Genomic DNA, 72,089 nt, shown 5'->3' with positions numbered 1-72,089 from the left:
GACTCAGTCCACTGCTTCCGCAGGTCCCCCAAGGTCAGGAATCGGTCCTTCTCCACAATCTTCCTCAGGGCCCAGTCACCTCTTCTCGTTGTGCAGCGTTTTCTGCCACACTTTTTCCTTCCCACAGACTTCCCACTGAGGTGCCTTGATACAGCACTCTGGGAACAGCCTATTCGTTCAGAAATTTCTTTCTGTGTCTTACCCTCTTGCTTGAGGGTGTCAATGATGGCCTTCTGGGCAGCAGTCAGGTCGGCAGTCTTACCCATGATTGCGGTTTTGAGTAATGAACCAGGCTGGGAGTTTTTAAAAGCCTCAGGAATCTTTTGCAGGTTTTTAGAGTTAATTAGTTGATTCAGATGATTAGGTTAATAGCTCGTTTAGAGAACCTTTTCATGATATGCTAATTTTTTGAGATAGGAATTTTGGGTTTTCATGAGCTGTATGCCACAATCATCAATATTAAAACAAGAAAAGGCTTGAACTACTTCAGTTGTGTGTAATGAATCTAAAATATATGAAAGTCTAATGTTTATCAGTACATTACAGAAAATAATGAACTTTATCACAATATGCTAATTTTTTGAAAAGGACCTGTATAAGTAACAGATAATAATGGTGTTATATGATATACAGGTATGGGATCCGTTATTCAGAAACCCATTACCCAGAATATTCTGAATGACGGAAAGGCTGTCTCCCATAGACTCCATTATAAGCAAATAATTTTGATTTTTGAAAATGATTTCCTTTTTCTCTGTAATAATAAAACAGAACCTTGAACTTTATCCCAACTAAAATATAATTAATCCATATTGGAGGCAAAACAATCCTATTGGGTTTATTCAATATTTAAATGATTTTTAGCAGAGTTAAGGTATGGAGATCCAAATTACGGAAAGATCCCTTATCCAGAAAACCCCAGGTCCCAAGCATTCTGGATAACAGGTCCCATACCTGTACAATGTTGCTGGGTTTTTGGGTAGGGCCCTGTTTTTGCCCTGGGAAAAATCAGGTGGACAATTAATTAAAACAAAACACAATGCAAATCTAATTAGAGAAACATCATTACTTGTGTATCAAGGAATATTATTCCATTGAAAGTTAAAAGAAGAGCTTGTGAAAAAAATCTTTCACTTACAAGAACAAGAAACCTTGGCAAGCCAGTGCTGCAGTTTATATAAAAATAGTTTTAAAATTCAACTGAAATAAAGTCAAATGAAAGTAATCAAATTGTATATTCCAAGAAGAAAAACAGGTAATTTTCCTAAAACAATAAACTGAAGAAGGAAATTCAGACAGTAATCTTTGGTTATTAAGATGCCATAATCAATGATTTTGTTGATTTTGAAACCAGGAAAGGATGGAGAGCTGTGCTGCTCAAATTATAGACCAATTAGTTTAATGAACTGTGATGTTTAAAATGTTTGCTAAAATCTAAGGCGATTAGGCAAATTATTACCAGGTTTGATAAAAGTGAGACCAAGTAAGAGCAATCATTGGCTTTGCATAAGGCTCCTATGTGAGTTTGGATACTGTATACAATACAATGTAGATGAGTAATGGGACAAACTAGAAAGCTTAACCTGTGGATGTTGGTTGGAAAATACACAGGAAGTAGCCATAGATTCCACTGCAGTTGCTATGTGCCAGGTTCCTAGCAACAAAAAAGCAGATGGCACTCAGGACTACAAACAAGGGTAAAACCCTTTTTAAAGTTTATTGCGGAGGTGCAACGTTTCGGGGCAATGTGACCCCTTTATCAAGCATAAACGAAACGTTGCACCTCCGCAATAAACTTTAAAAAGGGTTTTACCCTTGTTTGTAGTCTCTGTGGTCCAGTACCAGGTTCCTAGCAAGCCACACAAATCCACGCATTTACTTATCAAGCTAAACGCCCTGAAATGTAACCACCATGACAGTAGTGGGACATAGTTACATACTAACACAGGCTATACATCAGTAATCACTGTTAGCCAGGGTCTGCAGGGCTTGGAGAGCAGAAACAAAAAATTGCCAAAAGATTCAATGAATTTGTGAATATTTGTTTTCTTCATAACATATGAACGGTTGAACCCACAAGCACCCCCATACTATTGTTATAAGTAAGATTGAGGTGGTTTGGAAACTCATCAAAAGACGGGTTTCTTTGCTATAATGACAGTTAGGTTATGGTTTTCTTTCCAAAACATATGAAAATGAGTGGGTTAGATGCATTTCTATGGATTATGAGTTGCCAAACAATCAGAAGTAATTTATACTGGGAAAAATCCAGTCGCCATTTTGTGGTTAGGAATATTCTGGCGAGGGGACCCTGTGGGGGCAGCCCTGGTGGCCCTTGGACACCCCAATCCGACACTGGTTTTACTCTAGCAATGTAGCAAATTTCCACCAGTTTGCACAAGATGAGTCTGTAACAGTGACAAAACTATTTTTATGAGATACCTGTGTGTTTGTGCACTTTTCTGTCTGCTTGGTAGCCAACATTTAGGGGCACATTTACTAATCCACGAATCCGAATCACGAATGGGAAAAAATCATATTGGAAACGAAAATTTTGGAAGATCGCAAATATCCCGAAAATGCTTACGAAAAAATCGTATTAGTCACGATAATATCGTATTGGCGATCCGAAAGTCACAAAATTTTCGTACCGAACAATTGTAAACAGCGGTAAAACCTTTCCGATTTTTTCGTGCAAACGTCCGAAAAAATCGTGCGCCGTACGAAAAAGTCGTGCGCCGTACGAAAAAGTTGTGCGCCGTACGAAAAAGTCGTGCGGACGCCCGAAAAAATCGGCAAAAATACGCTCGGAGCGTTCGCATGAACGCTCGAGCGTTCGTGCCTTTGTAAATGTGCCCCTTAGTGTGCCAGTTACTCAGTTGTCCTTATACAGGAAGGTGACTTTAATAACTCAATAAAACATGATATTTTAAGTGAACTTACAGGCTGAACTTATAAATCTGAACACAACGAACTGTCAGTAATATTAAGAGACTGGGGACATTTAAGGTGGCATCTAAAGCCAAGAAACACTATGATCTCCATAACTTGGCATGGATGCAAAACGCGTGTCCAAAGCTGAGTTGACAGAGAAGCCTTAATGTATCTCTTTCCCATCAGAAAGCACCTAATCATGTATAAGTTTTGTATAATGAAAATTAAAAAGGCATCTTGTGATGGACTAAAAATGGTGCACGGGCATATTTACTGCTCTGGATTTAATTGGTGCTGTCACTGTCATTTAGTTGAATTATGGTAATTAAAAGCTTGGCTTAAGCCATGATTTTATTATAACTTGTTGTGATGTGTTATGGAGACAGTCGTTTAACATTATTCTTGTTCTTGAGTCCTTGTCATGATCGTGTTGGTTCTCTGGCCGAGGAGAAATGATCTGCTTGTCACAATGCAAAGGCTGCAACCAGCTGTACCTGTACTTCCATTGCACCTATTACAAAAAAAGTGTATTGTTAGCACTATAGGGTGCAAGGAGACCCCAAACTTTTTATTATTTTTTATGTTTTTAATTCCAAATGCAATTGCTTGAAATTGGAGAATATGTTGCACTGAAACAAATATTATAGCATTATTTGTGCCTAGTGATGGGTGTGAAAAAAGAAGTGGCCAATCCTGAGAAAAAACATTGTTTCATTGTAATTACACTAATTTTGTACAAAATATTAAAGGAGTCGTAGAAATGAATGCTGCTGAAGTTATTGTAGTGTTATACAACATGTCACAATCATATCTCTGCTTTTGCTGCGCATTATGGTTGTATATTGTAAGAGAATACGGTAAAGAGTCTTTGTTGTGGAATAAAAGTATTGGTTACAGTGTGTAGGTTGGAAAATATTAACACCTGTAGATTTTGTGGAAATTTAAAGAATTAATACATAATTTAATATTCAGCTAGGATCTTGCATATTGAGAATCTTATATACTTCCTATGGCCTTAATGATTATTTTCAGATTGCAGCTCTTTGCAGTCCACTCTTTAACAATCAAAATTAAGTTACATAGTTACATGATCGTTTTTATGAGAAAAAAAATCCCCTATCTGCCTATAATCCCCTCTAATGTACTTGTACAGAGTAATCATGTCCCCTCGCAAGCGCCTCTTTTCCAGAGAAAACAACCCCAACCTCGACAGTCTCACCTCATAGTTTAAATCTTCCATCCCCTTTACCAGTTTAGTTGCAGTCTCTGCACTCTCTCCAGCTCATTAATATCCTTCTTAAGGACTGGAGCCCAAAACTGCCCCCCATACTCAAGGTGAGACCTTACCAGGGGCCTATAAAGGGGCAAAATTATGTTCTCATCCCTTGAGTCAATGCCCTTTTTTATACAAGACAGCACTTTATTTGCTTTAGTAGCCACAGAATGACACTGCCTGGAATTAGACAACTTGTTATCTACAAAAAACCCCAGTTCCAAAATTTGTCTCACAACCTGAGAAGATTTCTACCGATACAAATGCATAACTGAACAAAGAATGGTTACGAACGTTACCGAAAGCAATATTTGTTACATTATATACCAAAGAGTAACAAGCAACAGGATAGGTCTGGAACCCAAAAAGGAAAGAATCCAGCCTACCCATAAATACCTCATCGATAAAAAGACGCAAGACATAAAAAATGGATAACAAATACCAGTTTATTGATGAAACCATATTGTAACATAATCCTCTTAATATACTGTATCTTTGTATAACTGTGAAATCTTCAATAAAAGTTTCAAAAAAAAAAAAAAAAACCCCAGACCCTTCTCCATTAAGGATCCCCCCAACACACTACCATTTTGTAGATAGCTCATGTTTATATTATTTTTACCAAAGTGCATAACTGAACCTCATTTTCCAGTTTGCTGCCCAGTTTTCCAGTTTTGTCAGCAAAAATAGAAACAGTACTTTCTATTACGTTTAACTAATACTTGAATGCAGAGTATGGATCTATCTCATAATAAATATATATGGACACATAAATAAGCTTCTCTCTGTAAAATAAACTATGACCATATATATTACTGAAAATTGCTTCAAGCTTCTTCTTAATTAGGTATGTTGTACTGACTTTAGTTGAACTACCTAGTTGATATGCCCATATGATAAGCCACAAGGAAACCTTGCTCCCTGGATGCTAACTTATATACTGTAGTGCTATAATATACACCAACTCTTACATAATCACCCTTTTAACACCTTCTGGGCTTTCTGCCTACACATAAAGTTATATCCTTTACTCATAGGGGCTAAAATAACAATATACTATTCTTATTTTTGCAGTGGAAGTTGGTCTCTAGGAAGGCCCAACCCCTTTTCATTCTCTTCCCAAATAAGGTGATTTCTATTTAATAACATGTTTTGTAAGTGATGTATTGCATTTCAATATAACCATTGCCAGGTTCTTAGTAATCTGAAAGCTAAGGTACTTCTCTATTTAGTAAATTTTAAAAGAAATAATTACTGTGTTCCTGCTGGAAAAGATTAGATCTTTGTTTCTCAAATATCATTTTTTAATTTTTTTTTTCATTACTCTTGTGGCAAAGCACATGACCTTGTGCAGACCTTGCAAACTCACACTTCCCAGGTAAACTAAGGCATTTGGCATCCTGCACCCAAGCAGTTAAGCAACACTGAGCAAACTAAGGAGCTCATTAAAAAGTGTTTGAGGACATGGAAACTGTGCCTATTATTAATGTGGTAATATGTCATATTAACAAGAGCCTGCTTGTTATGCAGGAAACATTAGCTTGAAAAACTGAAACCTTCGAGGGAACAAACAGTTAGCTGATCTTTCAAGTGGAACAGCCTTGCCATGCAAAAATTATGTTTGACATATTATATTATATATTTAACTGATCAAGTGTCAAGTACCCATACATCTTGCCAGATATCTGCACTGACGACTGTATTTAGACTAAAACACTAATTAGAAAACAGGCAGGGAAAGGACTGAAACATAGATGCCCATAGAAGTTTGTCCTTTCCTGGTGTCAGCTTTGTACTAAGCTACATGAACGCTAAAACGTTTGAATCCCGAGATACAGGTATAGGATCTATTATCCAGAATACTCGGGACCTGGGGTTTTTTCATTTTTTGGATAAGGGATCTTTCTGTATGTTGGATCTTTTTAAGTCTGTTAAAAAAAATCATTACTTGAAGACCTAGCAAATAATTCATCTAGGAGGGGGAATTCTGTCTTTCCAGCAACAACTACAATGAAAGCAGTTATAAGTATTTGAAATCTACCTTAAATGGTTTTACCCCTAAACAGATACCTGGTCTCTACCTTTGTGGGGGAACCCTTAACTCCTCCACCTGCAACATCTGCCCAGAGCTGCACTCTCGGCCTTCTAAGTACTAAATACCCCTAAATACTTAGGGCAATTAGAAGAAGGGAGGCAACTCAAAATATTTTAGGCAATGAAATCGGCTAAACAATTTGCTTTTCTCCCTGTTATTTAGATACCTCCAATTACCACACACCTTCCAAACACAGTTTACTAAATAATATTACCCAGAGCAAGTTAGACCTGTACCATAGATGGTTTGGTTTGGTTAAGGTAATACAATGCAGATATTATTTCCATAATTTTTTTTTTTGGCGTTTAAAAATGCAAAATAAAAACTTTGTAATATGTAATTTAAATAAACCTAATGGGATTGTCTTGCCACCAATATGGATTCATGCAGCTTAGTTACTACAAGTACAAGATACTGTTTTATTATTACAGAGAAAAAGAAAATAATTTTAAAAATTTGAATTCTAAAATTGAGTCTGTGGGAGATGGACATCCTGTTTCAGATCTTTCTGGATAACGGGTTTCCAGATAACATATGCCATACCTGTATGGCTAAAGGAAACTTGTTCTATGAAGCATGTTTAATGAATGTGGATATAAAATGCTTTCCCTGGGGGAAGATATTGTTCTGCAGTATGAAATCATTGGCAATGGGTTTTGTTTACCAAAGTTCAACAACTCCAACAGTAGTTGCTGCCGAAATTGTTATCAAGGCAACTCTTGCCAGTCTCTTGCTTAAGCATGATAGAAAAGAAGACATGGTGATAGGTGCTGGGAATTATTTTTTTACAGACGGAGACCTTTAAAATATTTTATTTTGAAGGGCAGATTTCTTTGTGGTGACACCATGAATAATTGCCTTGCAAATCCATGGCGACTAGTGGTTACAAAGTTCTGCTGTGGTTTAACGTTTTGTGGTTTCAACATCTCACTTAAGCAAAAAAATATCAGGAATTGTCTCCAAAGAGGGTTTGTGCCAAATGTACTTGCAGACAATTCTCAGGCATGTCTTCATCAAAACCTTTTAATGAGAAACAATTGTCAGACTTTTCACAAGTGGAATCAGTCTTAACTGAGAATCAGACTTTACTGAGAGAATATTCCAAATCTGATCAGCTACAAAATATCACATTGTTATATATGAGTACAACGTTGTTTTTACCCAATTTTGGTACATTTTCTGTTTCCACAGCCTTACAGGTGCCTAGCTCCCCTGTCGACTTTGGCACATTTTAGTGCAACAGGCGTTTTCACACTTGAGCAAATATGAAAACACATAGGTGTTAAAGTGTGATGTAGGAAATGTTTCTGACTATTGCCATGTGGTTCGGATTTTGAAAACTAGCCAGAAATTATGCTGCAAAAAGAATGTTTGCGTTTGAACAGGAAATTTGTGTCCTGGGAATTTCGGGTTACTTTTCTGGTGAATTGTCCCATGAAGCTTCAGTGTATACAGTAAGGGGGCAGGGACATTCTGATCATATTAATGTATCTGTGTAATGCAATGTTCAAACACAGTCTGTTGGGGTTTTCAGTCTTGTGCATGGGCACAGGGTGAGAGGGTGGGATAGAAGGGGATTTCATGGGAACAACCCAATCCCCACTTATAAGTGCTGATAATATCACAGTCCAATCCCTTGCCCTTACCTATTTGGCAGATATTAGTGCATCTCAGTTTTAAAATGATGAAACAATATTTGCCTCCATGCTTTTTTATTCTTCTCCAGATGTGCAACATCCCCTCTTTACCATGTCCCCATCTTCATGCATTACAATAACATAAATACAATAGCAGCAAGAGCAATAGTTTACTAAGTCATATAATACTTGATGAATGCTATCCCCACTATTCTATTTGAATACATCATTATGGCTATAAGGTATATTTACATTTATACCAATATGTGGTTCTGCCTGTTGTAACTTTATGTGTTGAAAAAAAAGATCCAAGTATCTATATCTTTTTTTTATTTGTGTATTTTGGCATTTTTAGCCCATCCACTAATAAGAAAGAGAAAGTCATGCAGTAACTACTGACTGATTGCTTGAAGTTTTGATTGGTTGTTTTACCGTTAAATAATGTGTGTTGTGTTGTACCAGTTTAGCCTGTGACTCAGTGCCCACTAAAGCAAGAAACACAGAAAGGCACATGTCTCGCAATATTTTATTTCTAAATAAATAAAAAAAAACTATTAATTGCATCAACCTACACTGCGGTAGTCCACTTTGTTCCAGGCTGCTGTATTCTGAGAAGCCACAATTTATATGACCCACAGTTGGGATTTATAACCAAAGAGAGCAGTATTCACAAACCAAAGTGCAGTGAAGGTTGTTCAGCCCTTAATCTCCTATTACTAAGGGTTCCGTTAGGACATCATGACAGAGAAGTCCCACTGAGACGCCCAATAAGCAGACATGTTTTCAAACTGCAATGCTTTCTTCCTTAGTATAATCTAGGACCAGGAGTCTCCTGCCTCTCTCATTAGCAAAGCTGACTGTTACCAATTATGTTCTTAAACTCTCCTGGAACATCAACGTACTTACTTGCCTAGATTTCAAACTGTACAAATGCAATGGGTTGAGACCCAAATTAGTCGAGACAAGCTTCCATAATGAGCCCAAACTGTGTTTGTTGGTAAAAAGCAGTGATGGATAGATGTCATTTCTTTATAACAAGCCTGCCTGTGGTTACAATAACACATAACATTATATTAATGTGTTCATAATTTAAGAGTCAACTTAGCCATGCACTGTTACTCTGTGTAATTGGAGGGAAATTAAAATGTCACTGAGTATTCTCTATGTTCAGTCTTTGAAAATTTTGAATGTGTCTTAATTTTCCATCATGTTGCCAAAGCAACATTACAGAAACCCCATCAATCACTGCCTCTTTTATTTCCCCTAGTATAGATACACAACTTTCTTTCAAATTAAAGGTCAACTCACAATATGCATGAAAGACCTTAAGAGGTAATAAGGGTTGATTTGTGAAGTTCTGGCAGTACATGGATGCAGCATGTTTAACTGCGATATCCTGGAGATTAAGAGAAGGGGGGTATCTCATTCCATCTCCTGGACACCCACAGAGTGGAGCATGTGTTACTGGCATATGTATATATTCTTTGTAGCTAGGAGAATGTCTATCCAGTTCCACCCTAATTTGCTTAATTAAGTATGTGTATAAAAGGGAACAGTTGGCAAACCCTAGAATTGTATTTGAAAATAGTTACACAATGGGCAATGTAACAATGTAAGTCTCATGCCTTGTATATTATATAAGGAATAAAATACACCCAACTAAGAAATACCCCACATCAGTGCTGCCCAACTTACCATGTAGTGGGCCAATTATATCTCATACAGCATGTCGATGTCATATAGTGAAGGCTACGGGACCTCTGAGCCTCTAAGGGCCATAAAAATCCTTTGGAGGGCCACATCTGGCCTACAACCTCCTGTCCAACAGCCTGGCCCTAAATGAAGGTGAATTGACAGTTCACTATGACATGAATATGACATACATGGGCCAATTTAAGTTTATGACATAGTACAGTTTGATTTACCATGTCACTGCGTTTGTGAGTAGCTGAATCCAGTACTGGGGGAGGGCCTTTAAACCTTGCCATTGCCAAAAGCCATTGTCTCCATCTTGGGGCACATATACGCTACATATACCGATCATAACAACTAAGCTATAAACCCTCTCTCAGAGCTGATAGTGCAGAGATCTGTAAACAGTTTATAGTATAAAAAGCATAAAGTTTTTAAGTATCAGAATAGATGAAGTTCCCTTACCAATTACCTACTTTATCCTCTAATAGCAAAACATATTTCAGCATTAGTTAAATTGTAAAGCCCTACTTGAAAGCACAAATGGTTGTTAATGTAATGTTTCAAAAAAGCAATTAAAATGTTTCTTAAACATTCATTTTGCAACATTTACATTGGCTTCAGGCTTATCCTTTTGCATATTTTACACTGTTGCACACATGATTTATTGGAGTTTCCTTTTACTTACTTATTTTGCTTTGATAAAACGGACCCCGCAGAACATTAGAGTGTTGTTATAAGCGATATGTTCCCACGTTAGATTTTATTGAGGTCAGTTACAAATTTGATCTGCACTATGCCTGCAATAAAGCACAATTGCCTTGGCTGTGAAATGAAAACAATATAGCTAGAGGTTATGATGGGTTCTTTGTCTGATGAGTTTTCTCCTCCTATCTGAATGCCATGTGTTCATGAGGACTACAGCAGTGCATGTTTCTTTGCAACCTAACGGCTTTCCCAATAACGGAAATGGACCAGAGTATGTTAAATTAACTAGATTGTTCTGTGGGTGAACTCTACTTAGGATTGCCACCTCTCAAGAAAAAATACCATACTACTAGAATTTTCTATAGCTTTATCTTCTATTCCTATTAGTAACATTGGCATAAAGCATTATTGTTACCAGCCAGATGGGTAAAATACCAGCCAGATGGGAGCCCTACTTGTGCTTCACACATCACTTGTACACTAATCACGCAGTACACAACAGAGTAGTATCAGAAATATATATACGTTTTGCCTACGTCTCTGGCTTGTGAGCAGGTTTTGTGCCTCACGTACCATAGCACATAGTGGTTGGTTCACAGGGCACTTTAATGCCATCAGTGCATTCAGATACATTGATGGCACTTCGCGGTTGTGAAAACAACCAAACATAAAACACATTTTTGTGCAATTAAGCAAGTTAATCATTTTACCTGCAGTGATTCTCACTACAATGGGAAGGAATTTTTGGACAGGACTAAATGCCCCATCTGTCATTGCCCTTAGGGTTCTGTTCATTAAACTAGCTATCATTATTTCTCAGCATGCTTTGTGGTTTGTTTGGCATGCATAGATGCTGTGCCCAGGGAGATACTTGCCTCAGGCGGAAGCACCACACAAGTAACCAGGGGCTCGCAAAAAGCTGCTCCTGGTAACTTTAAGAGCAGAATTTATGGTTTTTAAACAGGGAATTTGGTTCTCTGTACTAGCAACGTGGCTCCTCCAGCACTGTAAAGGTAATGGAGGGGGGCCAAGAGGTGACGGCATCACAAAAGCCGCCTCAGGCAACGTTTATACTACAATGTGCAGGAGAGAGTACAAGTTTGGCATTCAGCATTCATTTGTGTGTCACTATTCATTATGCACCAAGTTAGACAATAGTAGTATCTATTGGGTGCCTTTCATCACTTTCCCATGCCTTGGTCTTTGGACCTTGGAATTACTGCCTGCATAAGGTTGATGTTAGTTACCCAGCTCTGGGCTGGTACTGGTTTTGTACATGTTTTACAGTTTTTAGATACAGTTCCTTCCTTCATATTATTACCATATAATGTTTGGTTTTTTTTTGGTTCATGAAAAATGCACAAATTACATATTTAGCGGGTTTTTTAAGTTCTACACATGTGTAAATGCTAAAGTATAAATTCTACCAATACTGTATAAGCATAGCAGCCACTTTATTTCAGTATTATGTTTCAGCTGTACAGATGTTACCTTGAATTACATTTCTCCAGTCTGGTAAATGCCAAACATTCCCACTCTCTATTAGTTTCCCTTCATTTAGGTCACATGGCCTTGCCCTGCTGTCACCATAATGACATTAGCTTGTACTTATTACCTGTCATCAGCTGCTTTATTTATATTCAGTCCTTCATCTAATTCTCAGCAGTTTGCGCTCTATGTTGGGACGGACCATTTCCAGGTTAGAGGGAGGGAATGGAAGCAATGTTCAATGCTACAAAGCACCCTTAGCAGCTAATTACTGGTGTCACCTCTCCCTACAGTCCCTCACAGCCCCACACACTCACAGTTACATACCAGAAGGGGGATCTTTGTGGAAAGACTGGACAGGAATCAATAGTTATACACACATTCATATCAGATAGACAACATCTTGTATTTTTACTAGGAGATAAGTTAACATTAAAGTACAAGCTGGGCTTGCTTATATTAGCAACTACTAATGATTGTTTATGAAATAATGACCATGTATAAACATATTCATAGCCATTCAAATCTCTCAAAAATAAAATTCTTCTAAAGTCAGTAAAACAACATCTGCATCAACATCTGCATTTGTGATACCACTGACCAAGCCCTTTTAATGCAATTCTTGATTCCCTTGGTAGCCATAATCAGACTATATTCTGGTTCTCTTATTACCTCTCCAACTAATCTTTCTCTGTCTCCTGTGCTAACAAAACCTTGTCACCAGTTAATGTGGTGGTGCCCCAAGGTTCTGTGGATGGTTCTCTGTCAGTCCCCCTATACACTATATCCATTCATTTGACTTTAAATATCATATGTATGTTGATGATATCCAAATATATTTATCAAACCCCTCACTAACCTCTGAAACTGAGACTTTGATCTTAAAATGTCTCCTACCTATCGCTTCCTGGATGAATCAGAAAAACTGATCATCTTGCCACCTGAACCTTCTCTCCCCTTTACTATTAGTACTGATGGCATGCTCATTAACCCTGTCACCTCGGCACATTGCCTGGAGGTAATATTCCCTCTACTTCTCTGATGTTAACACCACAGACATAACATGTCACTATTTCCTATGCAGTATCAAAATCTGTACATTACTCTTGCAGGCAACAGCTAAGTCACTCATCCATGCTCTCACCCTGTCCCACTTAGGCTACTGCAAGATGTTACTAACTGGCCTCCTTAATTCACACTTCAGTCTTACACTCTGCTGCTAGAGTCCTCCACCTTCCAGAGAGAACAGGCCCCTTTGCTGCTAAAATGTATATTATGGCTTTCCATTAAGAAAATAATAACTTCCTTATATTTGCAAAAGACTTTAAAACCCCTTTTATTGCTCTGCACCTCACTATATCCTTCTCTTTTGTCTCCATTCCTGCCACCACTTGGTCACACTACCTACTTACATTGTTTTCAACCCTAAACTTCCTTTATCATGTAAGGCAGTGATCCCCAACCAGTGGCTCAGGGGCAACATGTTGCTCCCCAACCCCTTGGATGTTGCTCCCAGTGCCCCCAAACCAGGGAGTTATTTTTGAATTCCTGACTTGGTAGCAAGTTTTGGTTGAATAAAAACAAGATTTACTACTAAATAAAGCCCCTGTAAGCTGATAGTGTGCATAGAGTCTCCCTAATAACCAATCACAGTCCTTATTTGGCACCTCCATGAACTTTTATGGTGCTTGTGTTGCTCTCCAAGTCTTTTTACATTTGACTGTGGCTCACAAGTAAGAAAGGTTGGGGATCCTTGATGTAAGTTATAATATTGACATATTGGGTGGATATAGGGGAAGGTATATAGAGATATTGGGGAAGGTATATGAAGATATTGCAAGTTCATCCTATTTTGTGATTTTCAGATCTTTTGGAAAGTGTTTAATGATCTGACTGACATTTATCAAAACTGATATATATTTGAATATATTTGACTTGCTTTGACCAAACAAACACCATTCTGCTCTATGGGGTAGTAGAGATCAGCACTGCTTAGCAACAGCCCAAAGCACTATCACTTATCCAAGACTTTATTCCCCAAGGCAAATCACATGCAGTGAAAAAGGATTTATCCTAGCACTGAAAATACATTGTTAAACCCAAAGTCTTTTTATTGTTACCAACAAATGATAAATGGGCCCCATTGTGGGATAGCAGAAACAGGCTGAATAATGAGATTTCAGTAACTTGTTAGATTTTGATCATTTAAACAACACCATGGGGGTGATTTATTAACATTCGAATTGAAAAAAAAATTGACTTTTCAAATTTTTTGTGTTAAAACTTTGAATATTTGAATTATGGTTAAAAACCATGAATGTTCAATATTTATGAAATGCAGAAAATCCAACAACTTGAATGTAAAGCTTTGGCATCTAAAAGCTTGCAAGTTTATAAATGAAAGGGAGTTGTCCAAGGCGAACTTGAAGCCATTTGTTTAATTGAAGATTTTCGAGTCTTCAACTTACAAATTTGAGGTATTCAAGTTTTTTATTTGGTTAAGTTTTTTATATTTGGATTTTGTATAATTTTTTTTTTTTATAAATGTTATTATTTAAAGCAGAAAAAAAACTCTAAAATTCACAAACTAGCAAATTGCTAAATAAGCCCATTTGTTCTGTTATACCTGAGCAGTAGTACTGAGAGCAATGAATAGTAAGAATGTTATGAATCTTGGAAACAGTTTCTTCTATCCAGATTTTAGCCATTACATGGTTAGATCTCCTATGAGCTCCAATTGTTCTGCCTGGGGCATAACATTAGTTTACCACTTGCTTTGACCAGGTGAAATGTAAAGGGCATTGAATCACCAGATGAAGGAGCAAATAAATGTATGTCCATGTCCCAACCACAGGGTCGGACTGGGCCGCCGGGACACGAACTCTTGCAAGCGCTCCCTCTGCACGACTGTTCCTCCCCTGACGCTTTAAATTTATGCATGCTCATGGTGGGTGTCGGACCCTGCGGTGGGTTAGGGGGACCCCTGCTGGGGGGGGTTAGGGGACGCGGCCAGGGGGGCACCTGTAGGGACCCTGGGGTGGGAGCCCCGGTAGGCCTTGCAACCCCCAGTCCGACCCTGCCCAACCGCAGCCCATCCCTTCCCTCTGACACATAATGTTGCACCACATTGAACAGGGGGCAGTTATTCTGCACTTCTCAAATGAGCCCATTTCTATGGAAAAGGCTTTAAGATACATCTCTAACTCTGTAAACTAAATTATATCCCTTAATTTAATATTAATTGCATTTATATAATGTAATTGTGATAAATTTCATCCTTAAATATTTAATTCAAACTCCAAGGACTTTGGGGATTTTGTGAGATGATGAAGGTGAGTTCAGCTTTGTAGAAAGGCTACTATGAAAAGTAATATCTAATCAAATATCACTTTTATAAAGAAATAGAAGCAAAAGAAGTCCATGCATTGTATACAAAGGAAATGATTGGTTCCTTAACCATGTTAACTAGTCTGCAAATAAATGAATAAACTATATGAATTGCAATTATTTCCGTTAGCAGAAACCTGAGCTTGAGAATGTGATTATCAACACACACATGGGCAATATATATTGTACAGAAATTGAGAATTTATTAGCCACATTTCCATATATATAAAGCAGACTCACAACTAAAAGCAAGATTGAAATAAGATTCAAAATAGTAACAAAAAGTGCCTTTTTTAACATGGGTAATCAGTCAGCAGATATCTTTTCCTCCCGAGAGGTAATCAGATGGGGGTTTGTGTGTTTTTAGTCAAAGAAATGACTGCATATTCTGTGTGAGAATACAACATGAAATGTGATATGGAACTTTAGCAAAGATGCTTATTTAGTATATGTTAAAGTTCTTTTTGAATAAATCCATTTTTTCAGAGTCTAGACAAGGATAAGCATTCCAGTGCTCTCATTTCTATGTCCCGGCCAAATAATAGCTCAAGTTTTGTGGTAAGGTATAGAATCTGGCACGGCATCTACCACTACAGGCTGTTTGTACTCTTTGGCTTTGGTATTTGTAGGTGAAATACTAAGCTAAATATTCCTGCATGGCACAGGCATAAAGGGGGGCAGTAGAAGAAAGAATTTAGAAAGATTTGATCTTGAATCAACCAGACTGAGTACAGCAGGTTGGCTAGGAAAGAATTCTGAAACATTTCACCATACGATGTTGTAGGGATATCATGGTGAGTGCAACTGATACTTTGTCTGCTTAACATTTTCAGTCTAGTATCCAAACATTTAGAACTGACTGCACAAATATACAGATTTTCTTCCTTTCTTCTAACTAAAGGTAAGAGATCCGTTATCGGAAAACCCATTACCCAGAAAGTGCTGAATTACGGGAAGACCATCATTCACAGATTCCATTATAAGCAAATAATTGTAATTTTTAAAAATGATTTCCTTTTTCTCTGTAATAATACCTTGTACTTGATCACAATATAATGAATCCTTATTGGAGGCAAAACAATCATATGGGGTTTATTAATGTTTAAATAATTTTTCAAAAGATTTAAGGTATGGAGATCCAAATTACAGAGAGAGAGAGAAAACCCCAGGTTCTGAGCATTCTGGAAAAAACTCCTATTCCTGTACAATATTTAGTTCCTCTGTTTGTGCAGAGTAATTACTGTAAGACTAAGTCCAGATGTGAAACTTTCTAGCAAAAGCTTCTCATTATTGCTAATACTAGAAGAACAGAAATACATATTGATGAATACTACAAGGACTATTCCCAAGCGGCACTCTCTAGCCATGGAGGTGGCCATTGCTTGACATTAACAGGCTGTAGGCTGTGATACTTGGTGAGGAAGAAGCTGGATCGTGTAACACAACCCAGTCTCTCCATAACATCAAGCAGTGAAGTCCAAACACCCTCTGGTAACTAATACCTGTAGTGTACCTGAAAGTATAGCAGACCAATCTGTTACCACATAAATGTTTTTTTTGGTATCCTACATTTACTATTTTTCCAAAAACTAATGCTGAACTTGGCCCATTATTAGTAACATTCTGGTCAGGGAACAGAAATAGTTCGGTATAACTGTGATGACAGATCAAGAAGGTGAGAAGCATTTGGAAAGGGACTCTCAGGCTTTCAGCACCAAGGACTCGCAGTCATAGTTATCTCCTAGTTTAAGCAGTAATATAAAAATTATAATGACAGTTTTGAGAGTCATTAAAAATCATTCTATGGGATCTATTAGATTAAAGTCAAGGGGAAAGAGGTCCACCTGTTCCTCACCAGGATTACAATTGAGACTTACATCGTGCCCAAAAGTATAACTCCTTGGAGCATAATCATGATTTATTAATAAGATTATATTTTCCTGGTCATTTTGCTTTGCAGTGTTTTGACATAGAATATAGGAAATGTATTAAACTCTGGAAACCAAAGACCCAAGACATAGGCTTTTTTCCCACATTTCCCTATGCAAAGGAATGGGATTAATTCTTGCAATACATATATTTTACTTAGTGCCACCCTAACGCAGCCTAGGGGATGCCACCCCACCTTGTCCCTAAACTCTTAATTTTTTTTGCATTAAAAGGGGTCAGGGGGCAGCCACAACACTAGCACAGAGAATGCAGTGGCACTCTCTCCAGTAGAAGAGCTGAAATTCTGATTTAAAAATGGAAATTTGGCTCTTGAAGTTACCAGGAGTGGCTTTTTGATGCCCCTGGCAGGTTTCTCAACTTGCCTCGTGGCTGCAGCACCTCTGGTTGAGGCCTAAAATAAAAAACGTGCACTGTTCCTATTAGGGCTACAAGCTGCAGTAGAAGTTTAGGGTGCCACTGCCATTAGCTCAACTTTTTTTGGACATCTATTTTATAAGACTGTGCAAATTTAGCCAGTTGTGGTAACACTAACACAAATCATTACAGTTTGTTAGATACTGTATGTCCTTATATGTAGAATTCAGGCAGAAAATGCATGTAAATCTCAACTGCATGCTGCAGTTTAATTTCTATACCATTATGCAGACTCACATAAGCAAACTTACAGGCACCTGTATCCCCTGCAATCCAAGGCCCTGACAGTATTAAATGAGTTAATTAAGTGGTCTCTTTTTTTGTTTTTTTTCATTTTGGAGCTATAATAGGGGGGTTTAGTTGCATTTATTCATCCCTGGCAGAGTGCAGCAGTCAGATAAGAAGGATTTAAATTGTATTTGTGCTTCCAAACTGCATTACAGGATCCATAGCTGAAAGTAGCAGTTGAAGTTTGTGCCAGACAAAACAGGAAAGCCTGGATCTTCTCATTGCACTTCTGAGAACTTAACCCCTTTATCTTGCTTAGGGTGCATTTGATTCCCAACATCTTCAGAGACTTTCGTATGCAAAGTCTCAAGTAAATGACATAACAGTCTTTTTATCATCTTTGCAACATCACCTACAACTGGAACCCACCCATGCACAGGATATACTGTAAAGACATTCTACTAGGAAAACTGTAGTTCCTATCCTACTCAGTAGACCAATATGATGGGCAGTTCAGATTACTTTTATCTTGTCCATGATCATCCTGTATGATTGTGTTCAATGGGCAACTTTACTGAAGTAAATGCTATGTCACTGAAAGATCTTACAAAAAGTAACAGAAAGGCACAAAATCTAGGGTAGGATAAAACAACCACTTGTTAACATATAAAAACTGGGAAATAGGTCCAAAAGTAAGTCATAAGCGTAGTCTGGAGGAAGCCCAAGTGCACCACCTTCAGCTAAGGGAAGCAGGTCCAACCATATAACTAAAAAGCAAGCTCTAATGAGCAGTCTTCCAAACAGGTATGTAAAAACCAAGAATATTTTTATTTTTGTACAAGCAGTGCTATACACACTTGTAACTTACAGTAGTTCCTAGTAGCTTCCACAATTCACTTGCAGAAAGGACACCTAGACCATATTACAAAAGCATTATTATTAATATTTTTAATTCTGAACTCCAGCTTTGTACATATCCACATTTGTTAAAGCCCAAATATTTAATTCCCTTTCACATGAAATTAATGCCCCAGCAGCCCAGACCTAATCCTTGTCACTGCTTCTCCGACCGCCGGTGTCCCCTCTAATGCGTTGCACTTACACACACTCAGGGGAGGATGTTTTGTGAATGTCGGGGTGTGGGGGACACTGGGGGGGCACCTGGGGGTCTGACCCTGTACATGTACATTAGAGTAATGGAACATTTGAAGCAGCGTAGGTGGTTTTTCACAGTGAGGGTAGTGAGGTTGGGGAATGCCCTTCCTAGTGATGTAGTAATGGTAAATATAGTTTATGTATGTGAGTGTATAGATAGGTCAGTATGGGTCTGTATGTGAGTGTATAGATAGGTCAGTATGGGTCTGTATGTGAGTATATAGATAGGTCAGTATGGGTATGTATGTGAGTGTATAGATAGGTCAGTATGGGTCTGTATGTGAGTGTATAGATAGGTCAGTATGGGTCTGTATGTGAGTGTATAGATAGGTCAGTATGGGTCTGTATGTGAGTGTATAGATAGGTCAGTATGGGTCTGTATGTGAGTGTATAGATAGGTCAGTATGGGTCTGTATGTGAGTGTATAGATAGGTCAGTATGGGTCTGTATGTGAGTGTATAGATAGGTCAGTATGGGTCTGTATGTGAGTGTATAGATAGGTCAGTATGGGTCTGTATGTGAGTGTATAGATAGGTCAGTATGGGTCTGTATGTGAGTGGATAGATAGGTCAGTATGGGTCTGTATGTGAGTGGATAGATAGGTCAGTATGGGTCTGTATGTGAGTGGATAGATAGGTCAGTGTGGGTCTGTATGTGAGTGTATAGATAGGTCAGTATGGGTCTGTATGTGAGTGGATAGATAGGTCAGTGTGGGTCTGTATGTGAGTGTATAGATAGGTCAGTGTGGGTCTGTATGTGAGTGGATAGATAGGTCAGTGTGGGTCTGTATGTGAGTGGATAGATAGGTCAGTGTGGGTCTGTATGTGAGTGGATAGATAGGTCAGTATGGGTCTGTATGTGAGTGGATAGATAGGTCAGTGTGGGTCTGTATGTGAGTGTATAGATAGGTCAGTATGGGTCTGTATGTGAGTGGATAGATAGGTCAGTATGTGTCTGTATGTGAGTGTATAGATAGGTCAGTATGGGTCTGTATGTGAGTGGATAGATAGGTCAGTATGGGTCTGTATGTGAGTGGATAGATAGGTCAGTATGGGTCTGTATGTGAGTGTATAGATAGGTCTGTATGGGTCTGTATGTGAGTGTATAGATAGGTCAGTGTGGGTCTGTATGTGAGTGTATAGATAGGTCAGTATGGGTCTGTATGTGAGTGTATAGATAGGTCAGTATGGGTCTGTATGTGAGTGTATAGATAGGTCAGTGTGGGTCTGTATGTGAGTGTATAGATAGGTCAGTATGGGTCTGTATGTGAGTGTATAGATAGGTCAGTATGGGTCTGTATGTGAGTGTATAGATAGGTCAGTATGGGTCTGTATGTGAGTGTATAGATAGGTCAGTATGGGTCTGTATGTGAGTGGATAGATAGGTCAGTATGGGTCTGTATGTGAGTGTATAGATAGGTCAGTGTGGGTCTGTATGTGAGTGTATAGATAGGTCAGTATGGGTCTGTATGTGAGTGTATAGATAGGTCAGTATGGGTCTGTATGTGAGTGTATAGATAGGTCAGTGTGGGTCTGTATGTGAGTGTATAGATAGGTCAGTATGGGTCTGTATGTGAGTGTATAGATAGGTCAGTATGGGTCTGTATGTGAGTGTATAGATAGGTCAGTATGGGTCTGTATGTGAGTGTATAGATAGGTCAGTATGGGTCTGTATGTGAGTGGATAGATAGGTCAGTATGGGTCTGTATGTGAGTGTATAGATAGGTCAGTATGGGTCTGTATGTGAGTGGATAGATAGGTCAGTATGGGTCTGTATGTGAGTGTATAGATAGGTCAGTATGGGTCTGTATGTGAGTGGATAGATAGGTCAGTATGGGTCTGTATGTGAGTGGATAGGTCAGTATGGGTCTGTATGTGAGTGGATAGATAGGTCAGTATGGGTCTGTATGTGAGTGTATAGATAGGTCAGTGTGGGTCTGTATGTGAGTGGATAGATAGGTCAGTATGGGTCTGTATGTGAGTGGATAGATAGGTCAGTATGGGTCTGTATGTGAGTGGATAGGTCAGTATGGGTCTGTATGTGAGTGGATAGATAGGTCAGTATGGGTCTGTATGTGAGTGTATAGATAGGTCAGTGTGGGTCTGTATGTGAGTGTATAGATAGGTCAGTATGGGTTTATGTATGTGAGTGGATAGATAGGTCTGTATGGGTCTGTATGTGAGTGTATAGATAGGTCAGTGTGGGTCTGTATGTGAGTGGATAGATAGGTCAGTATGGGTCTGTATGTGAGTGGATAGGTCAGTATGGGTCTGTATGTGAGTGGATAGATAGGTCAGTATGGGTCTGTATGTGAGTATATAGATGGGTCAGTATGGGTCTGTATGTGAGTGGATAGATAGGTCAGTATGGGTCTGTATGTGAGTGGATAGGTCAGTATGGGTCTGTATGTGAGTGGATAGATAGGTCAGTATGGGTCTGTATGTGAGTGTATAGATAGGTCAGTGTGGGTCTGTATGTGAGTGGATAGATAGGTCAGTATGGGTCTGTATGTGAGTGGATAGATAGGTCAGTATGGGTCTGTATGTGAGTATATAGATAGGTCAGTATGTGTCTGTATGTGAGTGGATAGATAGGTCAGTGTGGGTCTGTATGTGAGTGGATAGGTCAGTATGGGTCTGTTTGTGAGTGGATAGATAGGTCAGTATGGGTCTGTATGTGAGTATATAGATAGGTCAGTATGTGTCTGTATGTGAGTGGATAGATAGGTCAGTGTGGGTCTGTATGTGAGTGGATAGGTCAGTATGGGTCTGTTTGTGAGTGGATAGATAGGTCAGTATGGGTCTGTATGTGAGTATATAGATGGGTCAGTATGGGTCTGTATGTGAGTGGATAGATAGGTCAGTGTGGGTCTGTATGTGAGTGGATAGGTCAGTATGGGTCTGTATGTGAGTATATAGATGGGTCAGTATGGGTCTGTATGTGAGTGTATAGATAGGTCAGTATGGGTCTGTATGTGAGTGTATAGATAGGTCAGTATGGGTCTGTATGTGAGTGGATAGATAGGTCAGTATGGGTCTGTATGTGAGTGTATAGATAGGTCAGTATGGGTCTGTATGTGAGTGGATAGATAGGTCAGTATGGGTCTGTATGTGAGTGGATAGATAGGTCAGTGTGGGTCTGTATGTGAGTGGATAGATAGGTCAGTGTAGGTACAGTATGTGTGTGCTGGGTTTACTTGGAAGAGATTAACTTGAGGGACTCAAGTGTTTATATTGAGTCCTCCGCCATCACAGATATGCTGTGGCCCACAAATAGGTGGTGCACTTTAGTTATGAACCTATGGGGACGTATTATTCTAATATCAGCCAACAGTCTGCTTTGCTGGCATTTTGAAGAACATATGGCTAAAGCTGTGAAGGGTTTTGTTTGTTTCATTGTTGGAGATAACATAGATATATGAGCTGAGCTGTAACCATCACACTAAGAGTTTTGTTCCCCTTATTCTTCTCATTGTTGGAAAATACATCAAGTACAAGTTTAGATGTCCCATTGGCCTCCGCACTAAAGCAGTTTGTGGCCGCCCCGGCTTTCTTATTACCGCTTGAATAAATCAAAGACAGAAAGACCTGCTGTTGCAAAATCAGACTTGCTCTACCCCAACTTGCCTCCTGACAGTTGAAAAGCATGTAGTGAAAAAATTATTCTCTCTTAACATCTCCTCTCTGACAGCCACAAAGGCAGCCTGACAGGCCTGATGTCTTTGTTTTACACTGGTGCATTTATCATGGAAGAGAGAGAAATGCTTCTTCAGCTTTTGGGCCCTCCTCAGACACCTATTTAAAAGCTGCATTAATTGGAGATGCAGAGGATACAGTGTTCTCATTAGGTAAAGTCTGCAGTGAAAGCTGAATACACTTTGTTGTACCCAGCATTGTTTTCCGACATGCTGAGCTGACAGAGCTTGGTATTTAACAAGATGCCCACATATATTAACCATTCCGTGGTATTGTTTGTACTCCACGGACTTCTTTTTAACTGAAAAATGAGCCAAAAATGTTAATATTGGGGATCTTTCTCAGGAAAATAATGTGAATATACATATACTATATGAAAAATACCCACCTTGGTAAAAAAAAAATCCTACAAATTGCTATAATCTCTAACATCTCTGTAGCTACAAGGGGTACTGCTCTCCAGCTGTTCCCTAAGGTAGAGCATATCTACATGCAAACATTCTCTTCAGCTGGACAACCGAAGATAAATGGAGGAAGGGATTCCTGTGTTGAACTATAACTCTCACTCACACAGTTTCACAAAGAATCTTGGGTGTCAGCTGTTCTTAAATAGGAACTGTAGATTTATGGAAGAATAACATGAAAAGGGTACTTCCTTTATACACAGAGAATTCACAGTGGGGGTTATTACCAACACACCAGGATCTCACAGTGTGCCTCAAAGGATTTTACCCACTATTCCTGGGTCCTACCCACTTAAAGCTCTACAGTGTTGCCTGGGGAACTCCCCACACTACAGACTCCTTATTGGAGCATGGAACTGCTCTTACTAATTCTTACTGTCTAGCCCATGCCCAAAATGTTATCACTATCACTACCTAAAAACCTCATTCACAGGGTGCCACATCCATCCACAGTACCAAGTAAAGACCAAAGAAACGTGTGCTCCTTAACCTTTTATAGACCCAGGAACAAAAACTTTCCATACTACCGCTGGGCCAATTGGGAACACCTCCTTTCCACAGGTCTCATGTTAAGGCCCCCATACACGGGCCGATAGAAGCTGCCGATATCGGTCCCTTGGACTGATTCGGCAGCTTATCGGCCCGTGTATGGGCAGAAACGAGCGGCCTGGCCGACCGATATCTGGCCTGAAATTGGCCAGATATCGATCGGCCAGGTTAGAAAATCCGGTCGGATCGGGGACCGCATCGGCTCGTTGATGCGGTCCCCGAACCGACTGCCCATGGCCGCAAATGTAATCCGATCGTTTGGCCTCAGGGCCAAACGATCGGATTATTTTTTTTTAAAGCAACTTCCTACCCGATATCGCCCACCCGTAGGTGGGGATATCGGGTAAAGATCCGCTCGCTTGGCGACATCGCCAAGCGAGCAGATCTTATAGTGTATGGGGACCTTTACACTTACTTGGGAAAATCCATCCCCTAAAATCACAATAGTCCTAAGTACTCTAAGGTTGTAAAGGCATAATCTAATTGTATGTCTAGGTAGATATATGGGACAGGGTAGTTAACATTTTGCCAAAGAAGAACTCCACAACTCTGTTCACTTGTATAGGATTTTTAGAGTTCTCCGCTTCAGAACTGCTCTTTTATACATTGGGAACTTGAAGAAAACAAAACAAAAGTCTAACCTGTAACAAGCAATCAGATGCTGACTTTTTGGGACTATTGGGTAGAAATGTTGGCACCTGTTATTGCATTATTTCCATAGATATTCCTGTTGTTTCCATTTAGTTTCTATAATAGACATTTAACCAATATTTTGCTTTCATGAGCTCTGATTAAAATGTTGCACAAGTAAATTAATGCAATAGACATTTTTGCTTTTCATTTAATTATGAATACATGAAAAGCAGCGTTTGGCAGATTATTTAAGAGAGGTTGATGGCAAGTACCTGGAGATCACATGTCAGTAAGATCAAGGCAGGATATCTATCAGAGAAGACAATTGTTATGGAAGGAAAGGGACTTGGAGTCTCCATAGACAGGCTTTACTCGCGGAACACAGAATTGTATTTGAATAAATAGTTCCTACAAAAGATTTCAGCAGGTTTTTTTAAATTGGTTTTCCATATTATATCATGTTCTTTTATTTTTTGTTTGAAGCATAGTGCTGATAAATTAATTTATAACAATAGGGTCAATTAAAATTGCTTTTAAACTAATCCATAATACAGAGCAGCCCCGACAAGCTATCTATCTCTGTCTCATTGAGCAGTTTGTAAAATTAAGCGGGGGCTCTAACTTCCCCACTTGGTGTGTGTGCGCTAAGATGTGCTTCAGTGGAATTACATACAGACTGAACAGTAGGGTTTATTATGCCAGCACCATGGTATATAAACAACAGTTTAGTAATAATGGTCCAGGTTCCATATGACCCAAGCTACACGATCATGACTAATTAGCCCCCCACCATGGAAAAACTGAATCATCTGAACATTCCAGGATCATAATTATGGCTCTTATGAATGAATTCAGAAAAACAAACGTTAACTTATCACGTCTTAAACATCCAGTGAAGCTCTTCATAACAAACACCGCCCATAAGAGATATAAACAGAGAATCCCCCAAGTACACTTATGGATGTCATTGGCACAATGCTGTTCATATGGTTTATTAGGGTAAGAAGGATGCTTTACAGAGGCTTAACCAGCTGTCTAGACTCATAGCATCATTATATTGTATTAGAGGATCGTATTCACAAGGGCCACCAACATATGAAAGCCATAACCTATTTAGATGATCAAATATATGAATTCCAAGAAATTTGCTTGCAAGTTAGAGCAGCCTGGGGATGGTCCAGGGGAACATTCTATCCCCTTAGAAAATAAAGGCACCAGGCTAGAATATGTCACAATATTTTCTGAGATTTTTACAATAATAAATCTTGTACATTTAAGTTCAGAAAACTAATATGTGTGAATTTTCTTGTTAATATACAATTATCTTGGTAATGAGCAGTGATATTTGTGCAACATGGTGGCTTGGTGGGGGTAGCACAGCTCTGGGGTTCTGAGTTTGATTCCATCCTGGTGAGTATCTGCACCGAGATTGTATGTTATTCCTGTGTGTGGGTTTCCTCTGGGTACTCTAGTTTCCTCCCACACTGCAATTACATGGAGGCAGGTTAATTGGCTCCTCATAAAATTGACCCTACCCTATGTAAATGTGATAGGGACATTAGACTGTAAGCTGCAGTGCCATGACTTTTACTGGTCCCCCCACTCCCCAGGTTGTAATATGCCATAGACAGTCACTATTTATTGGGCAGGAGGGGGGATATTTGGGCCTCTGTGTACTTGCAATGACAGTGATATTTTTTAAATCCCCATCTAAACCGGCTTCTGTCCACTGGGGCAGACTGATTTGTATATTCTGTAAAGCACTGCAGAAATGCGTTGGCTTTATACAAACACCAGGAGATAAATACAACTCAACACTCCATGCAGAGTGCAAGACAATGTAGTCGAATTGGGGTGTCCGGGGCCCACCGGGGCTGCCCCCCAGGGGGCCCCCAATGCCAGTTGCGATGTCAACCTCCCCCCACCGCAAACTGCACTTCCTCCTTGATGCCATTGGCAGAGAGAGTGCACTGGGTTCACAGGGGCCTACTGGGTTTTTACCCGGTGCCCTGCCAGCCTAGACCCTGCAAGTGGGTATGTAACATGTATCTGTCATATTTTATATTCATTGTTATTGTGTAAAGAGTTTTGTACGCATTCACATGTTGAAAAAAGTTTTGTTTTCTAAACAAAAATAATAGCTCTATGTTTTGTGGGTTTTATTTTGGGGAGTTTGAACTTAGAGAAGAGTTCTGCAGGCAGCAGCTGCTACATACATGAGCAGGGATTTATTACATTTTTATTGTTTCTGTCTGTCAGGGTTGAAGTTCACCCATTCAGCTGTTTATCTTGAGGTGTAAACTATAAAAACAGAAGTTCTTTAATTTCCTAAGCTTCACTATTTCCTTAATTGTCATATGTTGCCAAAAGCAATGGAAAATATCTGCTGCGGTTTTGCACATTTGAGGCCTGTAACCCGGAGCATAAGAGCTGCAGTAGTCGCGAGTTATTATTTGATGTGGCTCACAGCTACTGCACCTTATAGTTCCAAGAAAGTCTTCAAGTTCAGCCTAAGAAACCAAAGAAATGCATTAATGGCTCTACAAGATTTACAGTGGCTGCTTCCCATACTTTATTTGGCCCAATATGAGGATCTAGCTACTGAAACCAGATTAAATTATGGCTTCATGCATGTTTGTGTCAAACCTCAACTTGATATTTATTCAGTAGGCCGGACATACACTTCCTCACCATCAGTAATGAGTAGGGGTCAGGCTTTCTATGGGCTTTTACAGCTGGTCCTTAGCTGGCATATACTAGACATTCACAGCCACTGGCATATCTTCTATCTTCTGATATAGAATTCCACCAAAGTCAGTCAACATCATCCACGGTACAAATATCTGTGTGCAAAGCTGCATTGCATTTTGAAAAAGGGTGTCATGGGAACAGCTGCCCAGTATTTTGGCATCTCTGTGTCGGTTCCAGATCTGTCATTCCATCTGATTGTGCACGTTGCTGGTTGCCAAAATAGAATAACTGTAAATTTTGTAAATGAAGCAAGTACTGCTTTATAGTCATTTTATCAATGTACTATCCAGGGTTTGATTGGGTTGTGTTGGACTCACCAGGGCTGTTGCCCATGGGCCCCCACACCCCCCCCAGGGGCCCCTGCTGCCCACCAAACCCCCTACCACCCCAGCACATGTACATTATACTTATCTGTGGTGCAATCGGGAGGGGAGATCAGCAGGGAAATGCCGACAGGGATCAGGTCTGGGTCAGTGGGGCCAATGAGGGACAGGGGCCAGCGGGTTTTTCCCAGTACAAACCTGGTACTGGTTATCAAATTAGCTATGGCCATTTAATTAATATCAGTTATTTCATTGTATATGATTATTATCAGTTAAATTACTAAGATTCCATTTATCAGTATCATTCTTCCACAATTAGACTGGCAGGCCATGCTGAAAGTTAACATCACATAAAACTCTTTGAGCGGCAATAGAAACTGGAGTAAGTTTCTAGACAACTATAAAATAATTTTGGTTTAGACAGGCACTAATGGGGTTATGTAATAAAACTCACAAAGTTTGCCCAGGAGAAGTAACCCATAGCAACCAACAGGCAGGTAGTATGTACAGGTTAAGGTGGCCCTGCACTATAAGAACCAAGGTCACCAAGCGAGCGGATCTTCTCCCCACGGGTGGGCGATATTGGGCTAATTTAAAATAGTGGGCATAAGCTAATAAGCGGGCATAGGCACCGTCAGTTTGGGGATCGAAGTAACGAGCTGATGCCGATGTGGTCCCCCATCCGACAGAAAAATAAAACCTGACCAATCGAGATCTGACCAATTGCAGGCCAGATGTCGGTCCGAGAGATGAGTTGCCCAGTGTATGGCCACCTTTACCTGTTTAAAAGCAAACATATTATTGGTTGCTATGGGTTACTACTGTTTTGAGGCTTTATGTTTCCTTTAAAAATTATATTGTTAATGACGATACACATTCAACAACTGGGACAGAAGTTTATTAAAGGGGATGTTCACCTTTAAATGAAAAACATTTATATATTAGATACTCTGATACCATGATTTTTTTCTTTCAACATAGTTATCATCAAGTACAGATCATTTCTTATTGTTACAGAAAGAAAAAGAAAATCAATTAAATCAAATTAAAACATGGAATTGCTTTTCTTAATTAAATGCTCTATTTCAGAGCTTTTTGGTTAACGTTTTTTTGTATAAAAAGATCCCATACTTTTAGTTAAAGTACTGAAGTTACTTATTAAAAACAAACTATAGATATACTGTGGCTAGGGTTGTCACCCGTCCAGTTTTGGGACATACAGTTCAAAACTTTCTGTTTAGTTTAAAACATTGAGAAAACTGAACAGAAATCCAGGCAATTGCAGTTATGTAAGTGATGCATTAACCCCACCCTGGCGTTATAACCCCGCCCAACATTGCGCCAACTTCTTACATCATCATCACTGCCCCACCCCAGATGTCATTAGCCCCGCCCCCTTTGTTCAGGTTTAGCCACCTGCAAAGGTGACAAGTCTCACAGGCCTGTTTGCTAAACACAGAGAGAACTGTCCTACGGCCCCAATTGTAAGCGAGTCCATTTGTTTGGTACTTGAGTTCTAGAATCCCAAGCATCAGAAAAGAACATTATTTCTGCCCTTAGAATTTATATTTCTGCCGTTCCCACAAACACCTGCAAAGCGTTACTTTATATTCTAGCCTGTTTGATTCAAAACATAAATACCTGTTTTTAATTACAAAAGAAATATGGAAAAGCCTAATGCACATAAAGTACATCATAAGGAGGTTGGTAAGTATTCATTTCGTCTCATCAGTTTTCTTTACATTTCATTTCTGGAATGTGTAGCGGGGCCTTTATAGGTGAATTACAATTCTTTAATCCAGTCCACATGGAATGTGGGTATATTTGTTGGCCGTCACTGTATCATATGGGGTGTGGTTTGCCTAAGTGTTAGCATGATAATGTTGTATATTTCACTCTGGTACCAGGAGGCAAATTCCCACAGATCCCACAGATTTCCTTCAGGGTTTGTGATCCTATTCTGACACCTAGTGGAACATTTGTGGGACCACAGCCTAGGATATTATTCTGGAATAAGCTACTATGTTTAGTCAAATATGCCCTCAGATCCCTTTTCATTGGATAGCACTAGTTATCTTTTATCATTGCAATCAAATTCAGCTTATTCACTGCTTTTTGTATAAAATATCAGAACACTTCATATGTGAGTCCAAGCCCCTTTTGCCATTTATTAAAGAAGGTCTGGCAACACACACTGTGCAGTGCTCATAAGCATAAGGGCCCCCTGTACTTTCTACTTGGCCTGAGCCACTTTATCCCCTAAAATTAATAAAGTTGTTTCTCTCTTAATTGTAGGCAGGTAACTATATCTGCATTGTGTATTGGAAGCTGTTTGGGATGTTAGGGGTGAGGGTTGGGTGCGGACAATTGAGCAGGGAACATGGGGTTGCCAGACTAGATAGTTACATCAGCAGTACTGTATGGCTGACTATTGTTTTAAAAAAAACAGTGGAGGGTTAAATTGTGAGACAAAAATGATGGCTCAGCAGAGAAGCAAAGCAACATAAAAATGTTAATTAACTCAATTATCGCTTACGGGGAATAGTCAGACAGAAACAGTTTACATACTGTACGTAAAATAACAGCGGGTAATAAGCAGCACACAGATACAGTCCATTCTAGCTAAGTGGTATAACAATACAGAACAAGACTTTAAAACCAATAAAATATATGTACATTGAATGACAAAACCATTTAAAGGTAATGTCACATTCCATAATTTAACCAAGTTTCACTTCTTGAATATATGGAATATACTGGTCACACCACAATATCAAAATAAGACAACACTGCCATAATGAGCTATAACTGTACTCAGGAGACTCTGTAACATAAAGTTAATTGTAATGAAAATAAAAGGAAAGAAAGCTGCAATAAAATCTTTTGTTATGTTATAGTGCTATTCTGAGACAATTTCAATTGGTCTTCGTTGTTTTTTATTATTTGTGGTTTTGAATGATTTTACTTTTTGTTCAGCAACTCTCCAGTTTGGAATGTCAGCAGTTATCTGGTTGCCAGGGTTCAAATTACCTTAGAAACCAGAGAGTGGTTTGAATGAGACACAGTAATATAAATAGAAGAGGGGATGAACAGGAAGACAAGCAATAAAAAGTAACAATAACAATACAATTGTAGCCTCACAGAGTAGTAGTTTTTTTGTCTGCTGGGGCAGTAACTTACCCACGGGGAAGTACTATCAGACCGGACCCCTCAGATGATGTTCGAGGAAGCCACTTCTGTCTCATTGCATGTGTAGCATCTCTGAAATTGTATTAAATTAAATATATTCTGCTCTGTTCTGGACTAAAAATAACTCCAATTTTAAGAGAGCAGAATGTATGGTCAGTAATTTAGAAAGGCACATTATATGCATTTCTTTATTAAGCCTTTCTTTTATAGGTTTGTGACGGAAATACATGAAATGGAAAATCCCACTGAGTTATTTTGCAGGAAGTGCTGTGCGTTAAAGAAAAATGAAAAGCTATGCATTATTGTTGGGAAAATGGTAAGAACAGCGAGAGAAAAATGAAATATTTTAGATCAAAGCAAATGGAATTGGGTATTATTCAGCATCAAAGCTCACACTACCTAATGGCACAGGAGGCATTGCTATAGTGTGTGCTCCAGGTAACACTATAAGGACACGATGGAACAGAATAATCTGCAAACACATCAGAAATCCAGCGTGGGAATAATAACTTGTATGGGGCGCCAAGCGACTTCTAACACTCACGCGTCCACCTAGCACTGCAAGAATGGCATGAACCTACCAAAGGAATAATTCTATGAAAAATGGTATTTAGAAGCTGAAATAGTGAGGGAAAACACAGTCTGGAACTGATCATAATGGATTGTTTGTTAAACTTGTGTCTATGGGGGAACAGGGTGTTATGGTTGCACTGCCACTGAGAGCAACTGCCACAAAGGTGATCAATGGGTTCCATTAGGATTATTAAAAATGCTGCCCATTTATCCAATGTTACAGTTTAGTTGTGAAGCCAGGGGGCAAATGACCTACATCTTACTAATATGAAATGATTTCATTTTGTTAGGAACTCATAAGTGCTCAGTTTAGCCCACATCCCCAGACACAGCTAGCCTTATGTAAATCCAGTAGGTTTGGTGCCACATGTATTTGGTATTAATTGTAACCCTTACTGTTCCATATTGCTTGGATATAGATCTGACCTACACCATGGCAATTGCTGCACGCATCATAGATACGGCTCTGTAAGGGTCTTTAAAATCTTTCCAACAAATAAAAAGATAAAGAGGCTACACTGTGGAATTAGGGAGTTAGCCACTTGGGGGCACATTTACTAACCCACGAACGGGCCGAATGCGTCCGATTGCGTTTTTTTCGTAATGATCGGTATTTTGCGATTTTTTCGGAAATTATCACGACTTTTTCGTTACCAATACGATTTGCGCGAAAAGTCGCGTTTTTTCCGTAGAGTTAAAACTTGCGCAAAACGTCGCGCCTTTTAAGTTTTAACGCTACGAAAAAGGCGCGACTTTTCGCGCAAGTTTTAACGCTACGAAAAAATCGCCAGATTTTGCGCAACTTTCGGAATGGCTACGAAAAACTTGCGTTTTTTCGCGCAAGTCGTAATGGCTACGAAAAAGTCGCGTTTTTTCGCGCAAAACGTATTGGTAACGAAAAAGTCGCGATAATTTCCGAAAAGTTGTAAAGGCGCCGAAAAAATCGCACAAAATAGGAAAAAGTCGCAAAATGTTTGTTTTCCAATCGGAATTTTTCCAATTCGGATTCGAATTCATGTCTTAGTAAATCAGCCCCTTAGAGACTAAAGCATTGCTAAAGGTAAGCCTCTCAGCCATCCTGTTTCAGCTCTACCAGCCAACCTCCTTCCATCAGGACCCTGATCCCTAGATACAAACAGAAGTTCAGGTTTGCAAAAGCTTAGTAAAGAAGCCTAACCAATCCGACATTTATATCCATTTTATATAAAAGAAATTGCTGTCTGGTTACTGCTTTATTTCAAATTGACCCTTTAGTAAAATAAGGTCTCTTGCTTACACCTACTGTAGGATTCCTACAAAAATATTTTATGGGGCTCTCTGTTCCCATCAGGAAAGGACGGTTAGGATTCTAAGGCCTCTGCCTATCTGCATATTTAGAAACATTTCTAATGGATCGAGCAAGACATTCCGATTGCCAACCATAACAGAAGCCTCTGCATTAGGCCTTGATTTTCATTCCATTTAGCCCAGGAGCGATGCACAGGGTGCCTCCCAAATCCAGTTACTATCAGGAATCAGGAAACTAACTTACATCATTGATTTCTAAGTCTTACAATGCACATTGCTTTGGGATGTAGGAAAATTGAATATGTGCATAAATGGAATCAATGCTTTCCTCTACATTGATTTGTTTCTTTCTTTCCGTTTCCTTTAAATTTGTTTCGGATGAAGTTTCTTAGGAGGTGAAATCTATACTTACAATCCTACAGACTGCAAATCTTTAGTAGGATGGGTGTCGAATCAGCATTGTGCTTGCTGATACTTCCACCACAAAGATTTATATCCATGTCTTTTTAAATATACAGTAGTTATTTCACCTTGGTTTCATAGCTGTGAGACAGGCCAAATATTGTTTAGATATTGGTTATACATTTGCTTTTGCTTAGATTTGCAAGGTTCTATTAAACTTAGTACTGCTCCCTGCTTGCATTTACAGCTTCAGACTTGTATCAGATGCTCCCCGGCTCCCCGGCCAGAACCCACAGCCCACCTGTAGTGCCCTAACCATAAACGTTAAGCCAGAAGTGGCATGACATAGCAGGTCTTTATTGTAGGCATGACAAGACAAAGGAGCCACCAATGAGATTAGAGAGTCAAAGCTCTTGCAGGAACAAAACCCCTTGTTTGCGCTTAGTCCTTACAGGGAGTTACCATAAATCTATGTTAGCACTGATATACAGTATCATGTCCATGAAGCAAAATTCACAAGGCAGATTTTAGTCTTTAATATTAAAAAATATTGGATGGCAATCAAACTCTTCAGAGGTCATTTTAACATTGAACATGGCAGGTTCGAGTGGGATGTGTGAGGCCCACCAGAGCTGCTACCCCAGGGGCCCCCACACCCCCTCAGGGATGCCTGCCTGCTGCTCACCACCACCAGCGCTGTACCTTATACTTTGTTTGGCGCTATTGGGGGAGGGAGAGCCGCAGGGGGAGCGACGGCACAGGAGAAGGAACAGCAGAGCAGCTGGGGATTGGGTATGGGTTGGTGGTGCCCACTGGGTTTTTTTCTGGTGAAACAAAGGGGGCCCATTTATCAACATTCTGATTTTAGGGTTTCTTGAAACCACAAAAAAAACTTGTTTTCACTAAAACCAAGAATGTCTAGTCATTTATTAATAGAAACAAATATAAAAATATAAAAAGCAAGAACAAATTACCTATTCTAAGCACATTTTCAATTGGTCTTCATTATTGAACATACCTGTTATAGTTTTTTAACTATTTGCCTTCTACTTTTTAACTGTTTGCAGCTTTCAAATGGGAGTCACTGACCCCAGCAGGCAAAACTATTGCTCTGTGAGGCTACAATTGTAAGGTTATGGTTACATTTTGTAACTTTCTTTTGAACAAACCCCTTTAAAATGCAGAACAAAATCAAAAAGAACACTAAAACATCAAAAGTTTAGTTCTCTTAAGAATTTGTGTGCGTTACAAATTTAAAAAACCTCTAAGGGCTGTGACACTTGTTGCGGGCGACTAATCACCCCGAAATGCCATCCCACCGGCTAGAATGTAAATTGCCAGCGGGATGGCATACGCGGCACCACGATTTGCCGAAGTTGCGTTAGTCCCCGTGTGTCACAGCCCTAAAACTACAAATAAAATAAAGATTGTTACAATTTGTCTAAGTCAGGTCCCATTAACTTCTAAATGGGCCCCTAAGGGTTGAGTTTCCTTTTTGCCTTGGAAACTGCTGGGCAAATCCAAGTGTTTGTGGCATTTACTGTATATTTAGCTCTGCTCTTTGTAGATAACTCAGCAGGGAAGGAATCAATATGGCTGCATCTCCTGGTGTGCCAACGTCTCCCTTAGTGGCTGCCAAGGGAATTAGGATAATTTGAGTCAGATTAGTTTAGCAGGTTCCCCACCTTTCCTTGATCTGATAACCACCCACTACCACATTTTATAAATAATTTTATATATAATTATAATCATTATCAAAGTCCAAAAAGTGAACCCCAGAGTAATTAATAGGCCCTCTCTTTCATGTGTTTGAGAACAACTATAACATACCCCTCAAGCATTGGTTCCAACTAAAATTACAATTGCCTATCTTGCATCTTGGTACAGATATACCACCCAATAATAATTGTGGCTTGTGAAAAAATATAGACACCTGTCCACTTGTCCAGTGATAAACACTTTTTTTTAACCCAAATTACTTCATTCATCCTTAAAGGGGTTGTTTACCTTTAAATTAACTTTTAATATTTTGTAGACATTGATATTCTGAGACAATTAGCAATTGGTCTTTTATTTTTAGGGTTTTTTGGTTATTTAGCTTTTTGTTCAGCAGCTCTCCATTTGATATTTTAGCAGCTATCTGGTTGCTAGGGTCTTTTTTACCCAAGTAACCAGGCAGTGGTTTCAATGAGAGATGGGAATATGAACAGTAGAGGGCCTGCACAGAAAGATAAAAAAGTAATAAAAGTTAGCAATAATAATAAAAATGTAGCTTTCGGAGCAATCGTTTTCGGCAGCCGGGGGTCAGTGACCCGTATTTGAAAGCTGGAAAGAGGCAGAAGAGAAAGGCAAATGATTCAAAAACTGTAAAAAAATAAATAATGACAACCAATTGCAAAGTTGCTAGGAATAGGGCATTCTATGAACCACCCTTGCAATAGCCATTAGGATATGTCACCTGTTGACAATTCCAGACAAAAAATAAATCTCGACACCCCAAATTTGGGCTGTCACTCAACAACCATGGGTTCCCCTAAATTATAAAAAGATTGACAATGCCACAGTTGAAAGTTCATAGTTCCTATTGTCTATAATGTCATCAATATATGGCAGTTATAAAGAACTGTGGAAAACAAGGCAAGATCTGGAAGAGCAGATATTCTGGCCAAAATGGCTCCCATATGACTATAAAGGAGCTGCAGGAAGGTTTGGCTGATGTTACCTGCCCTATGATGAAGCACTGCTTGCACAAACATCATCTGCGTGGAAGAGGCATCAGGAATAAGCCTTACCTACAACCCCATCTCTAATGCCAATGGCTGAGCTATGTAAAACAGCCTGTAAACAAGCCAGGGGCCCTTTTAAAAACAATTCTTAGGGAGTGATGAAGTAAAATTGTTAACTCTGGCCACAATCTGCCTTTTTTCCAGCAGACTGGATCATGGCTGAAAAAACTAACCAGCAGATGGGGCTATTGCTACACAATTCATTCTCAGTATAGTTGCTTAAATGGGTGGGTCACCTTTATTACAGTTTTGCAAAATAAAGAGGTATGGTCATTTAAATAATATTTGGAAGGAAAACATAATACTAAGCAACTTTCCAACATTAATTTATTTTTAAAAATTAGTGCTTAAAAAGTTATGTGTAAATGTAATTGCTATTGACGAGGAATTTGCTGAACTCCTGGTTGTTACTTTTTAAACAATGTTGCAAAAGCCAGTCTCCTACAGCGAGTCAGGTCTGTCAGTCTGCTGCCTTGTGTTACATTGTTTCAGTCAGAGGCACCAGGGCAGAGAACAGAAAAGGACAAACACTGCTTCTAATAGCAGTTATTTATACAAATAACACAAAAACCATTGCAAATTTTTAATAAATGTATATTTAAGTTGCTCAAAAATTTGTTTTTTTCATTAGGCAAAACCTCAAATCAGGTGTAAGAACAGCACCGGCATGCACTCAACCGACTCCAGGACAGCGGTTGTATAACTTCAAAAGGCTTTATTCACGAATCATAGGTACCTAAACGCTTCAGGTGATCTTTGATCTTTGAATAAAGCCTTTTTTTACAACCGCTGTCCTGGAGTCCGTTGAGTGCATGCCGGTGCTGTTCTGTAGTCTAATCGGATGAGCATTTAGCTTGTTATAAAAAAAAGTTTAAGTTTATAGTTCACCACTGCATAAGTGTACAAGTGAATAGGAACGACTGGGAGCCTCCTGATAAATAAAGTGAAGTGTATTTTATTAGGCAAAAAACTTTAATTAAAAAGAAATGGATAGTTTTCAAAATATCTACCTGTAGTAGTAGTGCTGCATAGATCCTTTGGTCTCTGCTCTCTGCCATAGCCGGGGGGATCGCCAAGACGCTGGCTTACTAAGGGCCTGCCTACATCATTCTGTAACTACCAGGACGGTGGAGGAAGCCATTGACCACTACTGCGCATGCGCCATTCATTGGAATTTCCATTATCTGATTGGCTTACAAGATTCAGCCAATTGGATCAATGAATCACAGAAATGGCACAAGAAGGGGTATGCACAGTGCAGTAGTGAGCGTTGCCTGCAGCTCCCTGAGCTTTGAGTCCTTGGCTGACTGAACGAATATACAGTATGCAGCACTACCTTTGCAGGTAGAAATTTGGAATACAATCCTTTTTTATATGTAATAAAATTACATATGGTGCAATGAGGGTGTGAGCACAAATCTCATCTTGCTATAGTTTATACAGGAGCAGTGGCCGGCTCCATGTTATAGCTCCTGCCCCTCCCAGCTACAGTCAGGTGATCTCAGTGGAGCCAATAGGACTCACCAGACGGGGGATGAACTGACATAGCTGGCCAGCTTGAAGTATATTGCAATATATAAACAAACAACCCCTGTTTCGTTTAGCAAATATTTTTGCCGCCAAGTTGTGGGGTAACTCGGACGCAAAGTGTGCATACATATTTGCAATTTGCATATTTAAAAAGAATTAAGGACATTCACACTGCAAATAAAAATTTCACAATTAGGTCTTGTCCAGCTCTATAAATATAAACACGGGCAGGGCAAATATGTTCACTGTGCAAATAATTCTGCGCTGCACAAAATTTATAAATGATCACCACTGAGTGAGAGTGAGGCTGAGTGACTTTAAGAGACTGACTGAGTGTGTGTGTGGGTTAGAGGCTGAGTGAGTATCACTGAGTGTGAGAGAGAGGCTGAGTGTATATGGGATAGAGGCTGTGTAAGTGTAAAAGGCTGAGTGAGTATCACTGAGTGTGGGATAGAGGCTGAGTGAGTGTAAAAGGCTGAGTGAGTATCACTGAGTGTGGGATAGAGGCTGAGTGAGTGTAAAAGGCTGAGTGAGTATCACTGAGTGTGGGATAGAGGCTGAGTGAGTGTAAAAGGCTGAGTGAGTATCACTGAGTGTGAGAGAGAGGCTGAGTGTATATGGGATAGAGGCTGTGTAAGTGTAAAAGGCTGAGTGAGTATCACTGAGTGTGGGATAGAGGCTGAGTGAGTGTAAAAGGCGGAGTGAGTATCACTGAGTGTGGGATAGAGGCTGAGTGAGTGTAAAAGGCTGAGTGAGTATCACTGAGTGTGAGATAGAGGCTGAGTGAGTGTAAAAGGCTGAATGAGTATCACTCAGTGTGGGATAGAGGCTGAGTGAGCGTAAGAGGCTGAGTGAATGAAACACACACACACACACGCACACAAACTAAAAGCAATCCAATCCAATAGTTTTATTTGAATCGCACCCCAGAGTGGGCGCTGCAGTCTTTAATGCCATACAAATGTTAATTTAGTTTATTTCAATGAACACATGCATGGTGTTACACACAATATAAAAACTGGACACTTTCATCTTAATCAATGTTAAACAAGGCCAGCAACTCCAAAGGGAATTAAAATGGCTTTGGGTGTAACCTTTACTGCAGACTGGAAAATACTCGATACACAGAGGAAATCAATATTTTAGCCAATCAGTGGCGGGGATGGGGTGCATTATAGCAGACATAGCCCTCCTGTAGCTGTTCTGGCTGTCAGCTGAACACCCCTGCTGTAAAGGAACAGTATTGCTCCTAGTGGATTTGATGTGGAAGAACATCCTTTGTATCTGAAATAAATAGGCCAAATATTCTACTCTACTCTGGGGCATGGTTAGCAGGAAATAAAATCTTATAGAATTCTCATTGATTTATGTCAACGGACAATGGTTCTGCAAGAATTTGTCATTTTTATAAGAAAACCCTAAACGAAGGATCGGGTGACATCGCTGCAAGTTTGCCCTACAGCAACCAGACAGCAAACTGAATGGAGTTTGCTGTAAGTCAGACAATAAAACAGTGTCTGATTGGCTGATATTGATAAATGCACTGGGGCACAAATTTCTCTTTGCTGAAAATGCGTCCCAGCACCTGCAAGATTTCTACGTTCAGTGAAAGTATGGAGACTAAAGCAGTAATACTCTCCACTCAGCCAAAACATCCCCTACCACAGAAGCAGCTGGCCTACGGGTTACACCACTTTAATATACAACTGGCTTTCAAAATAACGAGAAATTCTGGGAATAATTACATATATTAAAATGTGGAAACAAAAAAAAATTGGATAAAAAAACCTAACAAAGCCACAAACACTCAGTAGTTAAAAATAACCCCCTTAGCAAGTGTGCCGTCAATCTGCGTTATCAAAACAAAGTTAACGAAAACCATTACAAATACAGTGAAACGTTCTGTTTAAAAAATGATAAGAGTTCACAAAAAAACAGGGCAATGTACAAATATCTAGCACTGGAATCAGGATGCAGGAACGCCTTCCCCTCAAGGCTTGTTAATCTGCCCTGTGAAGAGCACAGCACCTGGGGAGAGAAAGAGGAGAGGGCGAGGTTACAGCCAGATACTTATCGTGACACCATCATCGTATATTACCCTACCTTTAACCCTATCACATATTTACTCATGCAATAAAAAGTCTGCGGCAGCACCACTGATCACCCCAATAGGGAACTGCTCTCCATAGCTCATAATAGGCAGAATAGAGCAGAAGGGCTGGTGGTCGTCATTTTTGGTTACATAACTTCCTTTCCTAAGGCATGTGCATATGAAATCAAGGCTTATACTATCAATTGAGCCTTGAGCTAAAATCTGGAAAAAATAGGGAACTTACGCAGACCATTAGCCAGCAATACATCAAATGTTCAGATATAGTCATCAGATGATGATCTGCCCAGCCCCTCTGACATCCTACAACCCACTGACACCCATTCACAGTCCATTGGCTGCACTCTGTCATACAGTGGTCAAGCCAATGACCAATACCTACCAGCATCCTCTACCCATGAGGTAATGTAATGAACATGTTACGTTTTTTTACTGTTTTAGTCACTCACAACAATCAGAAAGAAGCAATTTCTAGTGAAATGCAAAAAATGGATATTTTGTTCTTGTACATAAGGGCTTTCCACAGCCCACTTCCCTCTGCTCTAGAGCAGCTCTTAGTTTACACAGTACATATGTAAAAGGTAAGTAGCCAAGTTCCATAACTAGTTCTAGCTATAGGCTCTTTCTCACCTGTAGGATTATGTCGGATAAAAAACAAAAATGGCCTGTCCACTGTAAACCAACGGGGCGATGATCTTGCTATCAAAACTGCAGCTGGAGGGAGAGAAAAAATATAAATACTTAGAAATCTGCCTAAATAATTCTCTAAGCAGCCATGTCACCAACACAATGAGTGTTATGCTTACTTGTGGCTCCAGATGCCTTTGTACCATCCTCATTTACTTCTATCTTAGCTTTCTGGAGCAGGTGCGAGACGTGGAGACTCTCTGATCCTGATATTAAAAAGAAGAATGCATGTTATCAACACAAGAGGCGCGCCAGTAAATATCAGCATTACCTCTGTGCATCCTGCCAACCAACCCAGGCAATCCTTTCCCAAACAACTTTTAGCTATTCATGTCCCACTCATCATTTCACAGCCAAACAGAAAGAAACCTGGATTAGTGGAATGTTAAGTAAAGGTCAGTTTGAAAAATGTAAAATCTGGCATTTGTGCAGCAGGAGGGAAGATTAACAGAACAGCGCTGTGTCCTTTCCCTCAAGTAATATCTGGCTGTTAATAGACACAAGGGGGCAGCAGTGTTCATATAATTCAAAAAATGTCTTGGACATGATCATAATAATCAGATAGAAATATGCAGATTAATCACTTTTCAGTGTCAAATGTGGACTTTCTGTGTGTAATGGTGATCCATGGTTGCCAAATCGGCTGTGGAAAATGAACTTTGAGAAATTTAGTTTTTCTACATAATAAATCATTAACAACTACATATGCCAAAAAGTTCAGTGTGCCCCCATCAATGCTGCCAGCTGTGAAAGGAGAGCCAGCGCACAAGTGCTGTCACAGCAGCTTCAATAGGAGCAAGCAAAGGGGCTAGAGAGTTGCTAAGAGCAGAGCACATCCAAAAGCTCCCATATAGTGCAGTAAATAAAGAGAGTTGCTTTCATGTATGGAGCACTGGCACCCTTGCACCCAGCAGTGCTGCACTCTGCACCCGCACAGGGTTATTAAACAAAAACAAAGTGGACTTAGCCCCAAATGTAGATATTCTGTTAACGGGCACTCAAAATGTAGTGAATAGGCCACAGAGACCCTAAAGCTCAGTTTACATATAATGGAATTGTTGCAGTTTTCTTTGTCAAGTATTCAGCTGAATCCAAATATGATAAATGCAGGGATCCCTAAAATCTAACAGATGTGGTTTGCTTTGGAGACCTACTTGTGATCTTTGCAAAGTTGGCTTTTGATACATCAAACATCTCTGTGATACCCAAGTTCCTTAGAGGCTCTTTTAGATCAGCTTCGGCTTCCACACTGAACCTGTGGAGAAGATGCAGAATTATTTTCCATAGCACATTCATAAAAAAAACAGGCTAAAAAAATTGCCAGAATATTTTGGAAACATTTGTGAAAAAGTTATGATCACTTTTTATTGCCTGCAAAAGGGAAATTTCCTGGTACTCATGAGATGGTCCAATAACGTAACACCAGGGGCCCAGGTCACAGGACGCATATGATTTTGCATCCTTCATGGGCTCCCTGTGCCCCAGCTCCCTCCAAGGACCCCCTTAGCATCATACACATATTGAGCAGTATGGCCCATCTACTACCCTGGACAGTGCTGGTTATTACACAGTCACTTACTTTGGTAAGATGAGCTGAACTCTCTTTGGAGTCATAGTCATCCAGCTCTGCAGGGTTTTGGTACTAATGTGGGGGATGATGGCAGACAAAGGCGTGCTCTCTTCTGTGGGCAATGCCACTAGCATGCTAAGGCTTCCTCCATGGTAAGGAAGTTCGATGACATTGTACCAAAGACCATTGGGTGTACTTGCAGAGCCTAAAAAGAGAAAACAAGAGTGGCTTTAATTACAGATCCTTCATGTGATCTTTATAAAAATAACTTCTCCAAATAAACCATAAACCTGATCTTCCTCTGTGTTCCCCAAAACCTGCTTTCAGTGCACTCAGGCTTTGTCTCAGCTGCACCAAACTGCAGGAACTCTTCTGTTTTTGAATTTTTGAGTCATATGTATTCACAAATTCATCAACACATAAAAGCCACAATGGAAAGTAATGCTGAGTTGGAAACATAGAAAAACTAAGAGAAGATCTATTGCTACCTAGTCATTTTGGGAGCAATGCAGATAAGTTTTATGGTTTCAACTAACTGCTAACTATATCAGTTTTCAGACTTATCATCAAAAATGCTTGCAATCTTGGGTTTGCTTGCAATCAGTGTTATTAAGTCATGAACATGGACTGAGGCTGGTTTAGTCAATATCAATAAGAAGACATTATGCCTCATTTATGTAGGGTAGGCACAAGCCCCACAAGTCCCATTAATTTGGCATTCACTTAGTTCTTGCACCTGCAGTGTAGGTGCACTCAGCTCCCTAGTGCTAGTGGCTCCTTTGTAAGTGCGCCTGTAACATTTTTATCCCCTTTGTTTGTGCCTTCTACAAGTATTAGGTTTGGCACCGGGGCTTGTACATATATTCACACTGTGCAAAGAAGAAGTGGCTTCCAAGATGAACCACAAGAGGGGGTAACTAGGGGCTTTGAGCCTTAGTACAAACATTAACTCATTTTTTGGTTAAACATTTAGTTGCACTTTAGATGTAAATTTGATGCAGCCATGAGGGAAACAAGTCATTGAATTAAGAATAATGTACTGAGCAGAACTGGACCAAAATGCTCAAGGGGGTTATTTAAGTTTTTCATGTTTATACCCACACTGGCTGAACCAAGTTAAATTATTCATCTTTCTATGAAGTATTAACTCCATATTTGCCTGCCGCTCATCATGTGCTCATGAACATCAGAAATGATTTGGCAGGATCTGTACAAATTCTAAACTGATTACTAGCCAAACCATGATAATCAGTAGTGCATCGCTGCTCTTACCACTTCTGAACAGCGACAGCTGGGCTAACATAGGCACTTGATAGTCTTTTCCGTCTGGTCCATGAAAGGTGCGTTTCTTTGTGTTTTCTGGCTGGAAGCGAGATTTCCAGAGTCCCTTGAAATACAGAGCATTAACCAGTACCAGCCGTGTAACAGAACTGTCCAATAGTTCTGGTGAGATCAGTCCTTCTATCATCCCTAAAACATAATTGTAAATAATGTCACTCAGCTTGTAAATCTCATTATATATCCGTAACTGCTGGAGAGGTGCAAAGGTCTGGGACTACATGATAGGATTATATACACATACATACAGACACAGAAACTTATTGTGGCAAAAGGCAGCTCTAAATACCTAGGGACTGACTACATATATTCCTTTGCTACTAGTGAAGTTCATAATCTTTTATATGGAAAAGAGAAAAGAGTCTTAACAGCACAGGGGTGGGTGTCTATTTGTTGAGAGCATGTACAATTTAACAGAGTTTCCGGCAGACTGAAAGGGAGAGAGATGGCAGTCTGGGTGGCTATTTACTAGTAGGTCCCAGTGGTCAAGGTGGGATAGAATAAAGGCATAAATTAGTTTATTTTAGTAATTTTTTGAAAGAATGGGGCAGACCTTGGCTATACTACAAAGGAAAAATCCCCACTGTTGCCAGTGGTATTAATAAGAATAGATAAGCAAAGGGAAGGGGCAAACACTACTTAAATGCAGTTTCAAGTCAACAAGGTTAAAAAAGCAGGATATCAAAAATGTGTAGCACAGCCAATCAGTTCAGTTACTGATTTATCCAGCTAGGAGACAGTTAAAATGTGTGTTTGAATTCGAGGAACAGTGAGGGTTGTCTAAACATATCTGGATATAATCCGCACACAATGAATATTTAAAGCCAAATGAATGGATTGCACTTTCTAAAAAGAAAAACAGCAGAGGCCCGAATATAGAATGCACCCCCGCACCCCCACCCACTGAGAAACTGAAGAAGGAGAATGGTTAGTGGGAGAAAGAAGTATCCGTTATAAAGTTTAGAGTACTAGGATGCACCTTGTTTGCTCATAACTACTAAATGGAGAACGTGCATTAGAAGGGAATGATTAACAGTACAACATGCAGTGGATAATAATAAATCCTGAAGTAGCTAGGGAAGAACTGAATATACAACCACCACAAATGGTGGGCCAACACCTTGATGAAGTACTCTCTAAAATCATAACCCTTTCTGCATTTGGCAGGGATCCATTCCGTATCCGACATGCTCTCCTTGTCACCTTTTCTGTCCCACGTCCACCCGTCATGCCCAGAATACTAGCACCACTTACCTCTCTTAATTCCATTCTTTCCTCCCTTAATCCTGCCTCTGATTATGATTTGCTTATCATTACCTATAACTTCACTCTACCAAGCTGCTATTGACTCCCATGTCCTCTCATACCCCCAGACCAGCCATGGTTAAATAACTCATCAATATCAATAATCAATATTTAGACACAATTCTTGCAATATTGTACTTGATCTGCAGAGAGTAGTGAAAGTCCTACAGAAAAGCTGTCTTACCTCACTATAAATTTCTCCTGAACACCTGATTATTATTGTATAATATAGTATACATATAGAATTTCAATGCTTGGTTTCCAATATTGTTATTACAGCTATCATCAATAGCATCAGCTATCTCCCCCTTTCTTAGGCCTTTCCCAGACATTAACTATCTCAATCAAACATCTGAAGTCTCTTGGTTTTTCTTGCCCTCTCCACTCATAACCTTATCATAACCACTGTGTGTCTTTACAATAGCTAATGCAGTTCAGTATAGAGAAGGGCAATCATAATAGCAGTGTGGTCAATTTAGATAATTTTTTTTCTGTGCCCTTTGCTTTGATTTACCTATTAATAATATTGGCATTGATTCAATATGGCAACTTGCATCTAACAAATGAAAAGCGGTTTCCTTATACTAGTTACTTAAGGCAAAACTGTTTCTCTGAATATAATATACATAGTAGCCCATTCCGGTATTTATGCAGGGCTTATAAATACTCACCATTAGTCTGATTTTTCACCCACTGGTTAATAATGGAAGCAGCTGTGTTCTTCTCCTGAAAGTCAACACTTCTGACATCACTGTGAAAGACATCTTTATTCTTGTAGACAAAGGAGCTCTCCATTTTGAACACACTGCTGGCAAACACTCCATTTGCACTCGTCACAATATCTTTATTCTTCTTTGCAACGATGGCCCGGTTAATTTTCTTTAGGCTTTTGGCAACCTCTTAAAAAAAACACAGAGAACCAATTATACATTTACGTAACGTTTAGCCATAAATAATAAATGATACAGGTGCACCAAGCAAGATCTGTTGTTTACTAGTCATGCCACTGCCATCAACACCAGTAGTACTATGAGCTCTCTCCTTTCTGCCAACTTACTCCAAAGCAGAGACTGTATTTTGGTATTGTGAGACTGTGTAACAGAACTATATGTTAAAGCACAGGAAACAACTGTAGCTATCTATAAAGGCTCTTGTTTTTAGCTTTCCTGTTGTGTTGACTTAGGGTCTCTGCAAGGTGTTAGGCTGCTGATGGTGGGACAGCCCCCATCTAGGCCCGAGAGGGTGCATCACTTCCTATGCCTCCTGCCAACCCCATGTACAGCCCACAAATATCCCACAGAGGACTACCACCCACCACACAAAAGAAGAAGACACACAATAGATGAACCAAATGTAACAGTCCTGGACTTGTCCACTTCATCTGCCAAAGCGCCTTGCACTGACAACATGGCGCACCAAACTTGCTAAATCCCTAAACTGACAAATATCAATAATACTTTGTATATTGATATGGACTAGCAGGCCACCATACACATACCAATAATCATACGCCCACATGTAACATAATGAAGCACTGTATTTGGGAAGAAAAAAATCTACCCTGGCAAAGTAGTGTGCATTGCTGGTTTCATTTTTCTGTATTCAGCATGCACACAAAAAGCCTGTGTAAACACACACACCTGGATATACAGAAACAGTTGTAAGTGGAAGGTACAAGTAGTGGGAGTCGTTACTGACCATTGATTTTATACCGCATGACAGTCATCAATTGCTTCTTAGTCTTCCCATCTGCCCCAAGCTGCAGCATGCCCAGCACAGATGAGATTCCATGTGGTGACATTACAAAATTTTCATGCGGCCTGCTCTTAACCACTTGGTTAAAGACTTGAATTCCAATGTCTGAGCCCAGTTCCTCCAGGGATAGTAGATCGAGCTCTGGTTGTGCAGATGCCAGAAAAGCACCAAGAAATAGGAGGGTGAATAAACTCCTCATGATGATTCTACAGCTCGGCAGAAGCGGAGAAAGAATACTGGAAAGAGAGAGAAAACACTGCTTTAGTTTATATTAATAAGCTGCTGTGTAGCCATGGGTGCAGCCATTCAGGCTAAATAGGGCAAATTGGCCCATGTCTACACAGCAGATAAAGATAAGTTCTGTAGAATATAATGGGTTTAGTTCTTACACAGGAATACAAGCAGGTCCAATGCTATTTTATGGCTCTCCACAGAACCACAGGATGGAAATCGGTCTCACATAAGATAAGACATTTCTTGCTAAGTTTATTTCTAGGTGCTCTATCAACACAAAGAAACATTACATTTAACAAAACATATTTTTACATTTTGACATAACAATTTTATGAACAGGGCTGTTTTGTGAAGTTATGCCATGTTTTCCTAGCGCCTTTAAAAGAGGTTGTTCACCTTTGAGTTAACTTTTGGTATGATGTAGAGCAGTTATCCCCAACCAGTGGCTCGTGACATCGCAACATGTTGTACTGCAAAAAAAGAGCCTCCTGTAGGCTGCCAGTTAACCAAATAGCCAATCACTGCCATTATTTGACACCAACTGAACATTAGAGAGTAATATTCTGAGACAGTTTGCAATTGATCTTCATTTTATATTATTTGTAGTTTTTTAATTATTTCAATAATTGTTATAACAGTTATCTGGTTGTTCATTTCCAAATTACCCTAACAATCAGGGAGTGGTTTTAATAAGAGACTGATATAAGAAAATTATGAACAATAACAATAAAACTGTAGCCTCACAGAGCAATAGTTTTTTGGCTGTCAGGGTCAGTGACTGCTGAGAGAGTTTTAAAAAGAAGAGTTTTAAGAAAGCAGCAAATAAATAAAAAAAAACTAAGAAATAAATAATGAAGACAAAGTGAAAAGTTGCTTAGAATTGGTCATTCTATAACATAATAAAAGTCAAATTAAAGGGGAACCACCCCTTTGAGGATATAGGTCACGACACTGGCACACACACACATATATTATATATGCTACTTTGAATATATGTTTTGATTTTTCACAAGAAATCCCGGAGTTGCTGGTCTTTTTTATAATATATATATATATATATATATATATATATATATAGTTATCCCTAAGTAGGCTGAAAGAGTCAGCCCGCTACCCCTCTTAAGATCCAGTACCCTAGCAATGGCGCTACATGGTCTTTCCACAAACCTGCTATATTGCTCCTAAACTTTCTATGGACCAATGTTCTGCTACAGACCCTGGGACACAGAAATTCAAGGCAAAAGAAATCTCAGACTTGGCCAAATGTGTCCCCAAATGTGAATCAAATGTAGGGACCCTAAAATCCCAACACTTGGCTTTACTTTTGTTGTGCCGTCTCCCTAAATACAAAATAAAAGGTTGAGATACCAAAGAGAATTCAGCAGAATATCTGACTGATACAAATGGAAAGTAACACAAAATAATAAAAAAAGAGCTGTGTCCCTTTAAGTGATAATTAATGAGCAATAAAGCATCAGCATTCCCCAGTGCAGGGACACGGGCGAGCGGTTGCTCTGTGGCAGCCTAGATTGCTCATGCCACACACAATAAGCTCTGGGTGAAAACGGACAATTTCCTTTTAAATGGCACAGAGACTGTTACATGTAGCACCTCAAGCTGCAAAACAGGGCTATTTGTCTCTCTACTGGAAAAGGCATTAGCTCATTATTTATGGCATAAGTGAATTAACAAGTCAAATTAATTGGTAACTTAAAAGGTCACCCAGGCACCAATTTAAGCTGCTCTGAAAATGTCTCATAAACTGAAGATATATAGCTCCTAGATTGATATTTAGCGAAAAATGTGTATATAGCCACACAGCCCAGGAGGAAAGGGTAAAGTACTCAGTGCATTGATCACTGGGGAGGAATCTCTTACAGGATCCAATTAACTATTCGCTTGGTTGAGCAAGGAACAAAGTCACCTTTTAATGAGAGATACAGGGGAAACAAGAGGAAGGCACCAGATTATATCTTTTCTGGGGAGCAATAAGATAATATTTCAGTAAGGCCCAGTGAGTAGTGGAACTCTCCAGCAGTACCGAGTCTCATGTGGGTATTCCAGTGAGGGCAGGGACATTGCCAGCTGCTAGCACTTTGCACACAACGCCTTTACTAGGCCTTTTGTGGTAGGTAACTAAAGTATCTTTCTTCAGTTCTGCCTGTTTATTGGGCAGACTACTGCAGCCGGCCTTTACCCATCTAAATGCACAGGCTTCAAGCAAAGATGAAATCTGCATTACTTCAGTCCAAAGGGTCGGGCTTGACATTTCTTGAGAACCCCATGGCACCTTTCTTCTGAGCCTCAGAAAGGTGTAAAAGTAAAGTCAGTGTCTAACTTCTCTTCTCGATCAGACTATCTCCACTGGCCTAGCTTCAAGTTGGCACCAGAGATATGGCACTTTGGCCTGCAAAGAAAGTCCTGAAAGTAGATCCATAAAAGAGTTCTTCACCCAACACAACTTAACCTTTAAGCAAACATAAATTCAAGCAACTCTGGAATAAACATCAGTTTAAAAATCATGCATATTTTTATGTAATATTATTGGAATAGTTACTTATGCCTGGCCCCCTGTTCTTCTACTGATCTGGCTGATTACTTTGAGATTTTAAAAAAATGTAACAGTTGTAACAGTCCTCAGCCTTCATCCTCCCAATCCCACAATTCCCTGTGCACGTAATGTCAATAAGGAAAGGAACATCACGGCTTAATGCATTGTGGGTTATGTAGTTTTTGCATGCTATCTGTAGACTGCAGAGAAGCTGTTACAATTTGTAAAATCAATGTTTCAGTCCCTCCTCCCCTGGCACGATTTCAAATGATGCAATAATACTGTTTTGCTGCTGGATTTCAGCATATAAAAATGCTACTTATTGAAACTTTTGGAAGTAACAGTTAACATTGATAGGTAGCTTTTTGGGCTTGCATTTTTAAAAGTGTTAAAAAGGCTGAGAAACCAAACATGAGACCTCAGGAAGCTTTGGAACACACAGTTATGTTCCTAAAGAAGAATGTTATGTTCTCTAACAGACCCAGCAGGCAATTAAAGTCACAAAATGATATCCTATAAGCAACTGCAATATATGTTAAATTATATTTTGTAGCAATCCTATAATACAAGATATAATAAAAGATATTCCAATCCTCTTGCTAGAGGGCCAGCAGCAGCACTCCTGAATAATGATCAATAAGAGCCATATTTTCTATGTAGGCACTTTGGCTGGGCAGCCCACGGGAGACTATTAAAAAAATCCTGCTATGCTGTACTGTGTATGCTCTAGTTTTCTTTCATTGCACAAAAAAATGGGTAATGTTCCCCTTTAAGTTTGATTTTAATAAGCAAAATGTTATATTTGGTTTTACAACTCCCTTAAGGTAAAACAGATGCACGTTTCTGCAGATGTATGGAATGTGCTGAACAGACACAGCATAATACAGTGTGCCAAGTGCAGCTATAGAACTTAGCATTTAGCAGAATAAAAATGCGTTTGTTGGTTCCCTCTTTTCCAGTACAGCCTGATGCATTTTAATAAAGGCAGAAGCCACAGTAGTAGAGTGTGCCACAGGGTACCGCAGTGTGTGCTATTTGATATAATTACTCCCTTTACGTTTATCAGAACCCCAGGCCACAAGTGAATGTTGACAGGAATGTGTTCTATTCTGCAGCTTCCATATTCTATTTTGCATCCTTTCTAGAACACGGTGGATGCAGACACTGATGTAAAGGGCCTTTGTAGAGCAGAGAGTTGAGTTCTTTATAAGACTGAAGCCCAATAAATAATCTTTATTGCTGCCAGCAGCACAGAATGTTTATAGACCCAGGGAATAAAGGAGCTTTCTGACTACAAAAAATCTCCCCTATGACTACTCCCAGCCTGAAAAGTGCTGGACTGGATTCATTTAGCTTTAGAAACCTAACCGCTAGCTTTCTTGCCAAGATAAAATACCCTAATATTATTTCAGGGGGGGGGGGCAAATGTAAAAATATAATAAAATTAAAAGATTTCAAAGATACAAAGGGTATTAGTATATTGGAGCACTGACAGCACATTCTGCTGTAAAATCTACCAAGCAAGTTTTAAAAATGAGCCAGTAGTATACAACTAGTAACATATCTCTCTCCACTTAAAATTCAGGTATGGAATCCATTACCGAGAAACCCATTATCCAGAAAGCTCCGAATTACGGAAAGCCTGTCCCCCATTGACTCCATTTTAATCAAGTAATTTAGATTTTTAAAAATGATTTCCTTTTTCTCTATAATAATAAAACAGCACATTGTACTTGATCCCAACTAAGGTATAATTAATCCTTATTGGATGCAAAACAATCCTATTGGTTTTAGCTAATGTTTTATTGATTTTTTAGTAGACTTAAAGTATGAAGATCCAAATAACGGAAAGACCCCTCATCCGGAAAACCCTTGGTCCGGAGCATTCTGGATAATGGGTCCTATACCTGTAATATAAGTTTCAGAAAGAACTCATTTATGTTCTGTGCTTTTGAACCCCTATGTTCAAACTAGAATCTAGCCTTTGAAAATTACAGCCGGCAAATTACAATTCTCCATAAATCAACAAATCACATTATGGTGCCAAGTAATGCAGGCCAACATTTTGCATTTAGTGGGCCACACATGAAATGTTTATTGGCCAACTTGTATTCTCATTTTGATGGCACGCAAATAAGTCTTTGGAGGTCATGTTTAGTTGTCGAGGGTTATAAATCTATTAAAAGGCCACATCTGGCTCCTGGGTCTCCGGCTGGCCAGCTCTGGTTCTGAACAAGGGCTTTGCATGTCTGGGCAGATGTTATTCAACTACAATTAAAACAGCATCAGTAGGGCAAAAGGTTACCCATTTGGACTTTCTATGGGGCACAACAGTGTAGTACAGGATCTATGAACCTTAATAAAGAAACAATGTTATAAATATAACAGGGGACAGGAGTTATTTTGAAACACCCCCAAAGTATATTTTAGTAATAAGGGAACCCATAGGCAACAGAATGCAAAATGCAGCATCAACAGATATAACAGATATAGGTATAGGATCAGTTATCTGGAACCCATTATTCATTGGTAACTGGAACCCTGTTATCCAAAAAACTCAAAATAAAGGGAAGGCCATCTAACATAGACTATTTTAATCAAATAATAAAAAAATGTTTAAAACTAATTTCCCCCTTTTTCTCTGCAATAATACAACAGTACAGGTATGGGATCCCTTATCCGGAAACCCGTTATCTAGAAAGCTCCAAATTACGGAAAGCCCGTCTCCCATAGACTTCATTTTAATCAAATGGTTCAGAATTTTAAAACCGATTTCCTTTTTCTCTGTAATAATAAAACAGTACCTTGTCTTGATCCCAACTACGATATAATTAATCCTTTTGGATGCAAAACCATCCTATTAAGTGTAATTAATGTTTTATTGATTTTTTAGTCGACTTATGATATGGAGATCCAAATTACAGAAAGACCCCTTATCCGGAATAGCCTTGGTCCCGAGCATTCTGGATAATGGGTCATATACCTTTACCTTGTACTTGATCCCAACTAAAATATAATCAATCCTTATTGAAAGCAAAAAAACCCAATTTGGTTTATTTAAATTTTAAATGATTTGTAATGATTTTTCTACTACAATTTAAATATGCTGATCCAAATTACAGAAAAACCCGAGGTCCCAAGCATACTTGATAGCAGGTCCCATACCTGTATACGGGCTTGATGACTACAAATAAAAAGAGTGGTAATACACAAATGCATACGATAACAGCATTATAGGTCTTCTCCCAATTCCTAATGATTATATCACTGCCATCAGGCTAGACTAGACTTTAAAAATGCAAAATGTACAAACAATAAGAATTCCACAAAGCTCAAACCACAATTATGATAGTGCCAACATTTATTTAATCTAAGAACTTCAGCTCTGTCATTTTGGGAATTATACTAAGCTTGACAACTACCTCCTAAAAGGACTTTCTTTTGAAGGGCACTGCCAGTTTTTTTGCCACACTGGTAATGCCATGGCAATCAGACACCGACACTGAGGTGCACCCGGAATCACCGAGCAGTTGTAACTGGCTCGAGGGCTTGAAGAGACAAAGAACAGCTGGGCTACCTAGAAGATACACGGCATGTCTGGTTTAGGAACGCAGAGTAAAAGAGCACTCACCATGCAAAGTGTTCTTGCTAGAGAAGCTGCTTGCATTCTAAATGAAACCCCCGGCTGCCAGCAAAGGGGCACTCTCTTTATAAATGCAGCTTTATCAGGAGGCAGCAACCTAGCAACACTGGGGGGAAAAGCAAAAGGAGCATTCCAAAACATGTAGGTTATGTTCCCTATAAATACCATACCCATCAATTGTCCCTTTTTAGCAGAACAGTTTCCATTTCTGCACCCAAAAGATGTAAGGTCTACCCTAGGGGTGGTAAGGCAGTGTCTTAGGTAACTTAGGGTCATGGCCAAAAAGTTATTTTGATTAAATCAGTAATACCAATAGCTATGGTATCCCTGAAAAACTCCCATTCTAGTACACAGTTGCACACGATCTGGCAGATGGACACCACACACATCACATTAATAGGGAAATTTTGTTTCCGTTAGCAAAGGCTTCTCAGTCTCCAGCCTGGAAAGCACCAAACTGAAATTACAGCCTCACTTCCTTTTTCACAGTGTTACAGAGACGTGCTTGAAATTTGAATTTTAAATTAGCATTTGAAGTATCCATTTGTGGCTGTAGAAGTGAATTAGTATGAGCAAAACCTACATACGGTTCTCTGTGGTGCATGAGAGGAGAATAAAATGCTGGCTCAGACTCTAAGTGCAAGGGAGTCTTAAAAGAGGAGACCTCCGGGCTGTGCAAAATAAATAGCCATCACTATATGAAACAGGTTTGCTCACACTCATGTTTATAAATGTGTTCTACTGTTATTTTACTTAAGTTTGCTCTCTGGCCAATATTCCCCATCAGCTGACCTTACCGAGAGCTCTCAAGGCAGGGATCCCCAACCTTTTTTACCCATGAGCCATATTTAAATGTAAAATAAAAAAAAGAGTTGGGGATCAAGGCAAGCATAAAAAAAGTTCCTGGAGGTGTCCAATATGCGCTGTCATTTGGTTACTGGTAGTTCCTATGTGGGCTGGCAGCCAACAGGTTCTGTTGGCAGTACACCTGGTTTTTATGCAACCAAACTTGCCCCCAAGCCACACATTTGAAAACAAGCACCTGCTTTAATGCCACTGGGAGCAACAAGGGGTTGGTGAGCAACATGTTGCCCCCGAGTCACTGGTTGGGAATCACAGTCCCAGGGCATATAGCAATGGCGGTGACTCTCATGGACTGCTACCCCTTTGCAGCAAGGGAAAAGGTATCTTGAGAAAAGTAGCACAGAGCCTGCTTTTGACAGGCATTAAAGCACATGGGTGTGTGGTTCTTAACCACTTAGTGGAACAATTCACATTCAGTAACAGGACTAAACACTGGGTATTAACCTAAGTGACAGCTAGTTCCTCATAAGTAAGTCACATGACCCCAACTAAGCTCTTCCTGAGGCCTCCTGCATCTGCATCCCAGGTACACTACAGTCGTGGGCAAAGGTTTTGAGAATGACACAAGTATTAGCTTTCACAAAGTTTGCTGCTAAACTGCTTTTAGATCTTTGTTTCAGTTGTTTCTGTGATGTACCGAAATATAATTACAAGATATAATTACAAGCACTTCATACGTTTCAAAGGCTTTTATCAACAATTACATGACATTTATGCAAAGAGTCAGTATTTGCAGTGTTGGCCCTTCTTTTTCAGGACCTCTGCAATTCGACTGGGCATGCTCTCAATCAACTTCTGGGCCAAATCCTGACTGATAGCAACCCATTCTTTCATAATCACTTCTTAGAGTTTGTCAGAATTAGTGGGTTTTTGTTTGTCCACCCGCCTCTTTAGGATTGACCACAAGTTCTCAATGGGATTAAGATCTGGGGAGTTTCCAGGCCATGGACCGAAAATTTCAACGTTTTGGTCACCGAGCCACTTAGTTATCACTTTTGCCTTATGGCACAGTGCTCCATCATGCTGGAAAATGCATTGTTCTTCACCAAACTGTTGGATTGTTGGAAGAAGTTGCTGTTGGAGGGTGTTTTGGTACCATTCTTTATTCATGGCTGTGTTTTTGGGCAAAATTGTGAGTGAGCCCACTCCCTTGGATGAGAAGCAACCCCACACATGAATGGTCTCACCATGGTCTTGATAAAGGTCTTAGATACAGACCGAAACATTGGCCTGTCGTGTAATGTATTTACTATAATAAAAGTTATGTTTTAAATGATTCCCGGTGTGCACCAATATTCACTAGATTTTTATTTTTAATGCTTAATTGGTAGCACCCGGGTCTGTGGACTACGCTTAGGAGTGCTGAATCTACGTATCGTATTTATAATATATATATATATATATTCTTCAACCGAGTCGCACTCCGTACTTGTAAAAAAGATTTTTATTGGCAATCATTTAAAAGGTTAGTGCGTGCTGAGGTTCCTCCTACACCAAAAAAATTTACTTTCCTTGGACCACCAAAAGAGGGCATGTATAAATGTAAGGGTTGTGCCCAATGTCGATTTGTACTGGTAGGTGCAGACTTTATGAACCCTGTCACAGGAAGACTTTATAAAATTCGTGGCCATAATACCTGTGATACCAGTTTTGTGGTATATATGCTAACGTGTCTGTAAGGAAAACTAACTTACCAGCGCGGCGGGGACGCCCGCCGCGCCATTATATCTCCTTGCCGGCTACTTCCTAGTGCGCGCATCTCTTCAATTTATAGGCACAGTCGCGCTTACGTATGACGTCAGCGAGCAATGGCGCAAAATGTAAAATAGTTAAAGGGACCTGCCTGACTACGAACTTGCCTAATCTTATTTGTACCGTGATCTTCGGCCTAACTGACTTTAACTACTGCCGTGCCCCTTTGCCTGCCAGAACTCCTCGCCTTGTTCCCCTCGTTAAGTCCAGGTGGCATCTGAGTAGCTGAGGGCCCCTTCCGAAGCCAAAGGCGGTCACAATACTGGTGAAGCCGAGCCGAGACCAGGGAACTTGGCATCAGTTCTGGCTTAGGGTGCCGACCGTGACAGTGTCCATGCAATTTGGTCTATGTTGGTGAAACCACCCAAAAAGTTCGGGATAGGTTTTCCCAACATAGATCAACCGTAAATACTGGTAATACTACTCTTCCTGTTTCCAGACATTGTCTGGAGATGGGACATACATCAGAGGATTTGAGGTTTCGAGTTATACAATATATTCCACCTCCCAAACGTGGGGGTGACCGGATTTCTATTTTCAAAAAAACTGAGGTTGAATGGATACATCGTTTGGACACACTTGCCCCTAAGGGGTTAAATAGGGACTTTGATTTGCACTTATTTTTGTAACCTATGTGTGACTTTTATCATTATGTACAATATTTTGCCTGCTAATAATTTCAAGTCCTATGATATATGGAGACATCGATATACATATTGCCAAATCTGTTACACTTGTGACTTATGTCTTGAAAAATCTTTTGCACTAATATAAGTTTGCTAATATAGAGAGAATTTTGACGGTGTCGGTGTATCGGCTTCTATGTAGATTGAACACTTTATTGTGTTCGGTCTCCATGGTGACCTGCTACGTCACTTCCACCTTCTTCTTATACATGGAGTGACTAGCAGATGTGCTTTGAAACATGTAAGATGGCCACGCTGCTGCGCTTGAGAAAGGGGGTACAAAGTTTCCCGAAACGTTGCGCTTGAGCGGTATGCCTGATCAACATTCATGTTTTTTCTACTGGATTGTTCTTATATGGAACTTCTTTTAAATGATTGCCAATAAAAATCTTTTTTACAAGTACGGAGTGCAACTCGGTTGGAGAATATATGAATACACGGAAGGACTCGCTGTGATTTGAGTTTACTACACACCCACGTCCCCTTGTTTGGCTTTCAAACTGTGTGCATCGCAAGTTGGAACATATATATATATGCACCACCTTTTGCACAATTAGGCAACTGATTTAGTGGGCGACAATCAGAAGGGGGTAGGGTTAACAAATTACACATTTCATAAATGTATGTTGAAGTGTTGTACTGATTGCATTTACAGTACATTGAAATATGTGGAGCCCTTCTAGCTGGATTTATACATTTCCCTAGATTTTCAAGAGATCTGGTAACCCATGAAAGGTGGTGCCTGTTCAGACTACCTATTGTGCATCATGATCTCACTTGTTTTCCTGTACAGTTTCTACTCCTCTTCTCTATATTCCCATTTTTAGTTAGTACCAAGTGCAAATCATGGGGCAGAGGCTCTGTCAACACTGTGACAAAATGATGGGGCTGAGCTGGGAAAGCAAACAGAAGTCTCTCAGGGCTGAACATCATTCACTGGTAATTTCTGTCTTTCCTTAGAGCGCTTGTTGGAGATGCAGTACAATGCACAATAATGAGACAGCAACATTCATATTAAACATTGACAGAAGCTGGAAACATGTTATACTTTGGGGACCCAGAGAGCTGGCATTCCAAGACGCTCACAATAAAATCTGTGGGTTTTCTGGCAAAAGTAGAGATTAAATGGGAACTCTGGCTTCTGATCCAAAATTTGTTAAAGAGCCCCGCAAAACTCAGAAACCCCTAATATGCCTGTCACTGTAAATTGTTCCTTCAAAAAGTATAAATAAAAGGGGATTTATTACTTACCGTTACATCCTTTTCTCTTTAGTCCTATGGGGGACACAGGCACCATGGGGTTAATCTCCTCCCACCAGGAGGCAGGACACTTTTAACTTAAACTTTCTCCACCCTCTATAACCCTCTGCCCACTCCCAGGCAACTCAGTTATTGTAACAAGAAACCAAGCAAACTTAGTTCTGAACAACGATAACTATAACACGGCTGAGTGAGAAGGGATGACTGATCTCCCCAGTTTCCAGGGAGGGTTGGCCTGTGTCCCCCATAGGACTAAAGAGAAAAGGATGTAACGGTAAGTAATAAATCCCCTTTTCTCTTACGTCCTGGGGGACACAGGCACCATGGGGACATACCAAAGCCGCCCCCCAACTGGGAGGGAGGAAACATAACTAATAACTTGTATGAATGTGTGTGCAGTCTAAATTTTAACTACTGACTGCAGAACTTTTCGCCCGAATGCTGCCTCGGCTGAGGCAAAGGTATCAAAGCGATAAAATTTTGCGAATATATGAGCAGAAGACCATGTTGCTGCTTTGCACAGCTGCTCCGCTGAGGCTAAGTTCCTACACGCCCATGAAGCACCCAGTGCTCTGGTAGAGTGTGCTTTTATCACAAATGGTGGCGTTTTTCCGAGGGAAATGTATGTCTGGCGAACAGTTTCCCTGATCCAGCGAGCAATTGTGGCTTTAGAAGCTGCATTACCCTTTCTGCTGCCTGATGGAATCACAAATAGTGTTCTAGTTTTCCTAAAATGAGCTGTTCTTTCCACGTAGACCCTCAGGGATCTAACTACGTCTAGCTTGTGTAGTTTGGTCTCTTTGGGATTTTTGGGGGTGCTACAAAATGATGGAAGTACTCTCTCTTCATTTAAGTGAAAGGACGATACTACCTTTGGGAGGAAGGCCGGTACTGTACGTAGTACCGCCTTTTCCTCGTGGAAAATCAGGTAAGGAGGGTCACAGGACAGTGCGCTTAGTTCTGATACTCGCCGTATCGAAGAAATGGCCGTAAGGAATACTACCTTCCAGGTCAGCCAGGGAAGTTCAATGGTTTGGATAGGCTCAGAGGGAGCTTCCAAAAGTGCTGACAAGACAAGATTAAGGTCCCACGGTGGGACTGAAGGCCGCCAGGGTGGGGAGACGTGAGCCACTCCCCGTAGGAATACCTTTACATCGTCCTGCAGAGCTAATTTTTGCTGTAGAAGAATGGATAGGGCGGATATCTGGACCTTGAGGGATCCTAGACTCAAGCCCTTGTCCAGACCGTCTTGAAGGAATTGGAGGATAAGAGGCACCCCTGCACCCTCGTAGGGAGTGTTCCTTTCGGAACACCATAGCATGAAGATCTTCCATATTCTGTGATAAGCCTTGAAGGATATTTCCTTCCTAGCCTTGATCATGGTCTGGGCCACCACTGCCGAGAACCCTTTGCTGGTTAAAAGGTTGGTTTCAAGTGCCACGCCATCAAATTGAACATGTCTGGATTGTGGTGAAGTATTGGTCCTTGGCGGAGTAAGTCTGGTCGGCTGGGAAGTGGTATTGGAGGATCGATTGAGAGGTTCACCAGGTCTGTGAACCAGGACCTCCGAGGCCAGTTTGGGGCGATTACAATGAAGGTGCCCTGTTCTTTTTGCATCCTCTTGATAAGACGTGGAAGCATAGCTATGGGAGGGAAGGCGTAGGCTAATGCAACTCCCCAGGGAGCGGTCATGGCATCTACTCCTCAAGCAAGATGGTCTCTTACCTTGGAGATGAACCGTAGTGTTTTCCGATTGTGGCGAGACGCCATGAGGTCGAGGTCTGGATTGCCCCATTGGGACACTATGAGATTGAAGACTTCGGTATTCAGTTCCCACTCCGTGGGGTCTATTTGGTGCCGGCTGAGATAATCCGCTTCCCAGTTTAGGAGTCCCTGGATGTGGATTGCAGAAATCTGCGGAACCCTGTTCTCCGCCCTGCGCAAGATCTTGCTGATCTCGCTCGCCGCGGCCACGCTTTTGGTTCCCCCCTGGTGGTTGAGGTACGCGTTGTCGGACTGAATCCTGATGAGTAGACCTGTCAGTTGTGGTTCCCAGTGGGTCAGTGCTTTGTAAATGGCCCTGATCTCCAATATATTTATTGGGAGTCTCTGTCGCTGTCCATAGGCCTTGAGCCGAAAGATTTTGAAATGTGGCCCCCCATCCTGACAGACTGGCATCCATTGTGAGGATCTGCCAGTCTGGGTCCACAAAGGATTTCCCCCGTGTTAGGTGAGCTGGTATTAGCCACCAGTCCAGAGAGTCGATTGTCTGTGCCGAGAGAGATATCCTCTGGTTGAGGGACTGATGTCGTCCCCAGGCTGAAAGAATGATTCGTTGAAGAGGCCGGAGGTGGAATTGTGCGAAGGGTACTGCCTCAGTGGAGGCAACCATGACCCCCAGAACCTTCATGCAGAATCTAATGGATGGTCTTGGGATAGATTTGAGCTGGCGGACCAGCAAGCGAATTTTGTGGATCTTTTCCTCCGGAAGGAGAATCTTTCCTTGGTGAGTGTCGAGAAGTAGACCAAGGAATTGTAGTTTCTGCGATGGGTAGAGGCATGATTTGTTCATGTTGATTGTCCAGCCGAAGCTCTGTAGAGTTCAAATGGTCAGATCCAGGTTCTCCCTTGCCTGATGTAATGAGTGCGCCTTGATCAGAAGGTCGTCTAAATATGGAGTGATATACACCCCATGGGCTCGGAGAAGGGCAGCCATGATCTTCGTAAAGATACGCGGGGCCGAGGATAGGCCGAAGGGGAGAGCCACAAGTTGGTAGTGGTGGTTGTGGTAAGCAAAACGCAGAAATTTTTGGTGAGGGGGTAGATTGGGACATGAAGGTAGGCGTCCTTGATGTCAGGAATTCCTGGGGTTCCAATGCTCTTATGACTGATCTTAAAGATTCCATCTTGAAGCGTCGGTAGTGTACCCATTTGTTGAGAAGTTTTAGGCCCAATATTGGGCAGAAGGAGCCGTCTTTCTTGGGGACCACAAAGAGGTTTGAGTAGAACCCCTGGAATTTTTTGCGATGGAGGGACTGGAGTAATAACCCCGGCCCGAATAAGGTTGTCTATGATGGACAAGAAGGCTACGTGTTTTTGAGGTTCCATTGGGACTCTGGATAGAAAGAATCTCTGTGAAGGTGTTTCGGTGGAATTCTATCTTGTAGCCGAAGGTGACTGTGTCTATGATCCAGGAGTCTTCTATGTGGTTTGCCCAGGTAGTGGCAAAGTGTCTTAACCTTCCCCCGACCTGCACGTTCATCGTTGTGGTGGTCGGCCAGTCATGTGGAAGAATTTTTCTCGTTTGGGTTCTTGGGAAAGGTTTTGCGGGGCTGCCATGAGGCTCTTCCTCTGGAAGTGGAACCTCCTCTGGAGGGGAAGGAGGATCTGGGTGGGGACGATCCCTTCGAGAAGCGGGACCCTTGCCCGCGAAAAAACCGCTGTCTCTTGAATGAGGAAGAAGAAGACAACGGTGGTCTGCCCTTGGGTTTGTTCAGTGGTAAAAGCGTGCTTTTACCTCCCGTGGCTTGTGAAATTATCTTTTCCAGCTTTTCCCCAAAAAGGCAGGAGCCCATGAAGGCGAGGGAAGTGAGGGACTTTTTTGAGCTGAGGTCCGCGGACCACAGGCGAGCCGCTACCGAGAGAGCAGATGTGCGAGCTAGGACCTTAAGGGCGTCCAGTGAGGCTTCACTTAGAAATGCACTGGCCTCTTGGATGTGCATGGCAACTGATTCAATGTCTTCCACTGAGTCCTCTCTCTGGATGCCTGTGATGATAGTGTCCGACCAGGTTTCCAAGGCTCGGCTTACCCACGCCATCGCAAGGATAGGTCTGAAGGCTGTGCCTGAGGAAGTAAAGATAGCTTTGAGAAAGCCCTTGAGCTTTTTGTCAGTAGAGTCCTTAAAGGCAGATGCGTCTGGGAAGGGAAGGGCAGTGGCCTTAGAGAGGCGTGATACCGGGGCATCCACCAGAGGCGGGTTGCTCCATTTCCCTAGTGCGTCTTTAGGAAAGGGATAAAGTTTGGAGAATTTTCTAGTGACCTGAAACTTGTGTTCCGGGAGATTCCATTCCTCCTGGATAATGGCCTGTAGTTGGTCATGAGCTGGGAAATTAACCTTGTGTGAGGTAGTTCTGCCAAATAATCCTTTAGAGGATTTGGCTCCCATTCCGGGGTCCTCAATCTTGAGGGCCTGGAGTACTGCTATGATGAGGTCGTTAGGTGATCTAATAGAATCTGGGGCAGTTGATGATGACTCCTCGTCTGATACTGATGGTGATAGTTCCCCCTCGCTGAGCCCTTTCTGGGCGGAGTGGGACTCAGGTGAGGAAGGAGCAGTTGTGCCCTTGGGTATGGGGGACTTACGTTTGGTTGTGACCTTAGGTGTAGTGGGTGCTGTTAGCTTCTCTAATATTTTGTCCAGAGAGGAGGCTAACATGGGGATTCCCTGCAGGCTGGTTAGGGAGTTAGATAGTGATATCGCCCAAGCTGGGGCCTCTGGTGCTCCTGCAGCCACATTTCCCGAGAGTGAGGGTAGTGTTGCCTGTACATTCTCCCCCAACCCTGATCCCAATGTTCCCGGAGGGGCCTGGGGTGTAGTGAGCTCAGGCTCTGTGGTAGTGGTTGCGCAGGCTTTGCAAACTGGGTCTTTCTGCGCTGTCTTAAATTTGGTTTTGCACTGAGCACAGGCAAAAAAGGATACCCTGGGCGCTTGTTTCCCCCCCCCTGAGGAAGAGAGTATCGCCTGATCCCTCCTAGATCCTACCGTAACAGTGATGCTGTCTGGCGGTGGGCAGAGGGTGTCAGGGAGGCGAGAGAGAGTAGCGGAGCGTTAGGTTGGTGTCCTGCCTGACGCTGGTATCAGCTTGCAGCTAGCGTGGTGTAGTGCTGTACTCGCTCTGTCTGCGCACTTGTGGCCTGCCGGAAGGGGAGTGCCGAATGAGAGCGCGAAGGAGAGGTCAGTGACCTATAGCGGAAGTTCTCCGCTCTCGCCGGAAGTGTGCGCTGTGTAGCCGCTGACCGCGCGGTTAGCTCTCCAGCCAAACTCTTTCTCCCAACTTGCGCCGAGTGCTGTGCGCTGACTGGGGGAAATAGGTGTGGGTCCACGGTGGGTCCTTCCCTCCCCTCTTGTGCCTGAGGGGAGCGGATTGCGACCCTTATACCCGGCGCAGCGGGTGTGCTGTTCGTGGTTGGAGGCTAGGGGGGAAAGGGACCCCGTGCTCCTGGGTGTGCGCCGTGGCATCACCTATGGCCCGCCCGGAGGTATCTACCTCTTGGTAAGGGCGCCTCGTCTTGGCTATCCAGCGTTGGGGGCTGACTCAACGAGTACAGACTAGCTGTCTCAGGTAGCACCCCTGGTGTTAGGGCTAGGCCCCAACCGAAGAATCCTTGAAATTGTCTCCTAGAGACCCTTTGTCCAACCTCCTGTTTGCGAGGACACTTAAAAAACTGAGTTGCCTGGGAGTGGGCAGAGGGTTATAGAGGGTGGAGAAAGTTTAAGTTAAAAGTGTCCTGCCTCCTGGTGGGAGGAGATTAACCCCATGGTGCCTGTGTCCCCCAGGACGTAAGAGAAATACCAATTTATATATGCTAAACTACAGCTACAGTTCTTCCATTCTGCATCATTTGAAATCCTGGCAGGAGAGGAGGGACTAAAGGATGCAGGATGCAGGCTGAAGGCAGGCTGAGGACAGTCAACTACAGTTACATTTTTTTGTCAGCCAGATCAGCGGGAGAACAGGGGGCTAGGCTTAGGTAACAGTTATATGTTCCAGATCATATTATTACATTAAAAATCATGAAAAGGAGTGGCCTATTTTAAACCTGACACACTGATAACTTCCTATATGTTTAAATCATCATGGCCATGCTTTGCCCTTACTTTTTTCCCTATTGGACCAATTCATTGGTTGCTTGTGCACTCTAACCAGTTAGTAACCAGCATAAATTGTAAGGTCATTGGTTAATTTCTCTCTTGCAATGGCACAGGCAAACAGACTCAGCATATCATGAATCTAACATACTGATATGTTAGATTGGCAGCACTCTGACAGGCACAGGAAGCTGCCAGTACTATGTGTGACATATAAGAAAGTAAAAAAGCACCTGTAGTGTTTATAGGGGTCACTGACCCCCTCAGTACAGGGTCTGTGCAGAAGTGAAGAATCAGCAGAGGGATAATTCTGAGGTGAATATCTCTTCAGCTGCACATTTTTTGTAAACTATGTACGGACCCCTTATCCGGAAACCCATTATCCAGAAAGTTCCAAATTACGGAAAGACCTTCTCCCATAGACCCCATGTTAATCAAAGAATTCACGTTTTTGAAAATAATTTCCCCTTTTCTCTGTAATAATATAACAGTACCTTGTACTTGATCCCAACTAAGATATAATGTATCCTTATTGGAGCCAAAACAATCCTATTGGGTTGTGAATTCCATAGGTGAAGCCAGTCCTCCATTGTCGAGATGATACCTACAATGCCATCACCTGCACCAACAGTCAGACAACTGGATTGTACACAGTCACCCCATGTAAATATGGCATTCAACTCTAGGGCCAACTGATCAGACTGCATAGAAAACAACCACATCTCCCACACACAGATGGAGATCAGCAGTTGAGTGATTTCACACACACAGTGATGCTTGGCCAATTTCATTACTACTAGAGACAGCTGGCAGGCCATATTGCTCTGTATGTGTGGTCAGCTTTACTCAGCATGACAGTTCCAACATCCTGATAGATATGAGTTCTGATGGCACTGAATCACACAGAGTATATATAGCCCCATGAATCTCACAGCTCAAAGCTTAATGTGCCATAATTCTGCCCCACATATCGTCTACAGGCACATACAAACACAGACAAGGTGCAAGTACATGGCTTGAATTAACCATACCCACCCCAGGAGGGACCCCTAGTCGACGAAGTCCAATACTTAAGCATTTAGGGGTGCAAGGCTGACAATACAAACAATTCGGGGCACACATGAACATGAATTCATTCAAACTGAGGGGCTGGCATATTTTTGGCAGAGGCACAGTTTATTTTTAGTCCACTGCAAAAACGGCTTCATCAGCACTCGGAACAGCCATGGCATTTAAAAGAAACCTTTATTCATTCCATTAAAATCACATAGAGGCCCAGTTTATTTTTAAACCAACTGGGCATTGGGCAATATTTAATATCCCTGTCAATAAATATTAGCTCATATTAGTTAATGAAACACTCCATAGGAATGTATAAGGTCCAACATGGTATAAGAGTGAAGTGAGGCTGATATCTCATAGGCAAGAATATTGTGAAAAGCCATGTTCCAGGGAGGGTTTATTCCAACATCAGGTACTTGGATGAGCCTCACAAGTGATGTGAGAAGAATACAGATGAGAGGAAGAGGCAGGTCTGGGTCTGAGTCCATTGCAAGTTGATACTATCACACAGGAACCAGAGAGGTTAGGGGTGGGGTGATAACCAAAGGGCCTTCCACTGTACAATAAATGCCACAAAAGCCTTCTTATAACAGAAAATATAGCATTCCTTTAAAATCAAAAATTAGATGTTTTAACTCTCACTCAAGGAATCATAGGGGGGGAGGGACATTCAAATGGCTCCTTAATGTTCCTATGGCTGACTGTGCATTCAGGAGCACAGCTGGCCTTTAGTCAACATCAGGCACTGTAAAGCTTTCCTAGATTCCCAGAAAAAGGTGTTACTGTTTGAAGACTCTGCCCTGTTTACTTTTAGCAATTGCCCTAATTCTCTTTCCCGTAACTCTCCTGTCTTCTGTCCCATCTCTCAGTCTGTATGCCTGCGGGCAAAGGGCATGCCCTGATCATCTGAAAGAGCCAAGTAAATAGAGTGTCGGGAAAACCCCACATTGAAAGCAGCATTTGTTTATCCTTTTCTATCCTGCTTGTTCTGACTATTGAAACTTTGAATAGTGCCCTGTTTATTGCACCCAGAGGCCCAGGTCTTTGCAGTACTTAAATTGAGTGCCTTGATCTGACTGCAGCACTGTTTATGTTTGGTGGAACTGCAGTGAGAGGGGGGCCCTGCAACCCCCCAGCTTGCACATCATTTAAGCTAAGGAGCACTGGTGGCCACAGGACACTAGGGAGCCCTGTACTTACAGCCTGCTGGCTACCATGAGCCAAAAAGCAACTTGCTCTGCACCTGGCTGAGGATTTTTATTTGGTGCAAAGTGCACCTTGCCCTACCAATCCCACGGCTTCATGGTTGAGCACGAATGTGCATTAGAGTACTGATCTTTAGCCTATATTGAATTTCATGAAAAGGTGCCTGTGGCAATGAGGATAATAGGTTCTTGGAAAGGAGTGTGGGATAGCAGGTGGTGCCTACTATAGCAGTTGGGATCATAGCCTTTGGGATACTGTGCCAACATTGTTTTATGTGCAATGGATGCAGCCAGACAAACCTCATTGGCTTCCACAAGCAGCAAGAACCTCGCTCTTGGGACTTAGATTTTGTTAAAGCATCAGATACAGTAAACTACAAAGGTTACAAAGGTTACTGAGGAAATAGAGGAATATTGGCCCGGAACATGCTATGTTTGCTTGGATACAGAACTGGCTGGAAGAATGGAATTGGGCCCTTTTTCATTAGGAAGGCTTTGGGGGTTATGGTAGATAAACTGTGCCTCCCCAGGCAGTATCCGTATCAGTATCAATTAAACTGGTTAAAGGAATGGAACAATTTTGTTATCAAATGAAAATCAGATTTCAGCTGTTATATTGTTGCTAGGGTAAATAAGCTCTAGCAACTAGAGAGCAGTTTGGAAGTCAGAGCGGAATTTGAAAAGAAGAGAGCCTGGAAAGAAAGATAAGCAATACAATATAACAATTACAGTGAAACTAAACTCAAACTTTTGGTTGCTGGGGGTCAATGACCCTGATTAACAGATAGCTATTTCAGTGGCAGGCTAGATATAGGCAGAAGTTTCCTGGGGACAGAAGCATCCCAGTTTCCTGGGGACAGACCCCATTTCAGAACCTTGGTGCCTGGGGAAAACTATCCCAGGGAAAACTTCCTGCCCACTAGCCCTTTAGGTCCCTGCCAATCTGATCCGCCATCCAATCTGCCCCAAACCAATAAGGATATGAAAGCTTTTCTGTGCAGCTATTTTGGTTCACATAGAGCACTGTGCGAGGGAAGAAACGGAGTTTCTTTAAAGGAACAGTAACACTAAAAAATAAAAATGTTTTCAAATAATTAAAATATAATGTACTGTTGCCCTGCACTGGTAAAAGTTGTGTGTTTTCTTCAGAAAGACTACTGTAGTTAATAGAAATAGCTGTTGTGTAGCCATGGGGGCAGCCATTTAAATTGAAAAAAGGAGAAAAGGCACAGGTTACATAAGAAGATAACAGATAACTGTGTAGAATACAATGGGAATCTGCTACTTATCTGTTATCTGCTTAGTAACCTGTGCCTTTTCTCCTTTTTTCAATTTAAATGGCTGCCCCCATGGCTACACAACAGGGTATTTATATAAACTGTAGTAGTGTTTATGAAGCAAACACACAACTTTTACCAGTGCAGGGCAATAGTACATAGTATATTATTTTTATACACTTTAATTTTTTGGTGTTACTGTTCCTTTAAAAATTAGACTTATTTCTAAGTCCAATTAAAGCCTCTGCCCCCTGTGTTACCCTGTGCACTCTATTCTCCTTCGTGATTTAAAGTCCATTCTCACTTCTTCAGTCCTTAATAAGCCTGAGTCAAACTGGACAGTATAAACAATGAAGACAGATATGCTAAGAAAAACTCTTAAGATGGCTTAAAATTTCCTGATACTCCTGTTCATCAGCTTGATCAGATCAATAGCGCAGATTCAGATGTTGAGCCTGTGTCATACTGGAGAGAGTATTACACACACACACACATATATATATTTTAATAAGTGCTGGAGAGGAGGTACCAGTTTTAAAATCATGCATGTTCCACAAAGCATAAGAAGAAGAAGGGGTGCAAGACTGAAAGTGGTGTTTCATCTTTTTAAAGGAGACCTATTGGATAAATGGAAAAAAGGGTAATTTTGTAGGCAATTATGAATAATATACGGTGCTGGTTTCACTTTGTGCTGAAAATTAATCCTCTCTGTAACAATGGCCCCTTTATTGGAGCTCCCTATACTGTAGATCCTATCACTTCTCTGTCTGAGTTTGAAATGAAGAGTGGGCATGTCCTAACGGCCCCTGCCAGAAGCACAGTAGAAGGGGGAGAGCCAATCACAGCCCTGCACTCACACAAGCAAAGACAGGCTTCAGTTCCCTATCAGGTCAGCCTAGCTGCTGATTGGTTCCTATCCTACAGTGCAGTGTATGGAGGGCCACCGGCTCCCCAGCTCATCCAGAGAATTCAGCCAGCAGGAAGTGGAACAGATGGGCGGGGCTAGTGGGGTTTTGGTTACATTTCTCAATAAATCAGTCTGAAGCACAACTTTTTTAAGCACAATCCTTCTATATCTAGAGGAGTATAATTCACTGGTACATTCATAATTTTCATAGGATATGTCTCTTTTAAAGCAAGTACCTCCGAGGAGTGAGAAGGAAAAGGGAGAGCATAAAATAGAGAGAAATAGGAGAAGGAAAAGTCGCATCACTGGTTGGTGCCAAAATGTTAGGCACCTCCAAGTTATTGTATTCACTTACCCGATACCTGCACAAGCGCAAGCAGCACGAAGAAGGAAGAGTGAAGAGGATCGCTTGTTTGCAGGTACCCCGGGCCGGTGCAGTTTTCTGTTAATAGGAGCACCAGCCCAGGGTATCAGATAAGTGATTGTAATCACTGGGAGGTGCCTAACATTTTGGCACCCCCCTGTAATTGTACCTTTCCTTCTCCTCCTTTAACTCACAAAATAAAAAAGCATAAAAAGGTCTACTCATTTATTCAGCATGCCCATACATTTTATTACTTTTGGCTTCTGCCCTCACTAATCAGCATGCATGTACACTTTATCCCCCTGGGCTTCTGCCCTCACCAATCAGCATGCATGTTCACTTTATCCCCCTGGGCTTCTGCCCTCACCAATCAGCATGCATGTTCACTTTATCCCCCTGGGCTTCTGCCCTCACCAATCAGCATGCATGTACACTTTATCCCTCTGGGCATCTGCATGCTGATTGGTGAGGGCAGAAGCCCAGGGGGATAAAGTGAACATGCATGCTGATTGGTGAGGGCAGAAGCCCAGGGGGATAAAGTGTACATGCATGCTGATTGGTGAGGGCAGAAGCTCAGGGGGATAAACTGTACATGCATGCTGATTGGTGAGGGCAGAAGCTAAGGGAAATATGAACATGCATTCTGATTGGTCGGGGCAGAAGTCCAGGAAAATTTCCATTTGCCCCCAGCAGATGAAGCAGTAGAGAAGCATCCACATATAAAGTATACAAAACCATAAACTATGTTAACATAGCCAGTATTTTCAGACAACAAACCAACTGCTAGGGAATATTTGTGCTGTAGGCAAAAGACAAAGGGCCATCTCCCATGTGCATACACTGGTCAGTGCGCTGTAACAGCCCAGCAGAGAATGGGTTAATGGAGGGCTGTGTTGTGGCTGCTAATGCTCATAACCCCGAGACAAACAAGCAGCCTTTGTTGGGATCCCAGTGATATTCACGGCTCCCACCGGGTGCAACCAACTTGTTCCATCACAGCCTGCTCCAACTTTCCCAATGAGCAGACAATGTGCAGCGCTAGAGCCAATCAGCGCATCCCTGCTGGGAATCAGTCTCTCAGCGCCAGCGCAGCCCAGTTACAGAGGGGACTCACCTCACAGGAGCAGCACAGATCCTTTCTCTCCCTGCTCCGCCTTTAGCTCTATAGCAAAACTGATGGGTCTCGGCTCATTACTCAGTCTCACAAGGAAGACAGCCCCTTTCCCTCCTCCCACACTGTTTATTCACAGATGCTGTCTCTATTTGCCCGCCCCCATCCCCAGTCCCCACCTTCCCTCAGTGACAGCTGCCTGTAGCACAGAGACATTGGCTGAGGTAACAGGCTCTTGCCTTCTGGGAAGTGAGGTAATTACAGGTGAAAAGTTTGCTGTTCTGGTGTAGTAACCAATAGCAACCAATCAGACTCTTGCTTTCAAACAGAAGTATATATTCCTTACTGACTGGTTGCTATGGGTTACTAGGTCTGGTCAAACTTTGAACTTTTTACTACATTATTCTTTTAAGACAGTATGTGGCAGTGTTCCCCCAGTAGCTATAAGGAGGGGGCAAATATATGCATTCCAGTCGAATGGTGCCATTTTAGTCAACTGTAATCTGATTAGCAGCACACATGCCCATTTGCAGAGCTGTCAAGTCTCCTGGAATAACCAGGAGTCTCACAACCCCCCCCCCATAGCTATAAAAATCACCCAAACACTCACTGCACACATGCAATCTGCATTCCGTGACGTCACACGCATTGTGTACCTGCACAATGACGTCACATGTTCCAAGCCCATGGGAAATCAGTGGCCCCCTGCATGTACCACAATTATCCCCTGGGAGACAAACTCCGGAGATTGACATCTCTGCATTTGTCCCATTGAAAAACAGTAGCTTCCCAAAGGGACACTTCTTTAGCTAATAGTTATTATAATTCATCCATTGTATTCCAAAAAATGTAAAGTTATTTTTACATGTAGTTGCTATTGAAAGCATTATTTGTCCCTTCCTTATTTCAGCATTATAGGTAGGGAAGGGAACTGGAGCCTTTGCTGCTACTTTCACTGCACGGATGGAGCTGCAGCAGAAGAACCTGCCTAGGGCACAACTACTGGGAAAAGGGAAAACAGAAGAGAACATGGAAGAACAGAGGGCACACAAATCAAGAGAAAAAAAAAAAAAAAAGAAGAGAGCACAAGGGAAGGGAAAGAAGAAATTAAAACCAAAGAGGGAAGGAAATTAAAAACAGGAGAGGAAAGTGGCATAGAGAGAGAATCACGAGAGTTGTGGAGAAAAGGAAAAGAAAATGAGTAGAAAACACAACAAAAGGGTGGAGACAATGCTCCCTCTAAGGCAGGGATCCCCAACCTTTTATACACGTGAGCCACATTCAAATGAAAAATGTTTTGGGGAGCAACACAAGCATGAAAAAGTTTCCTGGGGTGCCAATAAGAGCTATAATTGGCTACATAATAGCCCCTATGTGGACTGGCAGCCTACAGAAGGCTCTGTTTGGCATTATACTTGGTTTTATGCAACCAAAACTTGCCTCCTTACCAGAAATTCAAAAATAAGCATCTGCTTTGAGGCCACTGGGAGCAACATGCAAAGGGTTGGGGAGCAACATGTTGCTCACAAGCCACTGGTTGAGGAACACTGCTCAAATTTTGAGGCCACACACACACAACAAATTGTGGTGCACACATAGAATTTTGTGTGAAAACACATTTTTTTTTTTTATCTATTCTGAGCTGAGCACACCTTTTTTTAAAAACATGCACACAACTTTAAAATGTGGGCAGAAAAGAATATTTTTGTGCACAAAAACAGAGAAGGAATTAGAGAGAACATTGGAGGGAGAGGGGAACAGAGGCAGAGAGAAGTGATCAGATGTGAGAGGGGGTGAATATAGAAGTGAAAGCATTTAGGAATGGGAAAGAGTAGGTAAGAGAAGCAATGTTGGAAGAAGGAGGAAAAAATCTGGTAACTCTTCCCTAAATGCAGAGGCTGGACCCTGGGGAATAAAGATTACTGCAGGGGCATTTCGGCCCCTAGTGCCACCCCCCGCTTTGGTTTTATTCGAGGGGGCGGACACATTGCTAGTGCAGAGAGCAAAATAGCCAGTGTCAGACTGGGGTGTATGGGGCCCCTGGGGGCCCCCACCCAGCCACAAGCTCCTATTAAAATTCCAATTAAGGGCCGTTACACACTAATCTCCCCATGTACCCCTGCCCTTAGGCTGAAGACACACGGAGCTACTAGTAGCAGCTACTTGTTGTGGCTACTAAAATAGACAATGCTGATCATTTACTGATAATTGTCTCAATGCGTTTTCGCAGAGGCAATTCTCAGGCAATTCTCGCATTTTAGGTGAAGACACTCTGGGCTACTAGTAGCAGCTACTTTTTCATGGCTACTAAACCCCAAAAAATACTCTGCCATAGACAATACTGAGAATTGCATCTGCTAAAACACACGTAGAGACAATTAGCAGTAAATGATCAGCATTGTCTGTTTTAGTAGCCGCTACTTGTGGCTCCATGTGTCTTCACCCTTTCTGGTGTTTAGTAGCTGTGAAAAAGTAGCTACTACTAGTAGCTTCGTGTGTCTTCACCCTTAAATTTCAGGATTTTGATTCCCAGGAGCAGCTTTGCTTTTCGTCATCCCTGGTAACTTCAGGGGGGCTGCAACTCACCCCATGGCCCCTATGTATGTGCATGCTGACTGGGGAGGGCAGAAGCCCAGGGCAATTTACCCCAGCAGATGAAGTAGTAGTTGTGCTGTAGGCAAAAGACAAAGGGCCATCTCCCATGTGCATACACTGGTCAGTGCGCTGTAACAGCCCAGCAGAGAATGGGTTAATGGAGGGCTGTGTTGTGGCTGCTAATGTTCATAACCCCGAGACAAACAAGCAGCCTTTGTTGGGATCCCAGTGATATTCACGGCTCCCACCGGGTGCAACCAACTTGTTCCATCACAGCCTGCTCCAACTTTCCCAATGAGCAGACAATGTGCAGCGCTAGAGCCAATCAGCGCATCCCTGCTGGGAATCAGTCTCTCAGCGCCAGCGCAGCCCAGTTACAGAGGGGACTCACCTCACAGGAGCAGCACAGATCCTTTCTCTCCCTGCTCCGCCTTTAGCTCTATAGCAAAACTGATGGGTCTCGGCTCATTACTCAGTCTCACAAGGAAGACAGCCCCTTTCCCTCCTCCCACACTGTTTATTCACAGATGCTGTCTCTGTTTGCCCGCCCCCATCCCCAGTCCCCACCTTCCCTCAGTGACAGCTGCCTGCTAACTTAGACATTGGCTGAGGTAACAGGCTCTTGCCTTCTGGGAAGTGAGGTAATTACAGGTGAATAGTTTGCTGCCCTGATGTAGTAACCAATAGCAACCAATCAGACTTGTGCTTCCAAACAGATGCCAAGTATATAGTTACATAGGGTTGAAAAAAGACCAGTGTCCATCAAGTTCAACCCATCCAAGTAAACCCAGCACACAACC

General features: G+C 41.1%; 1 protein-coding gene across 2 annotated transcripts; it reads right to left on the bottom strand.

The window, feature by feature from the left end:
• Nucleotides 1-38,029: 38,029 nt before the first annotated feature.
• On the bottom strand, nucleotides 38,030-71,877 carry serpine2 (serpin peptidase inhibitor, clade E (nexin, plasminogen activator inhibitor type 1), member 2). Of its 2 annotated transcripts, none has more exon segments than NM_203600.2 (9): nucleotides 38,030-39,171; nucleotides 39,884-39,967; nucleotides 40,060-40,146; nucleotides 41,095-41,195; nucleotides 41,520-41,715; nucleotides 42,783-42,980; nucleotides 44,825-45,052; nucleotides 45,852-46,144; nucleotides 71,681-71,877. In NM_203600.2, coding segments are annotated over 8 exon segments (1,188 nt in total). In that variant the 5' UTR covers nucleotides 46,108-46,144; nucleotides 71,681-71,877; the 3' UTR covers nucleotides 38,030-39,133.
• Between the last annotated feature and the right edge of the window lie 212 nt (nucleotides 71,878-72,089).

The sequence above is a fragment of the Xenopus tropicalis genome, chromosome 5 (genome assembly GCF_000004195.4).
Source record: "Xenopus tropicalis strain Nigerian chromosome 5, UCB_Xtro_10.0, whole genome shotgun sequence".
Taxonomy (NCBI): Eukaryota; Metazoa; Chordata; class Amphibia; order Anura; family Pipidae; genus Xenopus; species Xenopus tropicalis.
Note: the sequence above shows the minus strand (reverse complement) of the source record. Positions and strands in the feature narration are given on the sequence as shown.

What these genes read in the sequence shown, in the direction of transcription:
- serpine2 (XM_031901596.1), bottom strand. Translation starts at nt 46,107, where the DNA reads ATGAGGAGTTTATTCACCCTCCTATTTCTTGGTGCTTTTCTGGCATCT. An exon ending in GCTGTCGCTGTTCAGAAGTG is followed by an intron (nt 41,716 to 42,782) that starts GTAAGAGCAGCG and finishes TTCTCTTTTTAG; the next exon opens with GCTCTGCAAGTACACCCAAT. An exon ending in AAAGGCATCTGGAGCCACAA is followed by an intron (nt 39,968 to 40,059) that starts GTAAGCATAACA and finishes CTCTCCCTCCAG; the next exon opens with CTGCAGTTTTGATAGCAAGA.